The sequence below is a fragment of the Pseudophryne corroboree genome, chromosome 6, assembly GCF_028390025.1.
Source record: "Pseudophryne corroboree isolate aPseCor3 chromosome 6, aPseCor3.hap2, whole genome shotgun sequence".
NCBI classification, from domain to species: domain Eukaryota; kingdom Metazoa; phylum Chordata; class Amphibia; order Anura; family Myobatrachidae; genus Pseudophryne; species Pseudophryne corroboree.
Genome location: NC_086449.1, coordinates 348,673,587 through 348,745,675, shown reverse-complemented (window position 1 = coordinate 348,745,675; position 72,089 = coordinate 348,673,587). Strand labels below are relative to the sequence as shown.

The window sequence follows — 72,089 nt, the reverse complement described above, 5'->3', positions numbered from 1 at the left end:
GTCAATATATTGACCCCTGAGGAAGTCCCAGAGATGATCTAAGGGACGAAACGCGTTGGGAATATACCGGCACTCCGCTCCTATCTGAGGAAATAACAGATAAGCCTATATGAACTTTTAAATTGTACGAGTCCATCTGTGTGTTTCTGTCGTTTTGTGTATTATTAAATGTTTTTTAAATAATACTGCACTATCAGAGGCTTTTCCTTCCCACATGGGACTTTTTTAAAGGTTTATAGATCTGATGACGGAATGATGGCAGCATCTTTTTAATCCACTGCAACTATAGATGTAAGTGCCTCATATTAACATACCTCTCATCTAAACACTGAGCTATATGGTGCTGCACCCTTAAGAAATGGTATATAAGCACATTACCTAAGGAAAAAGGGAATCAGCACACTGCAATTAATAAAACTCATTTATATTCATATGCTTCTTATAAAGCACTCACAGCACTTCTCTTTGCACATATTCACTTTATTGCTAATTTTGCACAAAAATAGCACCTAGTCACTTTTTTAAAGAGCAGTACATTGACACACTGTTTTTTGCATATACGTACAAACTCCACACCAATGCCTGGACGGATGGGAACGGAGAGTCAGTACGAATAAAGAACATCCAGATGCAAAGACTTTTTAAACAAAGCGAATGCTCTACATATGTCTGGTACGCATATTCTCACTACCACTAAAGGATTTACAACGTTTATTCACAAACACTGAAGGCGCAACTGATTTATCACTAGAACAAATTTGAACACTAAGTTCCCTTGGGAATTGGACATTTTGAAATCTGGTTGCGACACCATTTATTTGGGAGTGTTATTATTAATAATATGGTTTTGCACTGATATTTGTGTAATATATGATCTCCCATTTTAGGGATATCTGGTTATATTGTATTCAGGTTGTAGCGCTATTTGCACCTTTTTGCACACAATATATATATATATATTTATATATATATATAAGTGTGGTGTGGCGGATGGCACTCCGGGAGATAAATAAGGCAAGAAACCAATGGTAAGATCGACGTTTCGGAGCCAAGCTCCTTTATCAAGACCTGAGACAAAGCAATAAACGTACATTTATATATACATAACCATATACTCACCGATGTGCACAGAAAACCCGCCGCTGCCGCCCGCTCCGGAGTCCAGGTGACGTCATTGGCAGCCAATGACGTCACCTGGACTCCGGAGCGGGCGGCAGCGGCGGGTTTTCTGTGCACGTCAGTGAGTATATGGTTATGTATATATAAATGTATGTTTATTGCTTTGTCTCAGGTCTTGATAAAGGAGCTTGGCTCCGAAACGTCGATCTTACCTTTGGTTTCTTGCCTTATTTATCTCCCGGAGTGCCATCCGCCACACCACACTTATCATTGCCTCTGGAAGGGCACCCGGGGACGCTGTTTATATTTGATCAGAGTGCCAGACGCCTGCTTTTTCCATATATATATATATATATTTATATATATATAATTATTTTTTTTCTCTCTTATATACATGCATATATGTGTGTATAATTTCATATTTTCTCTCACTCCGTGTTCACTACTTATGCAATACCCAATAGCGTAAATACTAAAATGTTTTTGATATGACCATATACCATTACCTCTATATTCGTATGTATCTAACTCTCTACAGAGACGGATTCTGTATTTTATATATATTATATTTTATTATTGTATAATTCTATATAGAAAAAAACTCCTAGTACTTGTACATAGATTTATATTTTGTATTTTCATAGTATATACACAGTTTTGCCTCAGAACCTCATATATATATATATATATATATATATATATATATATATGTCTCATAAGACCTAACAGTTCGTAGATACATTTTTAACATATACAGAAAGCATGACCATTTCATATTTCTAATATCTCCTATGTAATAGCCCAGATCTGCAACTCTGTACCTGTGTGTATAACGCTGGGCGTGGCTAGGAGCTCTCATTGGGTTAGCAGCTGGTCTATCACACCCAGTCCACAGCTGATTGGGTGAGAAACGCCCTCCCACGCAGGTTACATCCAATGGGAGGCTCTGCCCTTTGGCTGCTGTCTGTTCACAGAGCAGGATTAACAATGGGGCTGATGGAGCTGCAGCTCCAGGCCCAAACCCCAAAATAGGCTCACTGCATCTGCAGCAACATATCCTCCAACAATTTACACATAAAAATTGCTACAAATTTGAAAAGGGGGCGTGGCCACGGGTAAAGTTGCATGGCCACACCCATTTTCCAATACTTTCAATGGAAGTTTGGAGAGCCAAAAATTGGTACAGACTATAAAAAAAAGGTACTGTACTTGCCAAAAAGGTACAGCTGGAGGGTATGCCACTGCATCAGCAGCAAGTCTCTGCGCTGTAGATAGGGGGGGGGGGGAAACCTTTTACTGCAGCGTCCTATGTCCTGCTGACAGTCCGCCTGCCCCCTCCGGCATCAACAATCCCCACTCCCTATCCGCGGCGCTGTTGGAACAAAAGCTGCTGCAGTCACTGGCATAGATGTGTATGAAAGCGGCGCAGCGGAAGGCTTTCATAGCCCTCCCTGCGCCACATACTCTCTGAGCCCCAAAGCGTCCTCTGCACGTGATGTCACAGAAGTGCCTGCCCGCCACAGCCGCGCCCAGGTCCCCAGAGGCCCTGACTCCGCAACACAGCACCTGGGCTGCCGGCCTGGAAGCTCCGAGATGGCTAATGTAACGGATAGAGTGGGTAATATCGTGGAGGGAAATGTCTGGATGGTGAATCAATGTAAAAGGTGACAGTGCTGTGCAGTGCAGTGGGTGTGCAGTGTCACTGACACACTGCAGAGCACTCCCACCTTTTACATTGATTCTGCCAGCCAGTCACTATTGTTAGCGCAGGTGTCCCAACGCACCGCATTACAGGGAAGTAGACGCACTAAATAAACTAAAGCTTCCAGCAGCCCATAGCACCAAAGCATTCCGGCCCTTAGGGCTGCTGGGAGCTGTAGTTTATTGAGGCATTTTCTTCCCTGTAATGCGGCACGTTGGGACACCGGCACTAACAATAGTGACTGACTGTTGGCTGCTGTGTGAGTCTCTGGGAGAGCCAATGCCAAAGGGAGGACACAGCTTAGCTGCTTCCAGGAGGAGAAGCATTACCCGCCCCTCCCCCACTCGCAGTACCTTCGGGCCCCATCCGTGGCAACCCCACACCCCCCCCTCCAGCACCTGCGTTGGCTCTGGACCCCCTCCCCCACCCACAGCACCGCTGCACCTGCCCCTCCCCCACTCGCGGAACCAGGGCCGTAACTACGTGTGTGCCAAGTGGGCTTGGCACACAGCGCAGTTGCCCTGAGGGCGCACGGCCAGCGGCATGTAATGAGTCAAATTGACTCATTACATGCCGCCTCTGCTGTGTGCGCCGTGCGCCGCGCTGTGGAGGGAGAAGAGGACCAGCGCCAGGCAGCGGAGAAGGAGGAGGAGGGAGGGGGAGCAGGGAGCCGCAGCAGCGCTATGTCATTGGTAGTAAGCGCCGCTGCAGCATCCCCCTCTCCTTCTGTATTGGCTGCCCGGCGCTGCTGTGGATGCTGGGATGCGGTTCCTCCATCCCAGCATCCACAGCAGCGCCGGGCAGCCAATACGGAAGGAGAGGGGGATGCTGCAGCGGCGCTTACTACCAATGACATAGCTCTGCTGCGGCTCCCTGCTCCCCCTCCCTCCTCCTCCTTCTCACCTCACTGCCTGCACTGAGGGACCTGAACGAGGAGCCTGACTGCCAGCAGGGAGATGGTAAGTATATCTCTCTTTCTCTCTCTCTCTCTCTCTCTCTCTCTCAGGGGGTCACCGTCTGCCGCAATGTGTAAAAAGGGGGATGGCTGCCGCAATGTGTAAAAAGGGGGACTGGCTGTAAAAAGGGGGACTGGCTGCCGTAATGTGTAAAAAGGGGGCCTGGCTGCCACAATGTGTAAAAAGGGGTACTGGCTGCCGCAATGTGTAAAAAGGGGGCCTGGCTGCCGCAATGTGTAAAAAGGGGTCCTGGCTGCCGCAATGTGTAAAAAGGGTGACTGGCTGCCGCAATGTGTAAAAAGGGGGCCTGGCTGCCGCAATGTGTAAAAAGGGGGCCTGGCTGCCGCAATGTGTAAAAAGGGGGCCTGGCTGCCGCAATGTGTCAAAAGGGGGATTGGCTGCCGCAATGTGTAAAAAGGGGGACTGGCTGCCGCAATGTGTAAAGAGGGGGCCTAGCTGCCGCAATGTGTAAAAAGGGGGACTGGCTGCCGCAATGTGTAAAAAGGGGGCATGGCTGCTGTAATGTGTAAAAAGGGGGACTGGCTGCCGCAATGTGTAAAAAGGGGGACTGTCTGCTGTAATGTGTAAAAAGGGGGACGCTGTCTGCTGTAATGTATAAAAGGGGCTCTACCTGGTGTAGTGGCGCTACTGTGCAGCGTAATTTGAATAATGTAGACTAATGTGCACCGTAGTATGAATTGCTATTATTTTGTGGCCACGCCCCTTCCCCGTGAAGCCACGCCCCTATAAAAATTTGACGCGCCTACGGCGCGCACTGCCCCTATCTTACGTGGGGGGGGGGGCGCCACTGTCATTTCTTGCACACAGCGCTAAAATGCCTAGTTACGGCACTGCGCGGAACCCCTGCAACCGCTCCTCTCCCACCCACAGTGGCTCTTAACCCTCACATGCAGCACCCATGCACCCTCCGTCCCCCACCCGCGGCACCACCGCACCAGCCTCTCCCCCACCTGCGGCACCCCTGCAACCCCCCTCCCCCACTCACGGCACCCCCGCAACTGCTCCTCCCCCACCTGCGGTGGCTCTGGACCCCCACCCACGACACCCACGCACCTTCCCCCATCCGTGTCTCCACCGCACCCACCACTCCCCCAACCACAGCACCTACTAGGTGATTCATCAGGCCCTGCATGCACTGTTCATGCCGTTGCAAGGGGCTTCGACCCCTTAACCATCGCACACCCTTTGTCTGTGCAATATTTAACCACACTTTGCATGTTTACTAACTGCTTTTTGGAAGAAAAGTGCCTGTTGTTTGGAGTAAGCTGCATGTTGAATAAAATCGCTTGATTAACCCAGGATAATATGCCCTGTGTGGGAAAGCTCCATTGAGACTGAAATTGATTAGTATAACCGTTTCAGATACACAGGATTAAATGAGAATTTGTCCTATGGTAGTGGTGGTTAAAATCTTAAGGGCTCAATTGTGTTAGTACATTTTATATTGCATTGTATCTGTTTTATGTATGTGATACTGGCCAATATCTATATTATGTTTTAAATATTGGATAAAATTGAGATCAAAGTTTAAAAAAAAGCGCTGTCTCGTCTTTTTTGTATAGTTCTTGCGTTTTGAGGTATTTGGGATCAAATCCTCGAGAATCAGCTGCTTTTACTTTGATATACAGATGGAGCCATGCTCATCTTGGCTTCCCTGCTGTGCCTAGGTGCACTACTGGTCATCTCCACATTGGACTACTGCAATCTCCTCCTATCTGGTCTCCCTCAAAAATGCCTCTCTCCACTTCAAGCTATCCTCAATGCTGCTGTCTGTCTCATCTTCCTCACCAAACATACTACATCCACATCCTCTGTCTTGCAGGACCTTCACTGGCTACCCTTCCCATTCAGAATCCAATTCAAGCTTCTCACACTTCCCTACAAAGCCCTCACCCACTCTTCTCCCTCTTACATCTCTGACGTTATCTCACTTTACATTCCCACCTGTCCTCTTCGCTCTGCTAATGCACGCCGTCTCTCCTGCCAACTGATTACCTTCTCCCACTCCTACCTACAAGATTTTGCACGTGCTGCTCCCTATCTCTGGAATGCTCTACCTCTCCCCATCTGACTCTCCACCTCTCTACAGAACTTCAAACGGGCTCTCAAGACCCACTTCTTCACCAAACTCACTTCTTCACCAAACTCCTCATCTGACTCTCCACCTCTCTACAGAACTTCAAACGGGCTCTCAAGACCCACTTCTTCACCAAACTCAGCCAACTCTCCTCCTAACCCTCTTGCCTATGCTCACTGTCTACCCCTTCTATGTCACTCCGGTCTGTTAGCCCCTCACCTTTTAGATTGTAAGCTCGCAAGAGCAGGGACTTCTTTCCTCATGTGCCTTTTCTTTTCTTACTTACACTATCTTATACTCCATACTACCTTTGATGGCACCTAACCCCGGGTTTTCTATACCTGTCCTATATTGTCTTGTACTGTAAGTGCTGTTTTCTTGTTTGCTCATTTGATTATGTACTGTGTAAAGGGCACTGCGGATCCCTTGTGGCGCCATATAAATAAAGGATGATAATAATAATAATAATAATAATGGTTTATTAGCATAAGCCTTTCATCTATTGTTCTCAGCTGCAATACAATACAGTGAGAACAATACAGCAGGGGATTAGGTCCGACTGCCCTGGCTCAGTTAATCCTATTAAAGGTAAAAATGAAGAAGGCTCCATCTGTATGACGGTGCCAGGTGTATATTTATAATAGAAATTTTAATGCCCTGCCTGTTGGTATGTGTGGTTCTCCAAGTAACAGCATGCGGGGGAGGTTTGCTGGAACCTGTAGTCCTCATGTAAAAGACAATATTATTTCTTCAAGAATGGAGTCAGCTCGGCACCCACTACCGAGGAGTGCCGGGAGTAGCCCCTGGCTTCAGCCTTTGAATGCCCTGTTAAGAAGGGAACCCTTTATTGGGGGAAGGGGGGGGGGGGGGGCAGGTCCCCACTTCCCCTGGAATCCCTGGCCTGGGCTTACTAGTTAGGAGGGCTGAATGCTATGGCCATGGGTACTTTGTCAAGTGTGTGTACCCCGTCAAGTGTGTACCCTGGCTGTGGCATTGCACCCTTGCTAGTGGAGCCTGGGACTGGTTATAAAAATAAGGGGGATGCCCTAATAGTTTTGTTACCCATATTTTTAGAACCAGTGCCAAATTCAAAAGCTCAGTATTGGTTTACTAAATATGGGGGACCCCTATATATTTTGTTCCCCATAGTTTTTGAACCAGGACCGTCTCAAAGAGCCTGGGGTTGGTTATGCCTTTGTGGGGGGAACACCACACTTGTTTGTTTTTTGTTTTTTTGGGGGGGAGGCATTAAAACCTGATTGGTCTGAGTCTGACTGGTCTGCTGAGAAATTGGACAAGTGCGAGGATTGGATGCAGAATCTGCGAGCAGGTCTGCAGAAGAATTGTATATAATATGCGGTACGAGGATTGGACAAGTGTGTACCCAGCATTAGTACATCCCCGCCATTATATTTTATATTTCCAGGATTGAGAATTCTGGAAACCCAAAGCTAGTTAGAAGAGTCCTTTGCTGTATGGATATGTGACTTCTATAGGAAAATGTGAATATGGTAAGGATTACCAGCAGATGATCAGTGTACACCTATTCAATTAGTGGAGATTAACCCGTGCATTAAATCCACATGAAAAGGCACCATCAGGGGTTAACGAGTGGGGAAAACCCATTGATTCAGCAGTTTATGAGAATCAGTGAGTTTCCATTCGTTAACCCCAGGTTTTCAGTGCAGAGAAAAGGCTGTTTAATTGACTAGCCTTTCCAAGCGTGGACTGCAGTGACAACGGGAATTATTTTCTGTGTTTATTTCTTTTTATTATGCATATGCAAATTGTTTTCATTGTAAAACACTAATGCTGTTTAGGAATCAGTGCTCGTTCTTTGAATAAATCTGTTTTGTCTTTTTACTAGGGATTACAGCAAATGCAACGATCCTAGGAGATTGTGCTGCCACCTAGTTGTTTTCTGCAGGTATCAATGGTTTTTTTTCTAAACTACTGTACAATACTTGTACAGTGGTATGAAAAAGCTTTTGCCTTTTCCTGATTTATTCTATTTTTGCATATGAATATTTATTAATTCAGCTCTTTAAACTAAATTGAATAGAGGACAAAAACAACCTGATAAAACACAAAATAGTTTTTAATCGATAATTTAATTTATTAAGGGAAAAAAAGTTATACAGTATCAACTGGCCCTGTGTGAAATAGTAATTGCCCCCTTAGTTAAAGCCCCCATACATCAGCAATCCAAAGAAGAAGAAAAACAATTTGCAGATGCTGAGATTTTTCCCAGATTTAATGATTCCCCAATCTACCAATCTACGTCCATACATTACAGATATTTTTTAGTGATTTGCAGATCATTTTCAGCAAATGCAAATCTGCCAATATTGAAGGGCTCATCAGTTTAGTAGTAATGGTCTGCAAATCTGTTACCATACACCAGCAATCTACAGCCCCAATTGATCTGTGAAATCTAATATGTTGGACAACTTGATTTAAAAATCCCAATCGATTTTTGGTCTGAATCCGTGATCTATGAGCTCCATACAGTGCAGATTTATTTTCACAATTGTCAGCAAATTGCCCCATCAATTGCTGATATATGGGGACCTTTACTTATTCAACCAATTAACCATATTTAATTGCTAATTGGCTTTAATTAAACTAGAAACAATCAAGCTTGATTACTACCAGCTACTACTACTAACCTAAAATTCACTATAAAGGCACCTTTCTATCAATGTAAAGTTGGGTAAAATTCTCAACAAGCAGCGCAGTTTGTCTCAGTCAAAAGAAATTCCAGAACAGAAAAAACATTATTGAAATATATCAGCCTGAATAGGCTAAAAAGCCATTTCTAAGCTCTGTGATTCCACCGAACCCCAATGGGGTTAATCTTCCCAGTAATGGCAAGCCTACAGAAATTTCTCCAAGAGCATATCGGCAACTTACCAAGGAAGTCACACAAGAACACAGACAAACATCTAATGAACTGCAGGCCTTGCTTGCATTACTTAATGACTGACTTCACTGTGTGCAGGGCACCAATGGGTGGCCCGATAGCACAATTTCCATGGGGCCCCCTGGCTGACTGCTCAGAGCTTCCCCACTCCCCGGTGGACTACTCAAAGAACCCGACCATCCCTCACCCCACGGACTACTCAAAGACCAGCACTGGTGGACTACCCGCAGCGGGGGGGACTCATCCTCGGGGCCCCATTGGCTTATTTTTATTTCTTAGTAGTTTACCTTATCTACTCTCCCGGCCGGATGCATCTTGTTTCTTCTCTCTGGAAGGAGTCATGGCTGTGATCTAAGGATGACCCTACAGGCTCAGCCATGCCTCATCCCAGCATCAGTTAGGACTCAGAAGATGTGGAGTCAACCAGGAGAGTAGATTTGGCTGCAGTGCAGCAGCACGCTGCTAAGAGATAAACGCAACCAACGATGCTCAGCAACTGGTTGCAGAGTGAGGGCCAGACCCGGGAGGCAGCCTATGCCCCATAGCAGGTGCACCCCCTGTACTTATTGTAGCTACGCCCTTGCCTGTATTACTATCAATTCATAGCCAGATTAAGGGGGGGCTGCAGGGGATACTGTACCCCGAGCCCCCCACTGTCAGGGGGCCCCCAGCTGGAGCACACCAACATCACTAGCTCTGTCTCATTTGTGGCAGCAGAACCAAGTAGTCCTCCTGAGTCCTTTCCCAGTGTGTAATGCAGAGGCTGCTGCTATTCTTGCATGTGAGAAGATAAATTATAGATTTTAATTTTATATGTGTATTTTAAGTTTGTTTAATTCGTCTTTGTTCCTGTACAAGAAAACTTTATACAATAGTTGTCTCTCAATTAGGTGAAACTATAAACTGTACTCAGGCATTATTAAACTATTAGTATAAATCTAATATACACCATTGGTTTAAATTTAATATACACAACAGATTCCTCCCAACCTGCCCATTCCAAGAGAGACAAAATTACCTGAACTTTCCTCTTAATTTATGATTGCAATCACCTGTGTTGAAATACCTTTTTCATCAGTTAAATAGGAAGAGGGAAGTCCAGTAGCAGAGCATTTTGTCCCTCCTGGAATGGGTCTTGTTGGGAGGTATGCATCTAATCCCCCCATCCCCCTCCCCTGCCCCCTTAAGACCTAAACCAGCCGTGTATCAATTCCATTAGGCAGCAGCATGCATGAACTCCTCTCCACTGCCAGGTAGACATGTCTATCTGTTGCCCCTGTGCCTACACAAACAACACAGACAAACCATACCTCCCAACATGACCCTCTCCAGGAGGGACAGAATGCTCTTCTCCTGGACTTCCCTCTTAATTTATAATTACCTTTACCTGTGCTGAAACACCTTTCTGTTCAAAACAGGTGCCGGCTATCATAAATTAAGAGAAAAGTCCAGAAGCAGAGCATTGTGTCCCTCCTGGAGAGGGTCATGTTGGGAGGAATGGACAAACCTGTATCCAATCCCCAAATTTAGGTCAGTCCCCTGGCTGCCACCTCTAGCAGCTCTTGATATAGAAGTGTAATAGAAACAGTGATGGTGACACAGAAAATCCAGGTGGAATTAAGTCTTTTAAAATGCAGATTAAGATGATTCCAATAAAACGGTATCACTAGATACATTGTTGTTTGTTATTACAATGTGGAAATTCACAGTCAGACCAACTCTAAATTGAGAGTTCCACTTTGAAGCTGGAGGCCATGGGAAAACACCCTCTCTGTCTTGCCTTAAAATGAACACTGGTTAAATGATACACAGAACATTCAAACATATAAGAATTTGCCATGGAAGTTACAAAACATCATATAAGTCAAAGGTGTCTATGCGTGAAGCAGTGAAAAGAGTGGAGTAGTGAGTAAGTAGAGAAGTTGCCCATGGCAACCAATCAGTTGCTACGTATAATTTTAAAGAGTGCACTTTATAAATGTTAACCTCAACACTGACTGGTTGCCATGGGCAACTTCTCCACTGGCTCACTTCACTCTTTTCACTGCATCATGAATAGACCCCAGTGTCTGTCTATGAAACTAATTCTCAGCAAGTTTTGGTTTTGGATCTGGATGATATTTAAAAAAACAACACAAAAACAGCTAAAATCACAGAATTTGGAGGTAATTTTGATCCTACGGTATTATTAACCTCAATAACATTCATTTCCACTAATTTCCAATCTATTCTGAACACCTCACACATCACAATATTGTTTTTAGGCCAAAAGGTTGCACCGAGGTACTGTAGCTGGATGACTAAGCTAAGCGACACAAGTGGGCGGCACAAACACCTGGCCCATCTAGGAGTGGCACTGCAGTGTCAGGCAGTATGGCAGTTTTAAAAACTAAGCCTCAAAGAGCACATAATGCAAAGAAAAAAAGATGTGCAACGAGGTCGCTGGATGACTAAGCTAAGCGACACAAGTGGGCGGCACAAACACCTGGCCCATCTAGGAGTGGCACTGCAGTGGCAGACAGGATGGCAGTTTTAAAAACTAGGCCCCATAGAGCACATACTTGACAATGTACTTCAGTTTAATTTAATTTAATTGTAACTTGACAATGACTTCTGATGAATGCGCTGCAGGTGATGTATAATGGAGGATGTTCCTAAGTGGTTAACGTCCTTACCCCTACTTATTACAGATTGACAAAGGCAACACACGGCTTGACACCTGTTGCCTGGATTTGTGAATAAATAATTCCACACTGAAGAGGTGGCTTTTTGGTATTTTGTCCAGAATGACAATGGGCTTTCTCATCCTACGGACAACAACTGTCTCCACTGGTGCCTTATTCAAACAAACCACATCACCATTAGAATCCTCATCGCCAGCTACACCCATATCCTTCTCATCCTGGTGTACTTCTACAGTGACATCCTCAATCTCAATATCAGCAACTGGACTGGCGGTGCTCCTCCCAGCACTTGCAGGGTGAGTGCAAATGGTGGTAGGAGCCTCCTCTTCCCATAGAGTGTTGTGAAGGTCAGGCCTAGATATCGCAACCGCAGTCAGTGCCAGCACCCCTGTATTTTCACAACACCCCTGTAATTTGACAGCATACAAGACAGGGCCAGTGTACATTGATTTTCACTGCACCCTAGAATTATTACAGCATACAAGACAGGGCCAGTGTACATTTATTTTCACTGCACCCCTTAATTTTTATAGCATACAGGGTGAGTGTAATGTAATTTGAACAGCAGCACCCCTACATGTTACAGCATACAGCAGTGTGCTTTTAATTTTTAACAACTGCACCCCTGAATTTTTACAACATACAGGGCCAGCATCACCCCTATATTTGACAGCATACAGGAGCAGTGTGCTTTTAATTTGGAAGAACTGCAATCCTGAATTTTTATAGCAGACAGGGCCAGTGTAATGTTATTAAGACATCAGCACCCCTATATTTAACAGCATACAGGAGCAGTATGCTTATAATTTTTAACAACTGCTCCCGAATTTTTATAGCAGTGTAATGTTATTAAGACATCAGCACCCCTATATTTGACAGCATACAGGAGCAATGTGCTTTTAATTTTTAACAACTGCACCAAAATTTTTATAGCAGACAGGGCTAGTGTAATGTTATTAAGACATCAGCACCCCTATATTTTACTGTGCCCCTGCCCACTGTACAACACAGTGACATCCAGGACAGCAACACATATGTACAGCTGCAGCACATGAAACACCAGTGACAGCCAGGAGAGCACCCCTAACACAGCACGGGTACACCACAGTGACTGCAGCAGCACCCCTACAGAGCATACACTAACCCCACCCGACGCCACCACCCAAAGAGAGACAGAAGTCTTTCTCCCTCACTCTCCAAGTCTGGAGTGAAAATGGCGGTGACGCACGGCTGTTTATATGGGATACAAATCCCGGGAGAATCCAACAGCGGGACGATGACGTTTTCCCTCGTTCTGGTTTCTGAGTCTAGCAGGAAGTCCCAAGCCGGACTCGGATCCGGATTCGGAGCATGAAGTTCAGGGGGGTTCAGTTCTGAGGGAACCGAAGCCGCTCATCTCTAATCTATATTCCAGGAGCTGCTACAGATGTAACCGCGCTCATCCAGTCTGTGGCTCGGCCACAAGGGCACACATGCACATCGCACCTGGATTGCCGCAAGTAAGGCAAGCAGCAGACTGTATATCTGAAAACATTTATGTTAAATGTTCTAAACTACAGTGAAAGGCTTAAACATGGCAAAACAGGCAGCCTGTTCCATACAGGGTTAAGCGTTGTCCACAGGAGTTTGTGCATAAACTGTGTTCTCCACAAGAGTGACATCTTCTGCAAGAGTGATTCTTATATTCATGGTACTAGAAATAAATTAAAACCTTTCTAACTTTATTCATGTTGTTTATTCCTAAATTATGTTTCATCAGCTTAATGGCTGATAAGTCAGGAAGGAAATAATGTGTTAACTGTTTATAGAAATGTTTTTAATATTTTTTTAGGAATGCATTTCTGTGTGAAACATTTATAGAAAATATGTATACTTATGTCATTCAGTGTGCAAATTACTCTAAAAATGAAATGTCTTGAGCGCCATCTTGTGATAAGCAGTGGGTAATGCGTCACATTTTCAGCCTCCAGTGCCTTTTTTTCAGTGATGTACTTCGGGTTGCCACCTCATGCATCACCGATTCCTGGAGATCCACCCCCTCAATCCCAAACGCCCCACACCCCACACCCCACCCCCGACACCAAGCAATGTTCATGTAAATAAATTGATGTGCCATATTTATAAAATAGTAAATGTGTATTTTATTAGAGATACACCAAGTTTTGAAACAACTACTTTCATATAGACAAAAAGTCCAGAACAGTTTATTATGCACCTTATTTTTAATTTTTATTCTACAGCCGTACAATGACAATTGCAGCACTTGGCTAAATGTCAAATCAATGACGACCAAGAGATTTCCCTTGATGCAGCCTTAATAAAGTATTCAAGAGTCTTGTTTTGTACGCCCATCTTCTCATCCACTCCCAGTGTGTGTAATGTTGCTGCTCTCCTTCTCATGCCAGAGAGTGCAGAGGGTGACAGAAGCCGTGCCGATCACTACTGCACCAGACACCCGAGTACCTGCACCCGCACTGCCGGGGTAACTGCTGCCATACAGCACGTCCATAGGTGACAGCAGTCACAGACTATATGGGACAGCAGGTCTGATCCCCGGGCGCAGGAACATATGCCAGCAGCAGGTCAGTGCCCGGAACACAGCGGAGGGGAGCCGCACATCATATCGCACCCGGCAGGGGAGCCCGCAGTGCCGGCATATATGGGGGAGGCACTGCTCACCTGCTAAGGAGTCGGCATAGGTAGACTCCAGAGCTTCAAGCTCGTAGCGCTTTTCCTCTGCAGCCCGGGAAAACACTGAGGAAGAGCTGGCCGTGTCAAGGTCGTCAGCTTCGGCTCAGTCTGGGGCGGGGCCGGCCTGAACAAAGTCTTGCAAGATTTGATGTCATCATCTTGTGAGACAGTCACTGACAGTGCACTGAGTGAGTTCCTTGGCTGCCAGTGCCAAGGAGCAATGCTGGTGCTCCCATGGTCCCCTTATTCCGGGAGAATCACGGAATCTGGGTGACGGGAAAAGCCTCCTGGAGGGTTGCCACCAAATCCTGGAGAATACAGGAAATACGGGAGATGTGCTTATAGATCCAGGAAGAGAAATGTAACTCTTAGCAACTGAAAAACCAGAGGCATTACCAATTATTATTCAGTGACCTTCTTGGCTCATACATGCCCAATGTGGAGACAGTGTCTCAGTTACATGCACTTGTTGGATCTCCTGCCTGCGCGTGCACTCTCCACTTTTCTGGATCAGCGAGTTTTCATTATTTACTTACATCTGTAATATTACTTAATGAACAACGATCAATTTAAGTATAATTTTATTGATTAAAATATTGTTAAAGGGACATATATGGGAAACAAAATAATATGGTAGCACAACCCCAAATACCCCATAGAAACTGTTCTCATGTCTACAGTGATATCAAGTATGTTTGTTTTATGTACAGGGTGGATAAATGCTATATAAACAGGATGCAATGAATGTCCCTATTCTGCATCATTACAGTCATTTGTAGCATTGCACAATGTTTGCAACCGGTGACTGAAATGTGTAGTAACAGAATTAGGGTATTAGGACACTAGCCTACATTTTATTTCAGTTGTTACAATTTTACACTTACTCTCATTATTAAATTCACATGCCTTGCACCTATTAATGCGCAAGATCCTCTTAAAAAATATCTATTTAAGACTGAACAAAAGGCATGCAGTGGAAAACAGTGACTGTTCTGTGCAACTAAAAGGTATTCTGCTGAATTGTCTACGCTTTTTAATATGTTCAATTCCCATTCTTTTAATCTCATTATAGTTTTCCAATTCACAAAAATGGAGTGTGGGTTAAAAGTTCGACATTGTATAGATCGACAGTCAATAGGTCAACGAGATATGGTCGACATGTACAAAATGTCGACATAAAAATGGTTGACATGTTTTTATTTTTATTTTAGGCCAAATCTAACTCTAACCCTCCCCCCCAATGCCTAACCCTAACCCCCCCATAGTCTAACTGTCCCCCTTGATGCCTAACCATAACCCCCCCCACCCCTCCTTTCCCCCGTAGTCTAACTGTCCCCCTTGATGCCTAACCCTGAGTGTGCTATCTGGAATCCTAGCACTAACCCTACACCTAGTGTCTAAACCCCAACCATATCAATGTTGTAAAAATGTGAAATAAATGTATTGATCATTTATGTGTCGACCATTTTCATGTCAACCTTTTGCACCTGTCGTCCTTAAGCAGTGCTGACTTTTATCTGTTGACATTTTGTACTTGTTGACCTAATTCATGCCAAACATATGGTGTTGACTTATTGACTGTCGACCTATACATTGTCGATCTTTCATCTGGATACTGCAAAAATGACATATTGTTTATGGTTAGGTCAGCAAAATAAATCTATTTCCTATTCCATAAAGGACACTCTCAGTAGGTCAGGAAAATTACCAAAGAACATCAGAAAAGACCAAAGGAGATGAATATAAATCTGCATGCTAGAATTCCTGACATGAGTCTGCAATGTTTATGGCTAATTCTTACACATTGGGGGTCATTCCGAGTTGTTCGCTTGCTAGCAGATTTTAGCAGCATTGCACACGCTAGGCCGCCGCCCTCTGGGAGTGTATTTTAGCTTAGCAGAATAACGAACAACAGATTAGCAGAATTGCGAATAGAAAATTCTTAGCAGTTTCTGAGTAGATCGAGACTTACTCCTACACTGTGATCAGCTCAGTCCATTTCGTTCCTGGTTTAACGTCACAAACACGCCCTGCGTTCAGCCAGCCACTCCCCCGTTTCTCCAGACACTCCCGCGTTTTATCCTGTCACGCCTGCGTTTTTCCGCACGCTCCCAGAAAACGGTCAGTTTCCGCACAGAAACACCCACTTCCTGTCAATCACACTCCGATCCCTTCAACGATGAAAATTCTTAATTCGGCCGTGAGTAAATCTACTAAGTTTTGAGCTAAAACACTTAGCGCATGTGCACTGCGTACCATGCGCATGCGCATTTTCGCCTTAATTGCTCCGTTGCGAAAATCGGCAATGAGCGAACAACTCGGAATGACCCCCATTGGGCGGTATTCAAATGATATACTGTATCACGCCCAATCTCCTGTCTAAAGTGATAACCATTATCACGCATATCGCACCCATGGTAAGCTGGTCGCCCTCGCTACCCCAGGGGTAGCAAGCTTAAATGATTATACGACGCCCGTCAGCAGAAACAGGACAGGTGTGGAAGGGGTGAAAAGAATTGAATACCAACCATTGAGCAGAACATCATAAGGAATATTGACTGTGACTGCAAACCACATTAATTCAGTCTTCAATACTCAAATCGGCATTTAGGGCAAAAGCTGTGAAAAGCCCTTTATCAGTGATAAGAGGCTATATCACACAGCTTCAGACTACTCAAGTAGAGGGATATACAATCTAAAATATCTTCTCCGACCTCCGAGTTTTCACCTAAGTTTGTTTCTCCATAAACAAGTATGCGAAAGTGACTGGCCGATAATTCAATAGTATATTACTGTTTTAAATAAAAGCATAACTCCATCTTAAGATGGCGTTATGCTGTACTTACCCATCCGTGATCCATCATCAAAAGTGGTACAGCGCATGTACTGTTTTGCACATGCACAGTACCAATAACAATTCAATGACCTTGTCAGCTCATACACGCCCAGTGTGGAGAAAGGTGTCTCAGTTAAAAGTGTGGGTTCTCCTGCCCACATGTGCACTCTACTAACACACCTTCCAGGATCTGTGAAAAGTCCTATCGAAGGCCTTTCAAAAATTCACCACTGGATGAGGATACCGCAATGCATTGGGTGACCACAGTACATATATATTTTTGAATCACTTCAAAAATGGTTAAATTAATGCAAAAAATAAATGTAAAAAGCACCACTCACTACCTATGAAAACTTGTTTATATTAGAAAGCAACTACTATAGTGTTTACGCTGCAGTTTGGACTTCTCCTGCTAACCCTCCAGATTGGGTCTCCACCCATCCCGAAACTTCAAGAGTTTTACAACGTGAAGTTCATTCATGCCCAAATAGTTTTTCATCATCTCTGGGTTAAGGCCATATACAAGCTCACCGTCCACCTGTTCTGTTTGAAAAGCTTCCACATATTGGCTCATGTTGAGACATTTCAGGCACTCACATACTTGCTGCACAGTCAGAGTGTGAAGATCTGATGGGATATCACTGATCGTTGCAAAGATTTTTGATTTCAAAGTCTCAGTCTTCGCTTGTGGTTGAGTCATATGATTCATACGAGTCTGCTTTGAGTCTAGGATAGGCTGCATTTCATACATATTGCACTTTTCTAGAGGTTGATTCTTACAACTGTTGACTTCACTGAGGTCGATATATATTGGCTCAATGACGTTGTACATGGGTTTTTGTGTAGATACATTCTTTTTATCTAACATAAATATTTCTGTTTAAAGAGAGAAAGGAATATGGAAATGAATGATTTGCAGAGTTGTAGTTAACATCAACATCTTATCTACAATATATGAATTATACTATGTTTACATTTTGGACACAACACAAACTTCCCCTATTGCCATTTGTTTCCAAGAGGCACATTCTGCCTGTGACAACTGTGTTAATAAATATCCTCCTATGCCTATGTTTAATTCAAAAGATTATGTAATATTAATGTTCTGTTGGGAGAGCACCAAATGAAATGTAGACACTCTGCTAATGACTACAAAGAAGCATGTTAATGTGATTCCTTCTCTCTTTTCCATAATTGTCTCCTACATGCAGAGAATCCATGATATGGAGACTCTGGGATACGAGGACACAAACTCATTATCAGTTCCACCCGTAAAATGGAGTCAGAGGTTCATATACTTCCTTACCAAGCCATGTGCCTCTAGAGCTGTGGTTCCCAAACTCGGCCCTCAAGGAGCACTAACAATTCATGTTTTCCTGGTCACCTGTGGATTTTCAAAATGTGACAGTTGATGATACACAGTGCACCTGCGGCGTGACCTGGAAAACGTGAACTGTTAGTGCCCCTTGAGAACAGCAGGGCAGATTTATTAAGCCTGGTGAAGTGATAAAGTGGAAGGTGATAACGCACCGATCAGCTCCTAACTTCCATGTTACAAACTGGGTTTGAAAAATGACAGATAGGAGCTGACTGGCTGGTGCGTTATCACCTTCCACTTTATCACTTCACCAGGCTTAATAAATCTGCCCCAGATTCTGGGAAACACGGCTCTAGTGTGTTAATCATTTCTTTGGGGTGTCTACCTTATTTTTAAGTTAGTATTTAGCTCACTTTAAATTCATCCCCTATCACCCCTCTCTGCCCCATCACCCCTGCCTCGTTGTTTGTGTGTTTTTTTTACCCTTACTTTATATATAGTCTGACTTATCTCACTACTTTTACATTGCCTGTGAAGTACAGGGTGTTTCACTCGCTACTGACCCCAATGTTTTTCTTGTAACTTTTAAAGTAATTGACTTCATTTAGTGACATATGACAAGGATATACCTTGGTCTATGGGAACATTAGGAAGTCACAGCAAGTGTTGAAAGTGTACACCATTAGCATACAGGCCAGCTGTTCCCGCATGCGCAAAGTGATGGTCAGCTGTTCATGCTTCTGAGAGTGGTGTTGTGTACAGTCACGCCATAGTACATAACACAATTGTCAGAAGCATGAACAGCTGGCCTTTTCTTCTCATAAACCAAGGTATGTTTGTGACAAATTTCACTAAATTACATCAAGTACTTTAAAAGTTATAAGAAAAACTTTGGGCCAACAGCAAGTGAAACAACCTGTATAAATCTTTGAGGGGAGAGTCGTTGTTTTTTTGTGTGGTTGTAAGTAATGGGCACCCGACGAAGCAATCCAACTGTTTTGCTGCCAACAGGCGCGAACGCCGTAGATGCCCGTATTCTGCTGACATCCTTCTTTGGTGGCGAGCAGAAATCGATGAAAAGTTTGTGTTATGGTCTCCCTAACCAATACTTTACATGGGTTTATGTGACTAAACGAAGTGCTTTTGGGTGCAACAAGTGCTTTAAGCAATTGAATAGCTCTGTCTGGTGCCCATTACAAAAAAAACCCAATTGAACCGCTCCCTTTAAGTAAACATTTATTGTGAAAAAAGACACTCTTAATTCAGTGCAACCTTATTTCATTTCATAGTTGTTCCAGAGGAAAGCTAAACAATAACGTCAGAAATGTAGCTGCCAACTGAGCCATGCAAGGGGAAACAGAATAGTTTCTGACTTCTATCATAACCAATTCTACAGTTAAACATTTATAGCCAGAAAATTATTTTCTGTTAGAAAATAATTCAACTCATCTTCAAATCTATTTACTGAATCTGTGATCACCCCTCCATGTATACAATTCTACAATCTGATTGTCCTTATACTTAACATTTTCCCAAGTAAATGTCACCTGCACAGTCTTTGTTGGATAAATCTTTGTGTTGACTTTTTTAACAACTTTATTTTGGGTTGTAGATAAAACCAAAACCAACATTAACAGACAGAAGGTGTGTATACAAAGAAATTATGATGCACTCTTTAGGTATCTATTCATGTACAAACAAAAAATGATTTGTTACTTATAACTATACATTGCATCAGTTTGATGTGATATATAGCTTTGGTAAGTAGCAATTCATGTATACACACTTTTCCAGCAATGCGATCCGGTGTCCAGGGGTCCAGCAGTGCTGTCTTCTCCAGCAGTCCCCACTGCGGTGATTGGAGTCAGCCGACGGGTCCCCATGCGCATGTGTTGCCGGTTGAGCTCCTGGGAGGTTAGGGGGCAGAGCCAGCATGGGTGCCGGACAGAGAGCAAGGAAGCATTGAGCTTCCCTGTAGTTACCACACCGCAGTTCAGATTATGCCATCCTGAGATGGTGAATCTGAACACACTGGAGAAGCGGGAAGAGGAGCTTTCCGTTCCTTCATGAATCTCACTTGACCATACAAAAGTATGGTGATGTGATTCAGGCATGGAACGGGGTTACTTCTGGAGAACTCAGGAACTTCTTCATGGTAACCTGCTTTGTGAATAGCACAAAGCAGAGAAAAGCCAATGTTTTCCGCAAAACAGGGCTTTTCTCTACTGTATGAATAGACCTCATAGTCCCCAACACATTAGCATTCAATAGGTACACGAGGGAAGCAAATCACATTGTCAACAGTTACCATGTTGACATAATGTCAACACCAAAATATTGACACTAGAATGTTGACATGGTTCATCATGTCGGCAGGCACCATGTCAACATGTTCAGAATGTTCTCATCTTCACAATGTCAATATCTGAAATATCGCCCTGTGAAATGTTGACATTCTCAGAATGCTGACAATTAGTTTTAGGTGCCACTGAAGGGGTTAGGGTTGGGCACTAAGGGGAGGTCAGGGTTAGACTGTGTGTGTGTGGTGCAGGGGAATTAGAGTTGGGCACTAGGGGGAAGTCAGGGTTAGTGTGTGTGTGTGTGTGTGTGTGTGTGTGTGTGTGTGTGTGTGTGTGTGTGTGTGTGTGTGTGTTAGGCTGTGTGTGTGTGGTGGTGGGACATAGGGTTAGGCACTTGGAAGAGGGTTAAGAGTAGGGGTTAGGGATTGCTGCTCCCCCAGAGGTCTGAGCTGGAAGTAAAGGTCACATTTCATCAGGACCTGGAAGTCGTACTTGAGGTGCTAAAGCCTCCAGGACCACGTAAGTGACTGCTGGGCCACCAAGGACATTAGGTCGACATTCTACAGTGTCAACATGTCATCTGTGTAGACATGATGAATGGCAACATGGTCACTGCCAACATGCTAAGCATATCCAAATTTTAGAGAGAGAAAAGCAAACCAACTTTTAATAGCAGCACTCTTTCCCTTCCACAAGAAAATTAATTTTTCTTTCATAGAAATAACATATTTGGCACTTCATTAATAATCTTATAAAATACAGAAGAAATTTCAATACCCATATGTGATGTAGAGTGAAGTATAAAATCAGTAGAGACAGAATAACGTGTAGAAAAGAAAATACATTTGTGAATAAAAGTGTTTTAAAAGAAAATGCTAGTGCGCTGTTTTTATTCTGTAAACTGATCCAGTACCTGTGATTTAATAGATTATATGAGTGATCCTTCAGATAACCACTAACTGTTGTTGCCAGTCTATGAAAGGTTACAAATGTAGCAATATTTGCACAATATTTGCAGATTCTTCTTTCAATAATCACAATGTAACATTTGTTGCTTTTTGATGGTGTGGTGAAGATGTTTGAAACAGCACTGCAATGTGGAATGTATTCCTGTTTTCAATTGCTGGATGATGCTATATCTTCCTACTTTCTAAATGGTAGATAATTCCAGCTATTAATTAGGCTGATAATCTCTATTGCTGGCTTAGTCCAGCTATATTATTCAGGAATGGTGCCAAAATACAGATCTATGTTCTTAAACACTAGATATATTTTTAAGGCAGACTAATATACTGCTGTGTTATTTCTTCCTCATATGTCCAGATGACAGTTTAAATATCTATTCATATATAAATATCAGGCTCATATTACCCTGAATAGTACGGGTATACATTCCCATGCTTGTTGACGGCTTATTTTTAAATACTGGATTCTATATGAGTTGCCACTGTTAGGATATATAATTACTGACAGATACCCCTCGATCCATCTAGTACCCCACATCACTCTCCTGACTGGGGAAATAAAACATGTTGATCCGTGTATATCACCTGAATAATAAGTTAAACAGTGATTGTTAGAAATAACCAATTGGTGGTAGTGTTTCCAGCAATGTGCTTTGCTAAGCATGTCGACACACTATATGCCAACATTGTGACAATGTCAGCATTCTCATGTCGTCCTGATGAATGTCAACATGATACTGTAGCGGTTGACCGGACATACCAAACTCATACATGAGCTAAGAATATGCTTGAATACAGCAAAGGCAAGAAATAATGGTTGAAGATGTGGGAGAAAGGGAGATGTGAAAGTGTTAGAGAGGGTTCTAAGGACAACTTCAGTGACCTCGGAAATCCCATGGGAAAATAAACGCAGCAAGGAGAAAATAAAAAAGAGTTTTATGGCTCAGATAAACAGAGATTTTCTCCACGTTGCTATATTTTGTTGTGCACCTGTCACTTCTTTCCTCTGACTTGCAATAAGGCATCTAGCCGCAATGAGGATTTTATTGACTGCTGATATGTTTGCACAGGTTAATTAAGCATACTTTAACATTACTGTCCCGTCATTATTAATTTTAATCAGCTAAAAACTAAAGCTACTGTACCTGGTGGTGATAGGCCTTACATTCAAAAGTAGATGACCATATAATTTGTTTTCAGTTAAACAAAGTTTTCAGAAAGTGTTTGTATTTCAATTATATTTCTAAAGCGGGGCTAAAGTTTTCTGCTGTACAGGGAGACTCTCTGGCCCTTACAAACCGATCACTGCACAGCGCACTTCAGAGAAGAGAAATGTTTTACTGATACGCAATACCCAGAAGTGTATATAATGGCACATCACGCAAGGCTCCCGTGGGCCGGGCATTGATTTGTATTATCCCCATACACTTGTGATCAGAGGCGGATTGGCCATAGGGTTAACAGGGAAGATTCCTGGTGGGCCGGCGCACCCGTGGGGCCTGTTTTGTTTGAGGACATGTGGTCCTTTTTATAGACATAATGAATAAGATGCTAAATAATTTGCATATACGAAAATTAGTTTGCCACTTAGCCTGTGATTGCAGATGATCTAGTGTATGCTCTGTCTGCCTGCTTGGCTGACATATAAGATTGAGTGAATAGTGATTGGGATACGGTTGGTGTAATAAGCAAGAAAATATATATTTCTAAAGAATGATATAGTTTCCTAAATTCTGAAGGTGTATCATACAATGTGCTCATAATATTTAATTTTATTTCTTTTTAACTTCCCCCTTGATGCTGGACATGCCCACTATCTGGAAAGTTTTGGGGAAGGGTGCTGCTGCCATGGCCCATGGCTAGACCTTACACCTCTGGTGCTGCCCATGTGGGGTCACTAGTACAAATTTTTCCAGGGCCGCTTTTTGTTCCCAATCCGCCCCTGCTTGTGATGCAAGTGTAGGAATAGGAAGGAGAAAGAAGCTTGGAGCTGTCCAGTCCGGATTTCCGGGGTACAGACCGTTCCGATGTTTACCCAATCCCCTGTGTGGGAGCATCAAACACAGGGTTTATCGATCACCCCTGCTGCGTGCTTATTGAAGGAACTCACTGGGACATATACTTGCCCAACACATATGTGGATAAGTGTCAGGAATCGACTCACCAAGCTGACATCCGTCCGCCGTTGCGGACTCCGACCTGGCTCCCTGCGGTCACCTGTCGTCCGTGTCCCTGCCTCTGGACGCCATCACGGGCCTGGGAGCGCTCCTGAGACAGCGGGCGTGTAGCACGCCGCGTTCCCGCTAGGCCGCGGCATGGGCGCCGCCATGACAGTTCACAACAACCAGCATACAGCGGCCAATCCGGTGCTTGGCCGCACCCACTTTCCCTCACTCATCCAATGCCTGTGCACCAAGGGGTACATAAGAGACTGCAGGATCAGTCTGCAGGCATCCTGGACTTTGTGTCACTCCTGCGACCCATGTGAAAGGATCTGTACCTGTTCCTTCCGTGTTCCTGGCTCTCTACTGAAAGACTTGTACTCCTGGTTACTCTGCACAGCTCCGTGGAACTTCAAGGCCCAGCAATACCTGCAACTTCAAACAGGCTTCACACTCATCACCACCTTGTGTGCTTCAGCCTTGCAGTTGAGACTGACTCCAGGTGTGTTCCATTCCTCCACCTGTGATACAGCTTGCTGCTGTCAGTGCTTCACCACCTGCACTGTGGATAGTCAGACTCCTGCCTCTGCTACCAGGTTTGCCATTCAACACCTTACTGCCAAAGTTTCCTGTTTTAAACCTGCACTGGTTTCCAAACCAGAATCATCTTTACAAGCACCTGTTCTTCTGTTTATTATATTACCGGTTATTATTTCTCCAGTCATCTGTCATCCTGTTGCCATAGACTTTCAGCTATTACGCTGTGTGATTGACATTTCCATTTGTTATTATTATTTCTGCTGCCATTCTGTTTATATCATCTGCTAATAAATATCATTGCGCTCATGCGCAGGAACGTTATCCAGCCTCCTCGTTTACTCCCAGCTACCTCCACTGACCCACTAGCGCCCCCTCCGGGGACACAGCCAAAACACAATCTGACAGTAAGTCCAGGATCGATGGACTCGGATGGTGGACGGAGTGTGGGGTCAGAGGCCTTGCAAAATCTGGTCTCCCGTCTGGATGGTCAAGAGGCTGCGCAGCAGCAGATGTTTCAATTCCTGCAAGGGATGTCCTCCCGGATAGATACACTACAGCAATCCCTGCCTAGTGTACTCACTCCTACTGTTCCTGTTACTCCAGCACCTGCCAGTGCTGTGAGTTCCTCTATGCCGGCTGCATCAGCTCCAGTGTCACGTCTGCACCTGCCCGTGCCAAGCAATTATGATGGCAGTCCAAAGTTATGTCGCGGGTTTCTCAACCAATGTGAAATCCAGTTTGAGTTGTTGCCACATAATTTCCCCACGCCAAGGTCCAAGGTTGCCTACATCATCTCCTTACTTTCTGGATCTGCTCTGAGCTGGGTGTCTCCTCTGTGGGAACGTGCTGACCCTCTGATTAACAACTACACAGACTTCGTGTCAACCTTCAGACGGATCTTTGACGAGCCTGGTCGTGCAACATCAGCTTCCGCTGACCTGATTCAACTTCGTCAAGGTACCCGTAGCATGGGACAATATGTCATTCAGTTCCAGACGTTGGCCGCAGAGATTCAGTGGAATAATCAGGCCCTGGTAGCAGCTTTCTGGCATGGACTTTCTGACCGGATCAAAGATGAACTGGCGACCCGCGACCTTCCTGTACAATTGTCTGAATTGATTTCCTTGTGCATTAAGTTGGACTCTCGCATCCGCGAACGCAATAATGAACGCGCTCGGAGTGAGCCACGCAGATCAAGGATGATACCTTCAGTACAGTTCCAGTCTCCTTCTTCTGACGAGCCTATGCAGGTAAATAGGTCCCGCCTAACTCCTGAAGAGCGGGCAAGAAGAATGCGTGAGAGACTCTGTCTGTACTGTGCGGCTGCGGGCCATCAGATTAACTCCTGCACAGTGCGTTCGGGAAACGCCAGATCCTGACTTGTAAAGGAGGAGTCAAGTTGGGATCTTTTAGTCAAGCTCCTTCTAATCAAGACCTTATCCTTCCTGTGACGTTAGAGACTTCAGTTGGGCTCCAGTCCGCATCAGCATTAGTGGACTGTGGAGCTGCAGGTAACTTCATCACCCAAGCTGCGGTAAATAAATTTTGCTTACCTATATGTGAACTTTCCTGTCCAGTTTATATTACCGCTGTGGATGGTAGTCGAATCTCCAAGGGGAATATTTCTCATCAAACTGCCCCAGTGGTTCTGGGAGTTGGATTCCTACACTCTGAACTGATTAAGTTCTTAGTCATCCCTCAAGCCACCCAGGAGATCGTCTTGGGCATGCCCTGGCTCCAGCTACATAATCCACAGTTTGACTGGTCAACGTTGCAGCTTACCTCATGGGGTTCACATTGCCATCAGTCCTGTTTAGCCCAAGTGTGTCCCATAAAGTCTACCGAAGTTAAGTCACAGTCAAGTCTCCCAGCAGTTTATCAAGATTTCTCAGATGTCTTCAGTGAGAAGGCCGCTGATGTCCTACCGCCCCATAGGGAATGGGATTGTCCCATCGATCTCCTTCCTGGCAAGAAGCCACCTAGGGGGCGCACCTACCCGTTGTCTGTTCCTGAAACCGAGGCGATGAGTGAATATATCAGGGAGAATCTACAAAAGGGATTCATCCGCCCTTCATCATCACCCGCTGGTGCAGGTTTCTTCTTTGTTAAAAAGAAGGATGGAGGACTGCGTCCATGCATTGACTACCGGGGTCTCAATGACATTACCATTAAAAATAGTTATCCATTACCACTCATTACCGAATTATTTGACAGAGTTAAAGGAGCCCGCATCTTCACCAAGTTAGATCTCCGCGGTGCCTACAATCTCATCAGAATCCGGAGTGGTGACGAGTGGAAGACAGCTTTTAACACTCGAGATGGCCATTACGAATACCTGGTAATGCCGTTTGGGTTGAGTAATGCTCCAGCAGTATTCCAACACTTTGTGAACGAAATCTTTCGTGATGTCCTGTATAAGTACCTCGTTGTTTACTTGGATGATATCCTCATCTTCTCCCAAGACCTTCCATCTCATCGTCTACAAGTCCGTGAAGTCCTCCGACGTCTTCGTGAGAACCGGCTCTACGGTAAACTTTCTAAATGCACCTTTGAAGTTCCCTCTATACCCTTCCTGGGTTATATAATTTCCGGATCGGATCTTCAGATGGACCCGACAAAATTGGAAGCTATTGCCAATTGGTCCATTCCAAATTCTCTCAAGTCTATCCAGCGGTTCCTGGGTTTTGCCAACTACTATAGGAAATTTATTCGGGGATTCTCCACTCTCATCGCTCCTATTACCAACCTGACTCGGAAAGGGGCAAACCATTCCAACTGGTCAGAAGAAGCCTTAGCAGCCTTCCAGAAGATCAAACTGGCCTTTATGTCTGCCCCAGTTCTGTCTCAGCCAGATGTAAACAGACCGTTCGAGTTGGAGGTGGACGCCTCTACAGTTGGGGTTGGAGCTGTTCTCTCCCAGAAGGGAACCGATGGGAAAGTCCACCCTTGTGGATTTTATTCTCGCAAATTCCTTCCTGCAGAAGCTAACTACTCCGTTGGAGATCAAGAACTATTGGCGATTAAGCTGGCTCTCGAGGAATGGAGATACCTCCTAGAAGGGGCCAAACATCCGTTCAACATCTACACGGATCATAAAAACCTGCTATACTTAAAGGCAGCTCAGTGCCTTAATCCTCGCCAGTCCAGGTGGGCTATGTTTTTCTCACGTTTTAATTTTAAGCTTCATTTCCGCCCAGGTTCGCAGAATGTTAAAGCTGACGCTTTATCCCGATCTATGGAATCCGAAGAGGAAACGCCTGACTCAGTGCCTCATTCCATCCTGAGTCCAGTGGTGTTCGCTGCATCTCAAGTCTCCCCAGCTCCTCCTCCTGGTAAGACTTTTGTTTCCCCAGAACTCCGTCCCAAGTTGCTATCTTGGGCTCATCAATCCAAGTTCACCGGTCATCCTGGTGTCCTGAAGACCTTCAAGTTTCTCTCTGAGACGTACTGGTGGCCTAAGATGAAGGCTGACATCAAGGATTTCGTGGCATCCTGTCCTAAGTGTGTGCAGCATAAGACTCCTCGTCAGTCTCCAGCAGGTCAGTTACAACCATTGTCTGTTCCTAGTCGTCCCTGGTCACACCTGTCCATGGATTTTATCACCGACCTTCCTCCTTCTCAGGGATACAATACCATCTGGGTTGTAGTGGACAGATTCACCAAGATGGCTCATTTTGTTCCTCTCCAGGGTCTCCCTTCTGCCCCGAAACTTGCCCAAATCTTCCTACGGGAGATTTTCCGCTTACATGGTCTACCCTCGGAAATAATATCCGACCGGGGGGTACAGTTTGTAGCGAGGTTTTGGAGGGCCCTCTGTTCTGCCATGCAAGTCAAGCTGAAGTTTTCATCATCGTACCATCCTCAGACGAATGGGCAGACAGAGAGGGTTAATCAAGAACTTGAGACGTTTTTAAGATTGTATGTTTCATCTTCCCAGGATGACTGGTTCGATCTGCTCCCATGGGCCGAGTTTGCCCACAACTTCCGCTATCATACTGCTACTGAAACAACACCATTCTTCGCAGTATATGGGCAACATCCCCGTGTTCCAGACTTCCAAGAACTCCCTCATATGGATGTTCCTGCTGCCACTACTGCTCTGACTCAGTTCTCATTAATTTGGAGAAAGATTCACGTGTCTCTCAAAAAGGCCTCCAGCCGGTACAAGTACTTTGCCGACCGCAAGAGACGTGCGGTTCCTAACCTGAAACCTGGGGACAAGGTTTGGCTGTCAACCCGTAACCTCCGTCTTAGGGTTCCGTCCATGAAGTTTGCACCCCGTTTCATTGGTCCTTTCCCTGTTGAAAGAGTCATCAACCCTGTGGCCTATAAACTGAAGTTACCACCTTCTCTTCGAATACCTAACGCTTTTCATGTTTCTCTCCTCAGACCTCTAGTCCTGAACCGTTTTCAGAGTGCTCTTCCAGTTGGCCCCAAAATTCGAACTCAGCGGGGCGTGGAATTCGAGATTGGCAAAATTCTGGACTCTCGTTGCCGGTATGGACGTCTCCAGTACCTGGTCGATTGGTCCGGTTATGGCCCAGAGGAAAGAAGTTGGGTAAATTCATCGGATGTCCATGCTCCAAGGTTGGTCCGTGTCTTCCACAGCACTCATCCATCCAAGCCACGTGGGTGTTCGGTGTCCACCCTTAAAGGGGGGGGTACTGTCAGGAATCGACTCACCAAGCTGACATCCGTCCGCCGTTGCGGACTCCGACCTGGCTCCCTGCGGTCACCTGTCGTCCGTGTCCCTGCCTCTGGACGCCATCACGGGCCTGGGAGCGCTCCTGAGACAGCGGGCGTGTAGCACGCCGCGTTCCCGCTAGGCCGCGGCATGGGCGCCGCCATGACAGTTCACAACAACCAGCATACAGCGGCCAATCCGGTGCTTGGCCGCACCCACTTTCCCTCACTCATCCAATGCCTGTGCACCAAGGGGTACATAAGAGACTGCAGGATCAGTCTGCAGGCATCCTGGACTTTGTGTCACTCCTGCGACCCATGTGAAAGGATCTGTACCTGTTCCTTCCGTGTTCCTGGCTCTCTACTGAAAGACTTGTACTCCTGGTTACTCTGCACAGCTCCGTGGAACTTCAAGGCCCAGCAATACCTGCAACTTCAAACAGGCTTCACACTCATCACCACCTTGTGTGCTTCAGCCTTGCAGTTGAGACTGACTCCAGGTGTGTTCCATTCCTCCACCTGTGATACAGCTTGCTGCTGTCAGTGCTTCACCACCTGCACTGTGGATAGTCAGACTCCTGCCTCTGCTACCAGGTTTGCCATTCAACACCTTACTGCCAAAGTTTCCTGTTTTAAACCTGCACTGGTTTCCAAACCAGAATCATCTTTACAAGCACCTGTTCTTCTGTTTATTATATTACCGGTTATTATTTCTCCAGTCATCTGTCATCCTGTTGCCATAGACTTTCAGCTATTACGCTGTGTGATTGACATTTCCATTTGTTATTATTATTTCTGCTGCCATTCTGTTTATATCATCTGCTAATAAATATCATTGCGCTCATGCGCAGGAACGTTATCCAGCCTCCTCGTTTACTCCCAGCTACCTCCACTGACCCACTAGCGCCCCCTCCGGGGACACAGCCAAAACACAATCTGACAATAAGGAATTGAGTTTTTTTTTAAATAATATTTGATTCTATTTTTTTAGAGTTACATCATACTTGCCTACTTTTGAAAGAGTATTTCAGGGAGATGTGAAAGTAACATCTATCAGTGCGGAAGTATACTGCTACATCTGAGAGGTGTGTCATAAACATGACTTACATCCACATGTAAATGAGCCCCTAAGTTAGTAAAATCTCTACTTGTTGAAGAAAAGATTTGTTTGTGTATTGTGTTTTACAAGAGTTTCCAAATACTATAAGTGGCCACAAGAAACCTTATTTAAAATGCATGTAGACATAGGGATCCTTGTGCCTTATAACCAATACAGGGAAATGTCACTGATGAGCCCATTTGAATGTATGTATCTCTGAATTCTTTTTTTTCCCCCCAAGAATGTAACAGCTGCATAACGGAGGTGAGGTGCAATCGGGGAGACTGGTAATCTATTGAGGGAGTCAGGGAGATTGCTACTATTTCAGGGAGTCTCCTGCAGAATGAGGGAGGGTTGGCAACTATGAGTTACATACATGTCTAAGTTTGTCTTCTCATATATGTTTGTATACATGTATTAGGAACACTCATTAGGTACTCATATAATCCTGCTATGTTAATTTGTAGATTGCTCCTGTAGGTTTTATCATTTTCTTAACTATCTTTTTTATAAATTGGTTCAATACATCTTTTTTTAATACATCTAAATAGGAGTTGCTGTATCTACTGTAAGTATTTTTTTTTTTGTTCACATAAGGTGAGCCCTGGGAATCTGTACTTTTTAGACTAATTTTACTTGCAAAACATCTTCTGCTGCTGCTTCGCTCCATCAGCCCTTATTTTGGCTGCCTGTATCTTACCAAATCCAATATAAAACATTTCTACTAACATACAAAGCCTTAAACAACACTACACCAATATACATCTCTTCATTTTTCTCAGAATATCTCCCAGCTGGAAAACTGCACTCTGCGCAAGATCAGAGTCTTTCATTCATACTGATTACATGCTCCTATTGACAGTTATAGGATGTTTTTGGGGCTGCCCACTCATAAGACTTTCTTCTAGTCTCTAGTCTTCAAGCATTCCCTGAAAACTCACCTCTTCAGACAAGCTGATCAAATTCCAGAGCCAAGCACATAACCTCCATATGTAAACTATCCTAGCCAATTATTGTAAATACTCTAAAATTGCAAGCAGGACCCTTACCTATTAATTCCCTCTCTGTCTGGTATTGCCCAGTCTCATTTGCACTCCCAATTGTAAAGCTCAATGGAATAGGCTGGCACTATATAAAATAAATACATGCTAAGAAACAAATAATAAATTGTACATTAATGAACCAGAATGGCAGTACCATTTTAATCAGTGGTCTTATTGTTGTAAGTATTTTTCAACTAGTTTCCCAAGATATATACACATCACAGTTATGTGTCAGGAATCGGGATGAATTACATGTTGTATACTTGAAATGGGACACTATCAATCTATATAATAAAAGCCAACTCTGCTCCTCACCTCTGTTATGTGCTCAAAGTGAAAGTGAAACTGCAGGGAGATGTTACAGCCTCCTATCTCCTAACCTGCTTCTGGTAGTAGTAATAATAATAATAATAATAATAATAATACTGATCTCACTGTTTTACACTTGCTGCAGAGAGGGGGCTGGGGAGAGAGAGTGGGGGTAGGACCAGATAGGGACTGGGGGAGAAAGAAAGAGGGCAGGAGTGTTGGGGCAGATAGGGACTGGGAAGAGAAGGCGTTAGGCCAGAGAGGGCATGGGGGACTGGAGGGGGGGAGAGCTGGGAGGGGTTGGGTTAGACAGGGACTGGGGAGAGAGTGGAGTGGTAAGGGCAGATAGGGTCAGTGGAGAGAGAGATGCAGGTTTTTTTCAATATAGTCACTTCTGTGTGACACGGATGGACACACACACAGTCCCTATGTACACTGCACCCTGCACCATATACTACACTCCCATCCTCTTCCATATTCTGTACTGCCCCTATATATACACTGCACCCCATACCCCTCCATATAGTGCCCCCTATATACAGGGCACCCATCCCTCCATATACTGCTCCCACCATATTCTACATACTCTACACCCCCTCCTACATATACTATGCTGCAACCCCACACACGTGTGGGCACTTACTGGTGGGGTTAGAAGGTGAATCAGTCCGGCAGGAAGAGGTGAGACACTGTGTCAGGTGAGCAGTGCGGTGACCGAGAGGAGGAGGGGTAGGTGCTGGGGCTGCAGATGATGCGGGCGAGGAGTAGGCAGATAATCGGCTCAGCTGCTTTATACTGTATATACTGCGCACCAACAGAGGGGTCTGCTCGTCCCTCCCACACCCTGCACAGGCCACGCCCAGACCCCTCTGGCCAGATGCTGGTGGCTACTGGTGTCCTCTACCCCGCAGACTGGCCAGAAGCTGGGCAGGGAATGGTGAGCTTACACATGCCAGTACTGGCATATATAGGGGGTAATTCAGAGCTGATCGCTGCTGTGCGTTTTCGCACAGCGGCCAATCAGAGTTGAACTGCATGTGCACCGCAATGCGCTGGTGCAACGGACAGCTGCAAAGGGAATCGCTGGTCAGCGATGGGTTTGTGCGAAGGATCCATTCGCACTGGCGTTCGCAAGGAGATTGACAGGAAGAGGGCATTTGTGGGTGGCAATTGACGTTTTCAGGGAGTGTCTGGAAAAACGCAGGCATATTCAAGCGTTGGAAGGGAAGGTGTCTGATGTCAAATCCAGTCCCGGGGAGGCTGAAGTGATCGCAGTGGCTGAGTAAGTCCTGGGCTGCGCAGAGACCGCACAAAATCAGTTTGTGCAGCTTTGCTACACATGCGTTCGCACACTTGCACAGTAAAAATACACTACCACTGTAGGCGGCGACTATCTGAATGCAGGACTGCAAAAATCGCTTCCTAGCGATCAGCTCTGAATTCCCCCTTAGTGCAGCATCATTATAGCCTGCCCATTACAGATATACAGCATCTATATTTATAAAAGGTTAACGCTACACACACTCACACACACTTAGCATGACAAAGCCCCGACTCCCAACAGCAGGACTTCCAGAAACCCAGCAGCTCCCATGTGAGTAGCGATCGCCCTCCTAATATAATCTGGCCCTGGTGTCCGTAATTGTGACGGGCTTTTAACTAGTGTGATTATAATGCATCTATCATCTTACCATCAAGAGTGATGTTTGCGAAGCTGCCTTGATCTTCCACTTGTTTAGTCATCAAGTCACATATCTCATTCCATCTCTCAGGGTTTTCCTGTAGAAGTCCTGTAGCCACCACCAGTTTCAGCTCCATCATGTACATTGGAATAGTTGTTGGCTCTTTTGTAAATATTTTACCTTTGTAATAATAAAACAAACAAAAAACAGTTTATGATATAACTTTAAACAAAAATATTAAAAGCAAATTCCAATATTTTGTTTACTGTTGCTAAAATATATTCTGTATGGAGTTATTTTGTTTTATTTAACTACTTAGTGACCACCTATAGTATATCTACATCCTGTTGTAACGGGCCGTAGTGTATGCGTATCTTTAGCTATTGATTCTGATTCATGAAAGGTGGTCATCAAAACACAGTGCTCAAACCCAGGGGCGTATCTACCTATTGGCAAGGATGGCACTCGCCAGGGGCGCCACCCAGCGGTGCCACCCGCGGCCAGTAGGTAGATTTAATATTAATGTCAGCAACTGTCCACTCCGGCCCCCCAAGGTGTGTCTCCCCCCACTCCCTGGTAGTTCGTCACCCCGAACTGACACCTGGCCGCACTGAAGACCATAGCAGGAAGCCGCAGCAGTGGCAGTCACTGTAATTGGTGCCGGGGTCCGACACCGCGCTACAATCAAGAAACTACAGCTCCCAGCAGCCCTTGCTGCCGGGAGGTCACTGCAGAAAGGGCTGCTGGTAAGGTGTAGTTTATGTACTTTCTTGATTGTAGCGCGGTGTCGGACCCCGGCGCCAATTACAGTGACTGCCGGTGCTGCGGCTGCCTGCTATGGTCCAGGGCGTCAGTGCGGGTGAGGAACTAACGGGGGAGGGGAGGGGGGGAGTGCTCGGGGTATAATTATATTCTACAAAGTTGTGCCTTCACAATTAAACTGAACATGCACATTGTTCCAGAGTTGCCACGAAACATACAGATTGAGTAATAAAGTCAGCATGTAATCAGGGCCGGTGCTAGGGTGTTCAGCGCCCTCCTGCAACCTATCAATTTTGCACCTATCTACAAATACAAATGTGACCGATCTCTTCCTCAGAGCTGTAACTAGACATTTTGTTAGTCACATTACACCGCATAGTAGTGTCCGTTAGTCACATTACACCTCATAGTAGTGTCCACTAGTCACATTACACAGCACAGTAGTGTCCGTTAGTCACATTACACCTCATAGTAGTGTCCATTAGTCACATTACACTGCACAGTAATGTTGTCTAGTCACATTACACTGCATAGTAGTGTCTGTTAGTCACATTACACAGCACAGTAGTGTCCGCTATTCACATTACACTGCACAGTAGTGTCCGTTAGTCACATTACACTGCACAGTTGTGTCCGCTAGTCACATTACACCGCACAGTAGTGTCAGTTAGTCACATTACACAGCCCAGTAGTGTTGGCTAGTCACATTACACAGCACAGTAGTGTCCGCTAGTCACATTACATCGCACAGTAGTGTCCGCTAGTCACATTACACTGCACAGTAGTGTCCGTTAGTCACATTACACTGCACAGTTGTGTCCGCTAGTCACATTACACCGCACAGTAGTGTCAGTTAGTCACATTACACAGCCCAGTAGTGTCGGCTAGTCACATTACACCGCACAGTAGTGTCCGCTAGTCACATTACACTGCACAGTAGTGTCCGTTAGTCACATTACACTGCACAGTAGTGTACGCTAGTCACATTACACTGCACAGTAGTGTCCGCTAGTCACATTACACTGCACAGTAGTGACCGTTAGTCACATTACACTGCACAGTTGTGTCCGCTAGTCACATTACACCGCACAGTAGTGTCAGTTAGTCACATTACACAGCCCAGTAGTGTCGGCTAGTCACATTACACAGCACAGTAGTGTCCGCTAGTCACATTACATCGCACAGTAGTGTCCGGCTGGGCAGCCTTGAGCATGTGCAGAGATGAACGTAGATCCGGATGCGTATGCAGCGATCTGCGTTCATCTCTGAATGACCCCCTATGCCAGGTACAACCTTCATTCCCTCCACAGTGCGGCCCCGGTACCTGCAGGAGGTCCCGGCTCGGGCGCTGCTCCTCCTCTCCGGTTTCTCACAGGATCTGTTACTCCAGTGGCTCTGTAGGATGTTGTCAGTGACCCTGAGAGGGGGAGGGAGTGGGTACTAATTACTTGGGCCTGGGACTGATGGAGGGGCCCAGAGGGGCCCTAGTCCCCTGCACTCCTAACCCCCTCCCACCTTACTGGGCAGCAGCAGCTCTCATGTTGGCAGCACAGCACATACTGCACAGTGTGCTGTGCTGCAGAGAGGCTGCTGCTATTGTTATTGTTCCTGTATGGGTGGGTGGGGGAGTGTGATCACAGTGATCACCCCCCCCCCCCCTCGAATTGACCCTGGCTGAGGGGCTCAGGGGCTGGGGGCACAGGGAGTACACCTACCATGCTCTGTACAGCAAATACTTGTTTTGAAAACGATTTTTCCCTATAAAGGGGCGTGGCCACGGTGCCCGCGATTAGGCCACGCCCCCAACCCGCTAGGTAACTCTGAATGTCAGTGGCAGCGGCGCTGTGTGTGGGCCGAGGCCGCATACTGCGTGCACGCTGTCTGGGGAGGAGGAGAAGGGGGGTGAGCCGCGCTGCTCGCTGCCAGCGCCGCTACCTGTCATCCAGTGTGACAGGCGCAGCGGCAACTGGCTGCAGCAGGGATGCAGAGCAGGGAGAGGCTGAGCGCCTCTTCAGTTTGGCACCTCCCTGCACTGCATCCCTTTGCTGAGCGGCTAGCGTCGGCTCTGCATGTAATGCTCCCATACAGAGAACTGCCAGCAATACCTCACTTGTTGAATGGAGCTATCCTTATCACCCTAGCACACATTTACCAGAGACTAAACAGATGTGTTAACATTTACAACTTTCTATATTGACAAAATATAATGGCTCCTCTTTGAGTACAAAACATTTTAATCAATATCAATCCAGGCAGCATGTATTTGTCCTCTTTAATAGTGCAAAAAAAGAGTTGTTTTTGTATGATTATTGAATTTAAACACATAAAAAGGCACCAAAAGCAAAACTATTAGGGTAGTAGAAACTAGAAAGTACTGTATAATTACCTCTTTATCATAACTATTAGGTGTTGTGTTATGATAAATCTACATTCATAATATTAACATGGTCATAATGTTGACATTGAATAGGTCAACACTAATTATGTTGATACTGATAAGTTATTGATCTATTAAATTGTCGACATAATGTCCCTGGTGAGCCAATAGTGGCTTACCAGCTCCCAATGGCTAAAGCGACTCCATCGGCATCTTCTGGGTCCCAGAGGTCGTGTCTGTGTCACTTCCATTGGTGTCATCTGATGGAATGGCATTCCCATGAGTGTAACTCTATCCCTTCCACAGCCTGTCGACATTTTAACATTGTTTATGTTGACCTAATGGCTACACTCCCCTTTTAGGGCCTATCTGCACCCTCTCTCAGTGGGATTGTTTTCCTTTATATTTAAGAAGTTTGCTCAATCCACTCACCAAAAATGCAAGGTCTGAAACTTTTTGTTATCAAGGTGCCAACTAACTGTAGTTCTAAAGACACACATACACACAGTTTAATGTGTAGTTATCAAGAGGAAGGCATGACCTTCACTTTTTTGCTTTGTAGAACTAGTTTGTCTACTACCAACATGCAGGGCTGTCTCTTCCATTGGGCTCAGTGGGCAGTTGCCCAAGGGCCCAAGTTCCTAAGTGCTTGTGGTCGATCCCCTCCCCACTTGGCCACCACTGATAGCACCCTCCACCCCCTGGACAACATAGCTGTCAAAAGCACCCCTTCCCCCCAAACATCACAGCCGCCAATTCCCCCCTCCCTCCGGACATCACATTCATTCTTAATACACGTTATATTTGTTTACACCGTCTCCGGGTGCAGCCTCATTTTGCTGTATGTATATATATATATATATATATATATAATCGCAGGGTGGTGGCGGCACTCATCAGACTTGCACAGGGTCCTTAAGGCAGTGTCCGTTTATTGACCATTAGGCCGTCATGTTTCGGGGATATACCACGGACCCTGTGCAAGTCTGAAGAGTGCCGCCACCACCCTGCGATTATTTAGTGGCACTCAGAGACTCGAAACTAGTGAAATGTCCCAAGAGGGTGCTTTTATTAATTTATGTTTCGGGGGTGGTCTCCCCTTCTTCAGGACAGGAAATGAAGACCATCCCCGAAAAGTAGATTAATGAAACCACCTTGTTGGGATATTTTACTATTTAGGAGTCTCCGAGTTCTTCCTATTCTTTCCTGCCTGCATATTTTGGGGCACATACTCCCCTAGGAGTGCCCTGGAACATGTTACCCTAAGGGGATCCTGGAGTGCTGGGGACTAGTGTGTGTGTGTGTGTGTGTGTGTGTGTGTGTGTGTGTGTGTGTGTGTGTGTGTGTGTGTATATATATATATATATATATATATATATCGACCTCCACAAGCCGGCACTCCTTGGATTGCTTCCAAATACCTGGCCAGGGTGCTCTCTCTGGGCCTTCCGCCCCTTTCATACAACAAGCAATGTATAGAGGCACTCCCGGACTGCAGAATTAGTGAATCAAATGCGGTGATTTATTCAACGTTTCGGGGTACTGCCCCCCGTCATCAGGACACACACACATGTACACACACAGTACCCCGAAACGTTGAATAAATCACTGCATTTGATTCACTAATTCTGCAGTCCAGGAGTGCCTCTATACATTGCTTGTTTTATATATATATATATATATATATATATATATATATATTTCAAATGGTGATGCCGTGGTCACCAAAGACCATCTCCACACAGCCGCTGCCCCGGGCTTCCTCCTCTTCACCGCTGCTGCCCATGTCCTCCGCCGCTGCCCATGTCATCCTCCGCTACACCACCTGGGGCCTTCTCCTGGTCACCACCACTGCCCAGGGCAGAGCCGGCCCTAACCAATATGATGCCCTAGGCAAGATTTTGGCTGGTGCCCCCTAGCAACACTGCTGGTTCCGCCTCTGACTTTGCACCTCTTTCCCAGCACCATCACCCCTCACCCATAACAGTCCTTATTTTGGTGTTTGTACCCCCTATATTTTAAATAGGAACAGTTCGCACATTTGGCGCACAGCCCAGAAAGGTGTGTGTTTTTGCTGGCAAGGGGCATGGCCACACAATAGTACCCCCAATTCAAATTACGCCACACAGTACTGCAACTTTATTCACATTTGATCATGCGATAGTGTCCATAATTCATATTGCATCCCACAGTAGTATCAATTTACCTTATAAACGTTACTCCTCACAGTAGAGCTCCTTATTCACATTACACCACACCCTATTGCTCTTTTTTCACATTAGACGACACAGTAATGCCCTTTCTATACGCAACGCCACTTAGTAGAGCACCTTATATACATAATGCCACACATTAGTAATGCATTTATACACATAATTCCACAGAGTAATGCCCCTTACACATGAGACACATTATTAATGTCCTTATAAAAATAATGTGCCTTACACATTATGACAACCTTTATTAATGCCCTTTTACACATAATGTCCCTTACACATAAGCCGCACATTATTAATGCCCTTATACACATAATGACACACATAGTGCCCGCTACACATTTACTGCACATTATTAGTGCCCCTATACACATAATGACACACAAACAATAGTACCCTGATACACATGTGCCACACATTATTAATGCCCTTATACACACAATGACACACATAGTGCCCCTTACACATATGTTACACATTATTAATGCATTTTTACATGACACACATAATGCTCCTTACACATATTCTGAACACTACTGCACAACCAACCCACTCACATGCACACAGCACTCACACTGCCACTACCACTGTGACCTCTGCTTGGAATGGATACAGATGTCTCCTCATAAATCTTAACTCAATGCTAATGTCGGGCACCTTTTTTTTACAAAAATGCATCTTATTTGAATTTCTATGTAGCTAGGATGCACAAGCAGCTTCTGCTGATTAAAATGATATGCAACATGTCTATATACTGTGGGAGACTGTGGCTGTATCTACATATGAAATACTACACACAGAATATAGGCATGCCGCATATCATTTTAATCAGCAGAAGCTGCTGATGCCCCTAGGCATATCAAATGCCCTAGGAAATTGCCTAGTTTGCCTATGCCTATGGCCGGCTCTGGCCCAGGGCCTCCTCCTCACCACCGCTGACTTCAGCCTCTGCACCGCCGCTGACCACAGCCCCATCAGCTGCTCAGGTACTCACTCTTTCTGTCCCTGTCACTGCTGTCACTCTCTCTGTCCCTGCTGTCACTCTCTCTGTCCCTGCTGTCACTCTCCCTGTCTCTGCTGTCACTCTCCCTGTCCCTGCTGTCACTCTCTGTCACTGTCCCTGCTGTCTCTCTGTCACTATCCCTGCTGTCACTCTCCCTGTCCCTATGTCCCTGCTGTCACTGTCCCTGAATTTTGGCTCATACTGTGTGGGGTAATGTGAATTTTGGATCATACTGTGTGGGGTAATGTGAATTTTGGCTCATACTGTGTGGGGTAATGTGAATTTTGGCTCATACTGTGTGGGGTAATGTTAATTTTGGCTCATACTGTGTGCGGAAATGTGAATTTTAGTTCATACTGCGTGGGGTACTTTGAATTTTGGCTCATACTGTGTGGGGTAATGTGGGTGGGGTAATGTGAATTTTGGCTCAAACTGTGTGCGGAAATGTGAATTTTGGCTCATACTGTGTGGGGTATTGTGAATTTTGGCTCATTCTGTGTGGGGTAATGTGAATTTTGGCTCATACTGTGTGGGGTAATGGGAATTTTGGCTTAGTCTGTGTTGCATAATGGGAATTTTGGCTCATTCCATGTTGCATAATGTGAATTTTGGCTCAAGCAGTGTGGCATAATGTCTATGGGGCACCAGTACTAGATGGTGTAAGGGGTCCTACTATTGTGGTGCATAATGTGTATAAGGGGTATATGATGTGGTACACTACACTTAAGGACAACAATGGGCATTACTGTGCTGTGTTATGTTAGTAAGGAATGCTACTGAGTGGTGTAATTCGTATTTGAGTATTATTGAGTGGCCACACCCCCTTTTTGGCACATGCGTCTTCGATATTTCAAATATGGGTGGGTGTGGGGCGCCAGTCCTTTACTTTGCCAGGGGCGCTCAGACCCCTAGATACACCCCTGCTCAAACCTTGCAAGGTCACTGTGATGCCATTGTGAACTTCCTCCATAAAAGAGTGCCTTACTACGGTTCTTCTGTAATACACCAATAGGAATAATTACAAGTGTACACAATTAAACAGTTATATGTCCAATATTTTACATGGTTTTGGCTTCAGGGCAAACACTGCATGTATACCCCTCCAATATGTAATGGGCAAATCTTTCAGCTACTGTACAAGATTACATGTCTTAGATTCACTCACCTTTATCAATGGGATGTCCTAATAGAAAAGGTTCTTCATATGTTTCCTGCAATGTCAGCTCAGAAAGCATTTCATCTTGAGATGTCATATCTCCTTTCTGCTTATAAGATAAAGCCTTGGCAGATTGGATAGTTACAGGGAGGTTATATCTAGACAATATGCCCTCCAGGTGCATGGGCAACTGTATTTGTGGGTCTGTAGAACAAACAAGCATGTAGAAAGGTACAGAACATATTTTATTCTTTTCAGAAGCTGTAATTCAAGGGTTATATGGGTCAAGACTGAAAACATGGGTCTCCATTAATCTACTGTAAGTCATCTAGAGGGGGATCCTTGCTCTTCTCTATGCAAATCTTTGTGTACTGCCATCTAACTACTTAATAAACCTGAAGTCTGAGGTGTTTAGGAATAAACTGGGAAGACTAGATACAGTAGACCTTGTGGTTCTTTCCTGCTGTCAAGTTCTGTTTCTTTACGTTTTTATGGTACTTGTCACTTGTGCTTAGATACTTTGGGGCCATGAAATATTTGCTGAAAACAGCTTTAGCTGCCGGGTACCCCAACACGGAAACAGTGTGAGAGCATTATGCTATTACACTGCTTCCAGCTCTTTGTCAAGACATGCTCTTATCAGAGCCTGTCTCCTGGCAAGAGGATTTTAGTACATTCTTGTGAAAATTTTACTTTTCACGTTGCAAATGTGGGCATAAAAAATGCAGATCGTGATAAATATACCCCTTCTCTATTCTGCCTGCTGTATGTTAAGCTTTATTATGGATTGGGAAATTAATTAAAGAAAATGAACAATGAGCTTAACCAGCCACCCAGCAATCTCTTATAAATTACCATTTATGTACAGTGCATCTGGAAACTATTCACAGCGCTTCACTTTTTCCACATTTTGTTATGTTACAGCCTTATTACAAAATGGAACAAATTATTTTTTCCCTCAAAATTCTACACACAATACCCCATAATGACAACGTGAAAAAAGTTTTTGAGATTTTTGCAAATGTAATAAAAATAAAAATCTAAGAAATCACATGTACATAAGTATTCACAGCCTTTGCCATGTAGCTCAAAATTGAGATCAGGTGCATCCTGTTTCCACTGATCATCCATGAGATGTTCCTACAACTTCATTAGCGTCCACCTGTGGTAAATTCAGTTGATTGGACATGATTTGGAAAGGCACACACCTGTCTATATAATGTCCCACACTTGACAGTGCATGTCTGAGCACAAATCAAGCATGAAGTCAAAGGAATTGTCTGTAGACCTCTGAGACAGGATTGTCTCAAGGCACAAATCTGGGGAATGGTACAGAAAAATATCTGCCTTTTTTTGAAGGTCCCAATGAGTACAGTGGCCTCCATAATCCATAAATGGAAGAAGTTCAGAACCACCAGGACTCTTCCTAGAGCTGGCTGGCCATCTAAACTGAGCGATCGGGGGAGAAGGGCCCTAGTCAGGGAGGTGAACAAGAACCCGATGGTCACTCTGTCCGAGCTACAGCATTTCTCTGTGGAGAGAGGAGAACCTTCCAGAAAGACAACCATCTCTGCAGCAATCCACCAATCAGGCCTGTATGGTAGAGTGGCCAGATGGAAGCCACTCCTTAGTAAAAAGCACATGGTAGCCCACCTGGAGTTTGCCAAAAATGCACCTGAAGGACTCTCAGACCATGAGAAACAAAATTCTCTGGTCTGATGAGACAAAGATTAAACTCTTTGGTGTGAGTCCCAGACATCATGTTCGGAGGAAACCAGGCACCACTCATTACCAGGCCAATACCATCCCTACAGTGAAGCATGGTGGTGGCAGCATCATGCTGTGGGGATGTTTTTCAGTGGCAGGAACTGGGAGACTAGTCAGGATAGAGGGAAAAATGAATGCAGCAATGTACAGAGACATCCTGGATGAAAACCTGCTCCAGAGCGCTCTTGACCTCAGACTGGGGCGACGGTTCATCTTTCAGCAAGACAACAACCCTAAGCACACAGTCAAGATAGCAAAGGAGTGGCTTCATAATAACCCAGTGAATGTTCTTGAGTGGCCCAGCCAGAGCCCAGACTAGAATCTGATTGAACATCTCTGGAGAGATCTGAAAATGGCTGTGCACCGATGCTTCCCATCGTACCTGATGGAGCTTGAGAGGTGCTGCAAAGGTGATTGGGCAAAACTGCCCAAAGATAGGTGTGCCAATCTTGTGACATCATATTCAAAAAGACTTGAGGCTGTAATTGCTGCCAAAGGGGCATCAACAAAGTATTGAGCAAAGGCTGTGAATACTTATGTACATGTGATTTCTTAGTTTTTTATTTTTAATAAATTTTCAAAAATCTCAAAAAAACTTTTTTCGCGTTGTCATTATGGGGTATTGTGTGTAAACTTTTGAGGGAAAAAATTAATTTATTCCAGTTTGTAATAAGGCTGTAACATAACAAAATGTGGAAAAAGTGAAGCGTTGTGAATACTTTCAGGATGCACTATATGTTTCTGAGAAAACGTGCCACGAGGTTCCACTTACATTTAACAGGTTTCTTATCCTGTGCCACCAGGAACTTCAGTGTTGTCAATTTAGTGGGTAAAGAAAATAGTTTCCCACTTTTGGTTTCAGCCGTCACTCTCTGCTGGTTGTACAGACTGTTGACCCTGATAACCTGCAAAATCAGAGATTATTCAGTTACATTTTGTGCTAAGTAAATCTAAAAAATAAATAAAAAAGCAAATTAATGTTCCAGATCAGCAGAAAACAGTCCAAAAATGATTTTACTCAGAGATTTAAAGGCGAAGAATAAAAAAAACTTAATAGGGTTCAAAAGATTTTTTATTGCTTTCTAAACCCAATATATGTCTTAAACTGTATAATCAGGCCGAACAGCTAATTTCCAACCATGGGGTTTATTTACTAAAGTCCCGATTTTGTCCGAGTTTTTTTTTTTCTTCTAAGTGGCAACACGGAAATTTACTAAGCACAAATCTCGGCAGTGTTGGGGCTATTCGTAATGGATTTCACAGCAGAGGGCAGAAATACAAATGCGCCTGTTTATTTATACAACACGGTAATTTACTATTCATTCATATTTTGATGTTTGTACATGAATGTTCAATTGCTGATGTATTTTTTTGCAACTCGTCAAAAAAAGCAGCAAAAAAATAGACCTGCTTTTTCCTGACATGTTTAGATAGTCATGCACGGATCAGTGAGATCCGTGCATGCTTATCTGTGGGAAAGGGTCTGTTTAGGTTAAAAAAAAATTTACAAAATTGCGTGGGGTCCCCCCTCCTAAGCATATCCAGCCTCGGGCTCTTTGAGCCGGTCCTAGTTGTACAATTACAGGGGAAAAAATGCGTAGGGTCCCCCTATATTTATACAACCAGCACCGGGCTCTGCGTCTGATCCTGGTTCAAAAAATATGGGGGGCAAAAGATGTAGGGGTCCCCCATATTTTTTAAACCAGCACCGGGCTCCACTAGCCAGAGAGATAATGCCACAGCCGGGGGACACTTTATATAGGTCCCTGTGGCCGTGGCATTCCCCCCCCCCAACTAGTCACCCCTGGCTGGGGTTCCCTGGAGGAGTGGGGACCCCTTAAATCAAGGGGTCCCCCCCTCCAGGCACCCAAGGACCAGGGGTGAAGCCCGAGGCCGTCCCCCCCACCTGTGGGCGGTGGATGGGAGGCTGATAGCCTTTGTGTAAAAATAAGATTTTTTTTAGAACTACAAATCCCAGCAAGCCTCCCCCGCTAGCTGGTACTTGGAGAACCACAAGTACCAGCATGCAGGGAAATAACGGGACCGCTGGTACCTGTAGTTTTACAACAACAAAAAATACCCAAATAACAACCCAACACACACACCGTGAAAGCAAAGCTTTAATTTACATACATGCACACTTACACACTCACATACTTACCTAGTGTCCCACGGAGCCCCTCGGTCCCCTTGTTAAGTAGAATCCACGGGGCCACTTATTTCCCCGCATGGTATTTGTGGTTCTTCAAGTACCAGCTTGCGGGGGAGGCTTGCAAGTATACCCTTTATGTTAGTAATTGTCTAAGTTTGTAAAACTGTTTGTGTTATGTTATGCTTGTTCTATAATTAAGGAAGCATAAATATTATTAATATATATGTCACTGTGTATATCTTATTCTGTATGATTTGATTTTGCCTGCAAATAAACAATCGGATGGTAAGGGCAGTAATCCCAAGTTTGAACTCTCTTTAAGGAATCACAACTTCATAATTTCATAAGTCATATGTATAAGGACTGCATATATTTATCAGCCACCAAGTTTGTAAGTCTGACACAATATATTTGCAGATATATATGATAAACACATATTAATTAAAATATATCCATATATTAATAATCATATATGATATATTAAATATTAATATTATTTATAAATATGATTCCATGAATCAATACAATTGTAAAGTGCAAAGAAATATGCTTGTGCTACTTACAGTAAGTAAATGTTAATAAAACTGTTAATATTGTCCATCTGATAGCTCATGCTTTATCTGGACTATCTTGCGGCAATAAGAAATTATGGGGTCTATTTACTAAGCCTTGGATGGAGATAAAGTACCAGCCAATCAGCTCCTAACTGTCATTTGAAAAGGCAGCCTATGAAAAGGCAGTTGGGAGATGATTGGCTAGCACTGTATCTCCATCCACTTTATCTCCATCCAAGGCTTAGTAAATAGACCTCTAAGTATCAGCATTAGCATTATTCACATGTAGGGACAAAGGATCTGATAGGAGTGCATCCTTCCCATTTCTTTCTTGTGTAAGAAGTAAAGTGATCTCTAATTTCTGGGTTCAGACCCTGGACATGCTACTGCTCATGTGAAGTGGACAGTACTCCGGTATTTAAGGTGGATCCCCATTCATACATTCAGAAGATGCTTCATATTTGTGGTTAGCCCTAGAAATACAATAACAACAATGCAATCTGAATATTTCCGCCAATACACCCTATTGGCCAATGCGTGCAATGAGCTTCCAACACATTAACAGTGTGCAGTGGAGCCAGATCTGTCTTCTTAGCCCAAAGAGCCAAATGTCCAAATCTGCCTGGCAAAACCTTTTTTTTACAAGTTACCTTTCCAAGATTGTAATCTCTTATTTGTGTAGAGTTAATTTATTTTTATTTTTGCATATTAGAAATTGTTGTACAATGCAGAGGCAGAACTCTGGGAGGTAACGGAGTCATCTGCCGCCGGGCTCCTGCTCTGAAGGGGGCACCTCTCCTCCCATTCTGTGACACCATTGAATTAAGTTAATTGATAGCTGCCGCTGTCTTTTCAGTGGCCGCCTTCCTCACTGGTCCCTGCACCTTACAGATCACACCCTCTTTATTATACTGAATATACACATTTTACAAGTGTAACACCCAGGATTAGAAACCACAACTTATTACACTGGAAGCAGACACCTTACTGATGAAGCTGTTTGCTCCTGTATATGAAATATGAGAATTTTAACTATATGAAGTTACATCTCTGACAATTACACATAATTTCATATAGTTAGAATTCTCATGCTTCCTCTACAGGAGCAAATACCTCCATCAGTAAAGTGTCTGCTGTCAGTGTAACAGGTCATGGGTTCTAATCCTGGGTATGACTGCTCAGAGATGTGTGATTTAAAATAAAAGACAATTAAATGTATAAATACAGTATATAATTTTTTTTCAGAACACTACACACACACACACACACACACACACACACACACACATTTATCATAATATAGGAAATAGGGGGGCACCAATATTTATCTTGCCTCCGGGCAACTGGGATGAACTTACGCCACTGGTATAATGGCTTACGTGTATGAAACAGAAGACAGTATATATTTATAATATCAGTGCTATATACTGTATGCCTACACATCGCAATATAAAGTAACAGAATCATTAAGTTGTCATGTCAAAACTTTAAATTTATAAAGAACTCTCCAGAACTACACCCACGATGTAGCCCATAGGCTACAACAGGCTACCGCCATGTTCAGATGGCGGTAGCTGCAGGTGTCAATTCGGATATTGATAAATCTGGCAGCATCGCATCCCACATAGAAAGCTAAGGGGGATGCAGCTGCCGGTGTGAATGGAGGGGTCGCTGAGGGTATCAGAGATGCCTGCTGCGGTCCCTCCTACATACATTCAGGGGATACTTAATATTTGCAGCTAACCCCCGAAAATGGGTGTTTTCAGGGGAATAGCCACAAATATTGTTTGATAAGTGGGCTCCTAAATACTGTACTGTGTATACTTAATACTTAAATTGCAGAGAACTGTATGCAAAAGTGTATATATCCATTCTAATAGGGGACTGAACAAAAGCCTGTTTGTTTCTTTTCTGAAGCTTAGGTATTTAAAAAAGCATGCCTATAATCTGTGTGTGACTGCAGCTCTATCTGTATACGAAATGCATTACTAATGTGTGGCATTATGTGTATAAGGTGTACTACAGTACTTTGTGTCATATCATATAGAAAGGGCACTACTCTGTGGTCTAATGTGAATAAAGAGCAATATGGTGTGGTGTAATGTGAATAAGGGGCACTACTGTGAGGAGTAACGTGGTACTACTGTGTGATGTAACATGAATAAGAGACATTATTGTATGATATAATGTGAATAAAGTTGCAGTACTGTGTGGCGTAATTTCAACTGGGGGTATTATTGTGTAGGCATGCCCCTTCCCAGTAAGAACACGCCCTGTTTTGGGCTGCGCACTGAATGTTCATACTGTTACTATTTAAAATATAGGGGGTAGGAGCACCAAAATAAGGACTGCTATGGGGGAGGGGTGATGGTGCTGGGAAAGGGGAACAGGGTCAGAGGCGGAACTAGCGTCTGTGCAAGGGGGCACCAGCCAAAATCTTGCCTAGGGCATCATATTATTTAGGGCCGGCTCTGGCAGAGAGCGTTAGATTTGGGTGGGGTGTGTTCAAACTAAAATGTAAATTGCAGTGTAAAAATAAAGCAGCCAGTATTTACGCTGCAAAGATCCAAGATAACCCACCCAAATCTAACTCTCTCTGCATGTTATATCTGCCCCACCTGCAGTGCACATGGTCAGAGCCGGATTACGGGGGGGTGGGGGGTACGTTACCCCGGGCCCCCTCTATTGGGGGCCCTCCGTTGCTGCCCTCCTGCACCCCATGCTTCTGTGGGGTGCAGGACTTCTCCGTCTCAATAGATGCCGCTACTGCGATCACTACCGCGATTGCGATCACGATCACAGCTGCTGTTGCTGCAGGCAGTTCAAGATGGAAGAGCTCTCTACACATGCTTAGCCACAGCAGCTACTACAATGGGTCCCACTCTTTATATTCATCTGTCATTCACCTATCTCCTCCTCTCAGCCGGGTTCCAGGTATGTGTGCGTCTGTGTATGTTGGTATGCATGTATGTACAGTGTGTGTTTGTGTGTGTGTGAGATATATATATGTATATATATATGTAAAAAATATGAGTAAAGCGCCACATGTGAGGGAAAACAACACCTGAAATTGAATATATTTATATGTAAAAAATACTCCCTTGTAAGTAATAGGGTGTCAGCCGTCCCCTAAACAGTTTTACAGCATTGGTGAGATGCTGTATAAGATTAAATGAGTATGGGTAGATAGGGGTATTGGCGACCAGCTGGTGTTTTTATATACCAAAATATTTAGCGGACTAGTATCGTATATATAGGACTGGATTAAGGAAGAAACTCCTTTTTATGAAAAAGAAAAATAACAATTTATTTTATCAATAAAAACTATATATTTTACACTTGCTTTCTAAAAGATACATATAAAACCGATTCCTCTACAGATATAAAAAATGTATTAAAACGGATTATATAGTAAAAAGCAGTTGTATAAAAATATTTTAAGACATAGAATGGAAAGAAATAAAAATATTTTTTTAAAAATTAGTAGTTAGTAAAAAACAGCTTAACTTAGGGTGGAAGGTCATACAGGAGATCCCAACGCGTTTCGTCTGTCTGACTTCATCAAGTGTAAAATATATAGTTTTTATTGATAAAATAAATTGTTATTTTTCTTTTTCATAAAAAGGAGTTTCTTCCTTAATCCAGTCCTATATATACGATACTAGTCCGCTAAATATTTTGGTATATAAAAACACCAGCTGGTCGCCAATACCCCTATCTACCCATACTCATGTATATATATATATATAATCCAATGTAATGATCCCGGCACTCCCTCTCCCACTGACAACGTGCTGCGGTGCCCTCCTAGAGAAACAAGACTGATCCTCAAAATATACAGTGGAGACCGGCGGCACTCAAGCAGACTCGAATCATGTAGACAAAATGCGGTAAATTTATTCCGACATGTTTCGGGGAACTCCCCGTCCTCAGGGTCTAACAAACCAAACTAAACCACAGTGAATCCTTATAAACCCACCAAACAATAATGAGACATACATACACAACTATACTCACCTGTGTCACGGCGCCAAACGTCCGCCCAGGAGTCCCGCAGCTCGCTGGAGTCGCCCGCCGATGACATCAGCGGAAGTCGCGCCGGACCGTCACCAGGGCACCAGGACGCTCCACGTGCAACCCCACCGACCGTCCCAGCCGGAAACGTACCTGTGCGTCACCGGACTCCGCGCAGCACGATTGGCCCATGACACAGGGGAGTTACCTTAGCAACCTGGAAAAGTAAATAAACAAACAAATACATGAAAAATGGACATAACTACGAATCAACAACATTATGACATACAGATTAAAAGAGCAGTTGCATGAAATCTATTAACCAATAAACCGTCCGGCTAGTTAATCCTGATGTCAACCCTAATTAGATATGCTGCTATGTTAACTATATGACTCCCTAATGAGGGAAGCTGGGGAAATTTATAAATAACACTGCAATCCCAAATTTTCATTGAGACCACCTGGAGACAACGTTCCCAATGTAAAGATCCAACGTGTCTGTAGTAATATCCTACCCCTGTCACCTCCCCTAAGCGAACTAGGCACCTGATCAATTATAATGGCTCTAATGCTAGCCACGCCATGTTTAGCAACTAGACAATGGCGTGCAAAAGGTTGTTCACTGCTCCCTTTTTCATGTGCCTTCTTGATGGCACTTCTATGGAGGGCCATGCGTTCACGGAACTGTCTTATGGTCTTGCCCACATAGGCAAGACCACAAGGACATGTGAGTAAGTAGACTACATGTGTGGATGTACATGTGAGTCGATGTTTAATGATGAATTTCTTGCCATGAACCTTGGGCACGGTGTAAAAAAGTGGTACCCGTGGGTGTTCAACTTTTAAACTTTTACATACATGTTGAGTGATCAAGCCCTGGCTCATGGAGGTATCAAGGAAGGTATCTAATTCTAATTTGTAACTTCGGGTAGGGTCCATAGTGAGACATGTATAGGTATTTGAATCACCGAGCTGCCGCTCACATTCTTTAACATAATCGGTGAGGTCCTGTATCACTATGGACCCCCCCTTGTCCGCTTTGCGGATTACTATATCTGATCGTTGGGAAAGTCCCTTCAGAGCGTCTAATTCGGGCTTAGATAAATTTAATTGAATGTCCCTCTTTGGGCCAGTCTGAGCCTCCGTCTCCAACATTCTGGTAAAGGTACGGATCGTGGGGTTGAGGCTGGGGGGATCAAACTGCGAGTGAGGGGCTATCTTTTGGAGTTGTGGGGGGATCACTTGACTAGAACTAGTCGCATTGTCATCCTCTCTGTGGTTGAAATATTCCCGTCAGGAAAGGTGGTAGGGACAAGCACGCCAGAGGGACAATTCCCTTTAGACCAGCACCCACGGGGGGTGCAAGTACGATCCACCCGCGCACCAGGCATAGGGCGCGGACGAGGACGCGGAGGGCGGGGCAAAATCAAAGACACATACGCTCCAAAGCCCCCGAGAAATTAAAAGAGACTGTATTTAACTTGTCTTCCACACCATTGACGGACATTGAATATCGGACAATATCTAAAGGTCTCTCTTTCGTCCCTACCACCTTTCCTGATGCTCTGGAGAGGAAGGTAGAAGTACAACGCTTGGGGAGAACACTCCGGAGACGGGAATATTTCAACCACAGAGAGGAGGACAATGCGACTAGTTCTAGTCAAGTGATCCCCCCACAACTCCAAAAGATAGCCCCTCGCTCGCAGTTTGATCCCCCCCAGCCTCAACCCCACGATCCGTACCTTTACCAGAATGTTGGAGACGGAGGCTCAGACTGGCCCAAAGAGGGACATTCAATTAAATTTATCTAAGCCCGATTTAGACGCTCTGAAGGGACTTTCCCAACTATCAGATATAGTAATCCGCAAAGCGGACAAGGGGGGGTCCATAGTGATACAGGACCTCACCGATTATGTTAAAGAATGTGAGCGGCAGCTCGGTGATTCAAATACCTATACACGTCTCACTCTGGACCCTACCCGAAGTTACAAATTAGAATTAGATACCTTCCTTGATACCTCCATGAGCCAGGGCTTGATCACTCAACATGTATGTAAAAGTTTAAAAGTTGAACACCCACGGGTACCACTTTTTTACACCGTGCCCAAGGTTCATAAAAGGTTGGTGGATCCCCCTGGTCGCCCCATTGTGTCAGCCAGGGGGTCCTTATACCATCCCATATCAGTTTATTTAGATTCTTTTCTTAATCCTTGTGTACAGGCACTTTCTTCGTATCTGAAGGACACGACAGACCTGTTGCTGCAATTGCAGCGATTGGGTCCCTTCCCCGAGGGGACTTTACTCTGTAGCGCTGATGTCACCAGCCTCTACACCTGCATCCCACATGAAGCAGGCGTAGAGGCGGTTCGAATGTTGATTCAGGACAATGAGGCCTACATAGGCCCTGAGGTGTCCTTTTTTCTATCATTACTTAATCGCATTCTCAGATGTAATTATTTTATTTTTAATGGCAAAATCTGGTTACAGATCGCAGGATGTGCGATGGGGTCTGCCATGGCCCCATCGTACGCGAACGCGTTCATGTATCAGGTGGAGAAGAAAATGTTTTCCCTGGACCCCGCTGTAGCACCGGCAGTCATCCTGTACCGACGTTACATTGATGACCTGCTTGTGTTGTGGCGGGGCCCAAGGGATAAATTAAGCTCACTGTGGGAGGAACATAACGCCACGCAACATGCGGTACAATTTACTTATGTAATTGATGACAAATCGATTAATTATCTAGATGTCACTATTACTATACAAGATGGACAATTGGCCACTTCCCTTTATGTTAAAAGTACAGATCGCAACACATTATTGAATTTCCAGAGTCACCATCCGCCAGCTTTACGCAGAGGTTTGCCATTTTCGCAATTTATGCGCGTCCGCCGGATCACTACAGACCCGGTTGAGACAGATAATGCCATGGAAGCCATGTTAGTTAAATTTGCAGAAAGGGGTTACCCATTAAAAGCCTTGCAACAGGCCCGAAAGAGGGCTATGGATATCCCTCGTGAAACAGCGCTATGCCCTAGGCCTAAGACACAAGTCTTATCAAAACATAGGCTACCTTGGGTTAACAAGTATGTGGTCGGATCTGATGATAGGACCAAAAGGGCCAAAAGTTTGTGGCCCATGGTTCAGACTGACCCTGCGTTGACATCTTTAGCACATACCTCCTTATTGCCCAGCTACACACACGTGGCAGAAACATCGGTGATTGTGTAGTCAAACTAGATGTGTCTAGCCTCACCAAGCACCAAGAAAAGCATTTCCTTAGGTCCAAAAAAGGTTACTTTAGATGTTTAGGATGTGCAACGTGCAACACATTAATTACTGGCACATCCTTCAACCATCCAATGACTGGCAAGAAATTCATCATTAAACATCGACTCACATGTACATCCACACATGTGGTCTACTTACTCACATGTCCTTGTGGTCTTGCCTATGTGGGCAAGACCATAAGACAGTTCCGTGAACGCATGGCCCTCCATAGAAGTGCCATCAAGAAGGCACATGAAAAAGGGAGCAGTGAACAACCTTTTGCGCGCCATTGTCTAGTTGATAAACATGGCGTGGCTAGCATTAGAGCCATTATAATTGATCAGGTGCCTAGTTCGGTTAGGGGAAGTGACAGGGGTAGGATATTACTACAGAGGGAGACACGTTGGATCTTTACATTGGGAACGTTGTCTCCAGGTGGTCTCAATGAAAATTTGGGATTGCAGTGTTATTTATAAATTTCCCCAGCTTCCCTCATTAGGGAGTCATATAGTTAACATAGCAGCATATCTAATTAGGGTTGACATCAGGATTAACTAGCCGGACGGTTTATTGGTTAATAGATTTCATGCAACTGCTCTTTTAATCTGTATGTCATTATGTTGTTGATTCGTCAGTTAAGTCCATTTTTCATGTATTTGTTTGTTTATTTACTTTTCCAGGTTGCTAAGGTAACTCCCCTGTGTCATGGGCCAATCGTGCTGTGCGGAGTCCGGTGACGCGCAGGTACGTTTCCGACCGGGACGGTCGGTGGGGTTGCACGTGGAGCGTCCTGGTGCCCTGGTGACGGTCCGGCGCGACTTCCGCTGATGTCATCGGCGGGCGACTCCGGCGAGCTGCGGGACTCCTGGGCGGACGTTTGGCGCCGTGACACAGGTGAGTATAGTTGTGTATGTATGTCTCATTATTGTTTGGTGGGTTTATAAGGATTCACTGTGGTTTAGTTTGGTTTGTTAGACCCTGAGGACGGGGAGTTCCCCGAAACATGTCGGAATAAACTTACCGCATTTTGTCTACATGATTCAAGTCTGCTTGAGTGCCGCCGGTCTCCACTGTATATATATATATATATATATATATATATATATATATATATAAAATAAAGATCACAGACCGGCACTCCCTTTGCTTGGATATGTTGCTCCGCTGCCCTCCCAGTGTCTGTAGTGTATGAAGAGAATGAGAGTCGGCACTCAGATACTGAATAATAAAGAAGTTTGTGTATTAAATACACATACACAAATCCTGCAATTACCCCTAATTAGGGTTGGACTACTGGACCCCTCCCCGACAGGAAATTTCAAACCTCCACATTGCTGAATCCTTATGCCAGTGAGCGGGCCGGGGAGTGCTGGGGAAACTTTCTGATTATTAGCAGTGGCTGTTAGGGATCCCTTACAATATTTTTCTTAAAATAGATTTTGAAATGTTGGCTAAAGTCACTGCCTGTTACACGTATGTTCTATTGTGAAACCTAGGAATTGTTTGTAGGGTATGTGTTACAGCATATACTATACCTTTGGGAGGGCACCCATGCAGCTGCTGTCATACTGTATATGGAGTGCCGTTTGTTGCAAATTTAAATATATATATATATACACATACACACACACACACACACACACACACACACACTTTATCACTTTATTTTAGTCCATATGGGCCCCCTTGTCATAAGTGCCCTGGGCCCCCCGGAGTCTTATTCCAGCTTTGCACATGGTTTTGCCCATTAGAGAAAGATTTTGCTTTTGCGATCAGGTCTGATTTAGGCCCTATGGGCCTAATTGAGGTTGGATCTCAGTGTGCGATCCAACCGGAATTATTGAAAAAAAGATGCGGGCGTCCTGCGCATTTTCTGCGGTGGGGCGGCAGAAAATGCGTTCATCTCTGCCTGTCAATCAGGCAAAGGCGGTTGTGGGGCGGGGAGGGGTGGGGTGCGGTCAATGCTTTATTTCCAGAGAGGAGACAGAGCATTGCAGGGGAGGAGCCGGATGAATGGGGGGCTGTGAGGTGCAAACGGGGGCGTGATCATGGCGGCTGCGTGACACCACACGCAGCCGCTGTGATCGGGAAGATGCGCCGGCAGGAGGCTTGCTCTATTTCTGCTATCACTACGCACAGCAAAGGTCCTCTCCACGAAGGGAACTAGACGCTACGCTACGCGTCTAGTTTCCCTTCGTGGAGAGGACCTTTGCTGTGCGGTGCGCGATGACGGCATCGCGCACCGCACATCATTTCAGACTGTACAGGGGGCGTAAATGACCATGCCCCCTGTACGAAGCTACGCCCCCTATTGCCGCCCGGGGCGCTCAGAGCGCCAGAACCGGCCCTGTACCATAGATACAAAGGGCACAAGAAATACTCTATATAATACACATCAGCTTGCTGGGGTTTTTTTTAGACTTTTCTGTCATCAGAAAAGTTTTTAAAATTACATTAATCAAATCTGCAGCAAATGTTTAGAAAGGCAGAACAAAAACTTGTTGGATGCCTTTGTTTTTATTTCTATATTACATAGACACATGGCTTGAACTGTTATTAAAATGCTGTATAGTATAGGTTTTGAAGACAGTAATAATAATTTTATGTTAAACCTAAGAGCAAGAAAATCAGAGACTCAAAGGCACATTGGGGGTGATTCCGAGTTGTTTGCTCGCTAGCTGCTTTTAGCAGCATTGCACACGCTAAGCCGCCGCCTACTGGGAGTGTATCTTAGCTTAGCAGAATTGCGAACGAAAGCTTCGTTAATTTTCTCGTAACGATTACCCCGCAGTTTCTGAGTAGCTCCAGACTTACTCAGCCATTGCGACCAGCTCAGTCCTTTTCGTTCCTGGTTTGACGTCACAAACACACCCAGCGTTTGCCCAACCACTCCCCCGTTTCTCCAGCCACTCCTGTGTTTTGCAACTGGAACGCCTGCGTTTTTCCGCACACTCCCATAAAACGGCCAGTTTCCGCCCAGAAACACCCACTTCCTGTCAATCACACTACGATCAGCACAGCGATGAAAAAGCTTTGTTATGCCGTGAGTAAAATACCTAACTTTTGTGTAAAATAACTAAGCGCATGCGCTCTGCGAACCTTGCGCATGCGCAGTAAGCGACTAATCGCAGTATAGCGAAAATCGGCAACGAGCGAACAACTCGGAATGACCCCCATTGTATCTGCTGGTACAGGAGATAAAATCCACATGTATGTTGTGCTCACCGTGCTAGAACTGACACTGTCTATCTCCTGCTTCCCCAGGAACCCCTCTGTGATTTTGATGATGTTGGGAAAAGAATCTTGGAAGTTGTTCACATATTCCTGAAGAGAATACTCCCTTGCTGTCCACTTCACCTCTGCAGGATCCATATTTCAGACATGCATCTGAGTCACCTATGCAGCCACGGGACAATCTCTCTCTGACAAAGATTGTTAGCAGGAAGTCTTGAAAAAATAAAACTTACACTGGCAAACAAAAAACACCTAGGTGGAGCATTGTATGTCACATGCTGTACTGTACTTAACTAGTAACTCCTTTCTTTCCTGGCAGACTAAAATATTACTACACTTAGCAACAGTAGGCAAATCAGCTACTATGAAAAATGATCACATCTAGGAGGTTAGAGCAAGAGGGACAGAAAGATGGATCCTAAGACATTAAAGAGAAGTTAGCTATGAAAAGTCCCTCATGATCACTGAGCTCAATGCTCAATTTGTTAGTAACTAAGGGGATCATTCCGGCCTGATCGTAGCTGTGCTAAATTCAGCACAGCTACGATCACTTACACTGACATGTGGGGGGGGGGGGGGGGCGTTTGTGTTCGTGTTTCTGTTGTTTTTACTTGGTTTTTTTTCAATGTTAAACGCGGCAGGGTTTTTTAACAACCACGGCCGCATTTTCACTTTTAGTGTCGATTTTCATCCTCGTTCGTGATTGGTTGTGTTTCAGATGTAGGAGTGTCTGTGCGCAACCATATAAATACGCCCCAAACCGTCCGCACCTCGTGGGTTTAGTTAGTGGTGAGGAGGGAGGTTGTGCTGTGGAGGTTGGTGAGTAGTTGGTTTGGTGAGGAGTTTTGTTAGCGATTTCTGGGTGTAGTATTGTGTTTGAAAGTAATCTTGTAATTCTAGTAGTCTTGTTTTTTTTTTTTTGTCTCGTTTTTTGTCCAAGCTTTTTCGCTTTATAGTCCCTTGTCAGTGTGTGTGTGTGTGTGTGTGTGTGTGTGTGTGTGTGTGTGTGTGTGTGTGTGTTGTGCAGTGGTAGTGGAGGAGTGTGATGTTTGTCTTTTTTTTCTGTGTTAATTGTTGAACCACACAATTATGTCTGACTCAGAGGTGGGTGAGGTGGCTGAGGTGAGTGAGGTGGAGGGTGTGAGTGAGGGGGAGGAGGTTGGTCAGGTGGAGGAGGTGAGTGAGAGTGGGGTTAATGAGGTTAGTGAGGTTGAGGAGGTGGGTGAGGTTGCTGCAGCAGCCTCAAGTGACAGTGATAGTGACAGTCAGACAGCTCCACAGCCACGCACCACTACTAAGACTGGGCGGAATGTAAAGTTTAGTTATGCTGAAAATGTGGCATTGGTGCGGGAGCTGATGAAGTATCAGCGGCAGCTATTTGGGCCTGAGTCCGCCAAGGTGCCAACACAGAAGAAGACGGTGTTGTGGGTGAAAGTTGTTGCTGCTGTAAATAGTGAGGGGGTGGTCAAGCGGACGGAGGACACGTGCCGCAAACGGTACTAAGACATAACGCGACGTGTCAAGTCCAAAATGGCCAAGGAGGCGAAGTCGGCTCACAATACCGGTGGTGGACAGCCCTTTATTGCCAGATATCTGTTTTTTGTAAATGTGTGTCATGTGACATTGCATATTACTCACATCTTCAAGTGTGCATCGTTTTGGGTAAGGTTTTCAACAAAAGCCAATGTCACATAGTACTTTACTGTATGTCATGTGGTATTTTTACAGTACATTTTCCATGTGTAGTTTGGACTTGGTGTGTCATAGAATTGTCCAGCAATAATGTTTTCCTTCAGCACATTTTACAGTTTGAAAGTAGGACTAAGTTTTTTATTTCAGTTATCCATGTGCAATGTTTCCAAAACAGTGGTTGACATGTTAGAGGCTGGAGTAGTGCAAAGTCAATTTGAAGCCAGTTACATGTGTAATTTTATTAGTACTGAATGTAATCTTGTTTAAGGCAAACCCACTATTTGTTGGTTCAGTTTTAGGCTGTATTTGTACCCTGACACAACACTGCAGACTTAGTTACCTTACTATTACGATGGCTTATTTGTTTTTGTTTGTTTGTTTTGCTCATATTGTGGTAATGTGTGTTTGTAGTGCTACATCACAGAGCATTTTCTATATTGCATCTTTCATTATTTACATTACATTTGAAAATGAAGATGTGTGTGTTTTTGCTTCTTAGTGTATGTATTTGTAATTGTGTCCTATGTTTGTGTCCTGTACATTCTTTCCTGTGTTGCACTTACCATAGTGCATATGGCTATTGGCCAATGTGTGTGTTTGTAATTTTTTTTTTTTGTGCGTAATTGTTATTCCATAAATAAAGAGCCATTTTTGTAAGATGTAATCTTTATAAACATAATGGGTGGCTGTATCAACAATAGTATGAATAAATAAGTTCTTTTATTTGTTTCATGATTTACAGTGTTGAAAAAAAGCAGTACTGCTCATCCTACAGTCACTCCCATGACATCTGATGATGATGACACACCGGAAGCAGGTAAAGTGTCCATTGTAGTATAGGTTATGTTTGTAAAGGAATGGCCATAACAACATTACACTTTAAATCCTAGGTCCATCAAAAGAAGTCTTCAGCAGCAGAAGGCGGACTCCTGTACCACACCAACAAATAATACATGCAGCAACAAAGAAAGCAAGGTCTGATGTCCTGTCCCAAACACAGCACGCTACCCCGCCACGAAGATTGTCTACAGTTTCTTCGATCCCACCACTCCAAATTTTGGACACACCTCCAAGACGCCAACCACACTCCCCTCATCTTGATTGTAACAAACTGTAAATAAAAACAAAATTAGTCATCTCGTAATAATCCATTTAACTAGACTAATTAACTCAAAATCCAACCAAATCTGCTATACTTACCGAAAACACTAAAACATCAAATGGAATCTGAGCAAAATGGCCTTGTCCACATCCAGTAAAGATATGTATGTCCACTTCAGCCATACAGTAGCAGATTGTGTGGAAGATGCTGCAACATAAACACATGTGTAAGCTTGGCAAATAGTAAGGTTTTTTTCCTCAATTTCACATGTGTGTTTGTCCTAACATTGGCACCAACATGCAAAAACATTACTATGTTTTTGTTTTAAACACTATAAGGCAACACATTATGGTTTAAAGTGTGTTTTTATGGTGAAGTATGTCTGATCTACCATACAACTCATGTGCTTGCTTTAAGAATGAAGTAACCAGACACATTTGCCACAAACAGGAATATGTCTGTATTTAAGTTCTAAGTGATGATGTTGCTATGCTGGATATTTGAAAGTACCATTAAAATACATGTGTTCCATGTTTATTGCTTTGTATTAATTTCTCTAACATATGCCTAACTAATGGCAAAATTATTTTAATTCCAGATTCTAGTACTGGTACCAGCATCCCTACGCAACAGCAGCAACACAGTGACTTGGATGAGACAATCATTTTATAAATGCAGCCAGTAATCGAAGGAATCAGCCACCCAGCACCTGTGAGTACACCACCACAGCAAAGCACACCACCACCACAACACAGCCCAACAACACCAGTAGCACAAGGCCCTGGTCAAGTGTTTTGGGACAGTTGGGCTACACAGCAGGCCACTAATCAAGATTGCCTGCGTAGGCAGACCCAAACTTTTTCAAGCCTACCATCTCACCTCAGAAGAATCAGCAGAAATATCAGTCGCCAAAATGAACCAACCACCAGAATTGCCAATACCATGGAAATCATGCGTGCAGACATTACACATGTCATAGGCAACTTACAACACATAATGGAAGAACAGCACAGACAACAGCAAAGCTATATCAACATCTTAGAAAGCAATCAAATGATCAATGAATCTATCACCAGAATTTTAGAAAATCAAAATGCTGCAACACGTGAATGCAATGCCACCCTCACTAACCTCAATGAAACACTCAGATCCCAGTACCAACAGCAACCAACCAGCAGTTATGGTACAACTACTCCAATTCTATCACCAGTGTCCTCACCACCAAGGCGCTCCACCAGAGCACGTCAACATGACAGTGGTAAAGGCAAAGACCAGTCCAAGCAGCCACCCAAAAAAACATAAAAAAATATAGACACCGATTTCTGTATAGAGAAGAAAATAAACACAGTTAGTAAGTGTAGGATTGTCAGAATATATATAACACTTAGCACCTTGTCAATTTTTAAAACATCATTAATTATAACTGTTACAAACAACAACAGTATTTTTTGCATCACATTTATTCTTTAACATCTTTGTATTTTTTTGGAGGAGGAAAATGTTCTTTGAGCTGCACATTGATCTTAGCATGCAGAAACAATACCACTTGATTTTAATATCTAATTAATATTTCTTGATTCCAATTATTTATAAGATCCTGCAGACAGACTGATTGGCAGCCATGCAGATTAATCCATGACCAATACAAATTACAATGTGAATTTTAACTCTTTTACATTTCTTCTCTAGACGACATTACAATAATAACACAATTGAGTTTGCAGAGAGTGTCCTAATATGTTGTTAACAAATTTAGATAATTAATTCCCAAAATGATTGACATTATTGCTGTGCCATGTGTGTGTGTGTGGTAAAAAGGAGTAATCAGATTCTAAAACATGATGCAGAACCTAAGTAATTGTAAATATTTGATTCAAAAAAATTATGTGTGTAATAATGGATATATGGTGAAAACTGTGTATTGACTTACAAATCTGCAAGTTTACTCCAGCAAACATAACTAAATAATTTTTTTTGAATGAGACTAAGTTTGTGCCCCTTAAATCCGATGGAGCATAACACATAGGGACACATGTATTCCTCAAGGATAAGATATTATATGTGAGAAGTGTTACATTAGGACGTAATACACATTCCTAAAGTAAATATCATATTCAATTACTATCTGTATTATGTGTGTTTTAATAAAAAATAAAACAACGTTTTTTAACACTTATCCAGACTTCATGCATGTCACTCATAATCTGATGTTTAGTCAATTTAATTAAACACAATACACATGCTGCATTTGTTTTGCATAAAGCGAGGGTATGTTTCGAGGTCTGAAGAAAACAGACACATTCTGAGTAATGGTTTTTAAATGAAAAATGTACAAAATATATTTAGCCTTACACAACAAATGAAAGAAGCAAAACATACTTACCTTAAAAATAACTATTTATGAGGTCTTGCCTAACCTGCCTCCCTACATCTGTACTCCAAGTGTCCCCAGATGTCTCTAATTCCTCTGCTTGCTGGCTGCTTTCTTCATCCTCCTCGTCATCATCAACATGTGGCAGACGTTGTTGCAAACACATGTTATGATGAAAGCAGCAGCAGAACACAATTTGAGTCACCTTCAAGGGACTATACAACAAAAGGCCACCAGACTTATCCAGACACCGAAACCTAGATTTCAGCACACCAAAACATCTTTCTATCACATTCCGCGTGGACTTATGTGCATTATTGTAATTGTGTTCAGCAGGGGTATCAGGTCAGGACAATGGAGTTAGAAGCCAAGAGAAACAGCCATATCCTTCATCACCTGAAAGACAGATGTAGTAACGTGTTTCATGTTAAGATACAGCAGCACATAAGTAACACAGTGCATTTTGCTGTAGTATATAAAGTCCTACACATATCAAATGACATACCCAGCAGCCATCCATCTGGCATTTGTCCGTCCTCAAACTTATCAAAGAGGGATGACTCACTGAGGATGAAGGAGTCATGGCAGCCCCCCGGGTAACCAGCAACAACACTCATTATTTTGAGATTTGCATCACAAACCACCTGCACATTGGTGGAGTGGTCTAGATGTCGATTAGTATATATGTGCTGCCTTCCCCTAGGTGGTCTCAGCTGAATGTGTGTGCAATCTATGGCTCCCAGCACATTGGGCATGCCAGCAAGCTCATAGAAATCTACCCTGATGGCATGCCACTGATACTTCTGGGTAGGGAAGCAGATTGAGGCATCGATGTGGGGCTGCAAAACATCCAACACCTGTGTGTATATTTAAAAAAAAATGAAACAGAGATTTTATGACATAACATCATCACTGGCCACTGAGAGTAATTAAAAAAAAACCAGAGGAGGTAGTTAGGTATACATCACCTGTGTTAGTATTCTTGAAAAGGAGGGCTGTGAGATTCCAATTACATCCCCAGACACAGCCTGAAAGCTTCCAGTAGCCATGAAGTGCAACACAGCCAGGAGTTTGTGCAGGCCTGAGACAGGGCGAGAGCGTGCTGTCTTAGGGTCTAGGCCCAGTTTGACAAGGTCATACAGACGGAAAATGTTGTTACGATTTAGACGGAACATGTATGACCCTATCATCGGACAATGCGTTCAAGTTTAAATGCCCCCTAAAAAAACGAGGCCTACGCAGCCTCCGTGGAACCTGTACAACCTGCTGACCATGTACAGTTTCTTGGCCCTGGTTACTTACAGGCTGATGTCTGAGTCTGAGGAATCCTACAGCACACAAAATATCACTGCACCACAGTCCTGCTGCCATTTCTGAGTGTAGGTTGTTTGAAATGGGCCTAAGATCCTTTTATAGGCATCCTAATTCAGGTGTGAATGATATTTAAGTAGCAACACACGTAAACACGCCTGAAAAAAGCAGGTCTATTTTTTTGCTGCTTTTTTTAACGAATCACAAAAAAATACGACCGCAATTGAGCATTCACAGACTAACACCCAAATATGAATGAATAGTAAATTCCCGTGTTGTATGAAATAACAGCCGCGTTTGACCGATGGTCTATTCATTCGTATTTCTGAACTTTGCTGTCAAAACCATTACGAATAGCCCAAACACTGCCGAGATTTGTGTTTAGTAAATTCCCGTGTTGACACTTTGAAAAAAAAACACAAATCGGACAAACTCGGATTATTAGTAAATATAGGCCCTGGTATATTGATTCATGCACAACAAGGCATTTCAGCTGCAATGAGGAATGGTTCACTACATTAACTGAATGTGACCCTATCACCATCAATGGCATTGGCAACCAAGGGCTCACAGCTACAAAAGATCGAACATTTAAAGCATGCTTAATATTTGGAACACAAGTCACAGAAAGTCAAGATGTGCTCTATGTGCCAGAGATGGGGACAAATCTAATCACCATCAGTGTCCTAAAACAGAGAGGTCACACAGCTCAAATTGCTAAAGTGTATTGTGAAAAACAGAAAATGGACCGTCAACCTGAGCACAAGTGCAGTATGTCAGCACAGAACACAGAAGCTGCATAGAATACAAATTGAGGACAGCACATAGTGTTTCCAGTGCAATGTGCCAGTCAAATACTAATTAGTATACAGAAGCTGCTTAACTTTGTAAGAAGCATGAATACTGGAGCTACACCTATAACGGGGTTTATTAAGCTAAAAGCTGGTACTTTTTGTCCATCCACTTTATCTCCATCCAAGGCTTAGTAAATAGACCCCACAGATTCAAGCACAGATGATGTTGAGAGAGCCATGGGCACTATTGGTTTAAGTGTGGAGCAACATGTCTACTCTATTATATATGGGAAGATTTCAGCTAAAAACATGTGGACAGGAATAACGGCAGTGTAACAAGATGGAGGTCTCATGAGGAGAATAAATTTAAGATGTGTATTGTATAACACAAAATTGAGTGAATGCAGCAATATGAGTGATTACATAGACAAAATGATGTCTGTTACTCAGCAACTAACATTTGTTGGAGTGCAAAGAGATGATGATGAGATTGCTACAGCAATGTTACAGAATTTAACACCTGAGTTTGAGCTCTCAGCTGTGGCGTTGGAAGCAAACACAGCAAAGCTAACCACAGACACAATCAGAGTAAAGTTACTACAGTTCCAAGACTGTTTGCCCTGTGAGTCAAATGCTGCAACTTCTGCATTACATACAAAAAGTTTAACAAAAAATCAGAAAATTCAATTTCAACTGCTATACTTGCCACAAGACAGGTCACAAAGCAATTGAATCCATGAAAAGGAATCTGAATCCTGTGCAAAGCAAGTAATGCAATGGCAAAGATAAATCAACCCTGAGTGTTACTGATAGCAATAGAAAAGATTGCTGGGTTATTGATTTGAGTCCAACAAGGTATTTCAGCTACAATGGGGAGTGGTTCATCACGTTAACTAAAGGTGATTCTATCATAATCCAAGGGATTGGCGATTATTTACTTACAGCTACTAACTTTGGAGCAATTAAATCTCGCTTAAAAATTGCACCAAGAACAAAAGTCACAAAAATCCAACACACTTTATGCACCAGAGATGAGAACAAATCTTATTGCCATCAGTGTCCTAGAATAGGGAGGCCACAGAGTTCACATCACTACAGACACAAGTGTCAGAAATTGTACGTCCTTAATACACAGCACTGTTACGCGATGATGACAACAGAATCACAGTCATTAGAACTATGGCATAGACGTTTTGCTCACCTTGGATACAACAGTGTTCAGAGTATACAGAACGGGATAATCACAGGAATGTCGGTGACTAATGGGGAGGATCCTGTATGTTAAGGCCTGTACACACTGGTCGATATATCGGCCGTTCTCTTGAACGGCCGATATATCGTGGGTCCGTCGGCCAGTGTGTACGGCCGATACATCTGTGAACTCCGTCGTTCCCAGGCGTATCGCGTCGGCCGCGCAGCACAGCCGACGGCCAATATATCTACCGATATATTGGCGCGTCGCTGTGTGTGTACGGGGCAGTCGGCCGACCGCCCGTACACATGCTGCGGCGGCCGGCGGTGATTGACAGCTGAACTGGGCGGGCATATGTACACGCCCACCCAGTTCATGACGTCAGTCCCCGACAGATCGGGCAGTGTGTATGCTCAACACACTGCCCGATCCGTCCATAGATATATCTGCAGATCAATTGATCTGCAGATATATTTATTAGTGTGTACCCACCTTTAGAGCTTTATTGTGGGGAAACAAATTCATTAGCCATTTCCCGACAAGCAGAGCTACAAAACCACTTGAGAAAGTACTATCATATGTGTATGGTCCAATGTAAGTAAAGTCTGTAAGTGGATACAGATACCTTGTACAGTGGCGTAAGTTTGTCCCAGTTGCCCGGAGGCAAGGAAAATGGAAAATATTGGTGCCCCCCCCATATATATATATATATATATATATATATATACATACACACATACATATACAGTATATATATATATATATATATATATACAGTATATAATATATATATATATATATATATATATACACACACACACATAGAAACATAGAAACATAGAATTTAACGGCAGATAAGAACCACTTGGCCCATCTAGTCTGCCCCTTTTTTATTTTATCCTTTAGGCAATCTCAACCCTTTTTTAACCTTAATTCTTTGTAATGATATTCATATGCCTGTCCCAAGCATGTTTAAATTGCCCTACAGTCTTAGCCTCTACCACCTCTGATGGGAGGCTATTCCACTAATCCACTACCCTTTCTGTGAAGTAATTTTTCCTTAAATTTCCCCTGAACCTCCCCCCCTCCAGTCTCAATGTATGCCCTCGAGTTCTAATACTTCTTTTCCTTTGAAGAATGTTTCCCTCCTGAACTTTGTAAAGACCCTTGATATATTTGAAAGTTTCTATCATGTCCCCCCTTTCCCTTCTCTCCTCCAAACTATACATGTTAAGATCTTTTAGCCTTTCCGGGTAAGTTTTGTGATGTAGGCCATGCACCATTTTAGTTGCCCTTCTTTGTACACTCTCTAATGTATTTATATCCTTCTGGAGATAGGGTCTCCAGAACTGGACACAGTATTCCAGATGGGGCCGTACCAATGACCTATACAGTGGCATTATCACTTCTTTTTTCCTGCTACTGATTCCTCTCCCTATGCAACCAAGCATCTGACTTGCCTTTCTCATTGCTTTGTTGCATTGCTTTCCTGCCTTCAAGTCACTTGAAATAGTGACTTCTAAATCTCTTTCCTCCTCAGTAGTTTCCATTATAGTACCCTTGATACTATACTTAGCCTTTGGGTTTTTGAGACCCAAGTGCATGATTTTGCATTTTTTAGCATTAAACTGTAGTTGCCACGTTCTTGACCATTTCTCAAGCCTACCTAGGTCATTAATCATTTGTTTGACCCCTCCCGGTGTGTCTACCCTGTTGCATATCTTTGTATCATCTGCAAAAAGGCATATCTTCCCTTCAATACCATCTGCAATGTCACCAACAAAGATATTAAAGAGAACTGGACCAAGTACAGATCCCTGGGGTACTCCACTGGTAACATTTCCCTCCATAGATTGCACTCCATTAACTACGACTGTCTGTTTCCTATCCTGCAACCAGGTTCTTATCCATTTAACTGATTTATAATCCACCCCCAGGCTTTCAAGTTTATTTAGCAGTCTGCGATGTGGGGGACAGTGTCAAATGCCTTACTAAAGTCTAGATATGCTACATCTACAGCTCCCCCTTGATCTATTATTTTCATCACAGAGTCAAAAAAGTAAATAAGATTTGTTTGGCATGATCTCCCACCAGTAAATCCATGCTGTTTTGGATCCTGTAAGTTGTTTGATTTAAGATATTCCACTACTCTTTCTTTTAATAGTTTTTCCATTACTTTCCCTACTACTGATGTAAGGCTTACTGGTCTGTAGTTACTTGCTTCTTCCTTGCTTCCACTTTTGTGCAGTGGAACTACATTTGCTCTTTTCCAGTCCTCTGGAATAGCACCTGTATTTAGTGACTGGTTAAATAATTCTGTTAAAGGTGTAACCAGCACATCTTTTAGCTCTTTGAGTATCCTTGGGTGTATCCCATCTGGTCCCATTGATTTATCCACTTTTAGTTTTGAAAGTTCTGTTAGGACCTTCTCCTCTGTAAATGTATTTTCATCTACCTTATTTTTATGAATGTCCTCGCAACTTAACTGTGGCCCCATCCCTTCTTCTGTAGTAAATACTGAGCAAAAATAATTATGTAGGTGATCTGCTATTGCCTTGTCTCCTTCCACCAAATGCCCACTCTCTGTCTTAAGTCTTATTATTCCTCCATTTGATTTTCTCCTTTCACTTATATACTTAAAAAAAGTTTTGCCCCCTTTATCTACTGACTGGGCCATTTTCTCCTCAGCTTCTGCCTTTGCACGTCTGATCACTTTCTTAGTATCCTTCCGTCTGTCCAGATACACCACATACATATATACATTTGCTCCTGCATAGCAAGCCTGCAGATTCTAACTATATGAAGCTACTCCAAAACCATTGCAACTAGGCAGATCTATGTACACTACATAGATCTGCTCAGTCACTCACAATGCTGATAATTTCTCTGACAATTAATTTGCAAGTGTCATATCCAGGATTAGAACCCACAACCTATTACACTGGAAACATGCACCTTACTGATGGAGATATCTGCTCTTGCATAGGAAGTATGAAGTTACTTGTAATTGTCAGAGAAATAACTTCATATAGTTAGAATTCTCATGCTTCCTTTATAGGAGCAAATAGCTTCATCAGTAAGGTGTCTGCTTCCAGTGTATCTATAATAAAGAGGGTGTGATTTGTAAGGTGTAGTGGCTAGTGGGAAAGTCGGCTACCAAAGAGATTCCGGCTGCTGTCAATTAACTTAATTGATTAATGTTGCTGAACAGGAGGAGAGGTGACCCCCTCTAAAGCAGGAGCCCGGCGGCAGCTGACTCCGTTGTCTCCCAGAGTTCTGCCTCTGACCTTGTAATGTTCACAGAAGACTTCACAAGAATGACATGTGTACTTCATCAGAGAGAAATCTGAAGTCGCAAAAAGGATTGCAGATTACAAGAGACTGGGACCCTGGGATCTGATAATGGAGAATATCTCAACAGAGACGTAGAACAATTCTTGAGGAAATATGGAATAGAGCACCAATCAGGGCTGTCTTAATAACATTGTAGGTTATGGACAAAGCAATGTACTGGGGCCCTACTCACCCATTCATGGGAATACATTAATAAAATATAATTTACTCCTCCTATGGTCCCACACCATCTGTACACATGCTTCCTTACAGTGAATGGCTGTCAGCACTCTGATAGGTGGATAGCTCCACCACTCAGCATACTGACAATCATTCACTGTCTGGCTGCAGTTGGTGAATAGCTTCATTCATTCACTAATCAGCATGCTATGCACAGACACTTCTAATGCTCGAAGGCCCTAGAATTGTGGGCCCCTGGGAAGCTGACCAGTGTGTCTGTGCATTAAGATCACACTATCATCAATTCACAATTGCCTATACTCCTGAACAAAGTGGTGTCAGTGAATGAGAAAATGATACACTATTGGAGAGAGCAAGATGCATACTGTTGGACGCAGGTCTAGACAAGCAATTTTGGGTTAAAGCTGTGTCCACAGCAGTTTATCTCAAGATACAGGTGTCCTAAAGAACATAACACCTATTGAAGTGTGGTCAAAGAGAAAACCAAGTGTAAAGCATTTCAAAGTTTTTGAAAGTATCGCCTATGTCCGTATACCAAAAGAAAGAAGATACAAGCTGGAATCAAAATGAGTGAAATGCATCATGCTTGGCTATTGTTATGAGAGCAAATACAGATTGTGAAATCTAAATACCAGAAAGCTAGTCAAGTCTAAAAATGATATCTTCAAAGAAACAGCATAAGAAAGAAAAGCTGGGAACTGATATGCAGAAAATGTATGTGAAGATATGAGGCAGGGGCTAATACTGTATTTGTGGTGGTTAAATCTTTGTAGCGATTAATGTATTTTTTATTCCTTTTGTTCCATTGTCTCTCTGCTTGTGTCACTATTACCCCATATGCGTGTTCATTCGTTAGCCTCTATATTCTGTACTATAATCTTACTCAGGTAAATACAGGTGTGCTGTGACCTGGCACATAGTGCTGTCATGTTATGTTACAGTATGTTATGTTATTTTAGGAGGATGACATTCTGTGTATGAGGTTACAAGTTATCATTGATATGCCTATTGAGTCCATTTGTTATCCTTATATGGTCGCACAGGAAGTAAACATTAGAGACAGGTAATCTCTCACTGAAGATGCTCCTCCACAGGGGACAATCAGGACTTAAACCAATTTTCCTGTCATTGTTCTTTCTGTTTACTTTCCTTTATTAAACCCTGGGCTCTGACAGACAACTCGGAGCTTGATCCAGCATGTGGTCAGTAGGAGAAGGCCAGCTGTGGGAGGGAGGAGGGAGATACCTGAAATGGGAACCTACCAATCAGGAACCTGTGTATCCTCCACAGGTGAGCACAGCATCATGGGCATTTGGAAGATTTTAAAAGAGGTTGCGCAGGTCTAAGGGGTGATTCTCTGCCAGGGTACCTTGTGAAACGCATCACCAGTGCTGTCTGGATTTATATGCATTTACTCCTGCGTGGAATTATACAAATATTCTCCTGTGGACTAATCTGCTATCACTGCTGTGTGGACTCAGTGACAGTTCTGCTGTTGTGGACCTGTTTAACTGTAGAATTGTTGTGGACCTAAATCCTCTACTGGAACTTTCTATCTGGACTGCTACTTGTGTACTGTTTCTGGGCTATATTTACCTCTGTTTCCTGTGAATTATCTACTCCTGTGTGCGTTGAGAAATAAACCATCACTTTGGTTTCGTCGGCTCTCTGTCTGAGTGATTAGAAGAACCCTGTACCCTCACAACGTATGTGTCCCTGGACATGCCCAAAGTTGGAGGGGTATCTGAACAACAGACTACCAGCATGGAAGTTCAGCCACAGAAAAGGTATTCTGTAAGATCAAACATCAGCAAGCCACCTAAGGTATGATGAAGAATTTTCAAACATTGTAGTCAGTGAGCCTCAAGATATCCAGAAACCAAAACTAAAACCTTATTGTAAGACTTAAAAACCATACGTATGAAAAGCATCAAGAATCGTGATAGTGACAGCAGTCTCAAATTCATAAAAAAAGACTGTTCTTATGGCCATGCTGTCAGTAAAGAACTTTTACTAATGTTTCTTCCAAGAAGACCAAGCTAAAGTCATGTGATATGTTGATGTCCCTTTCATGTGTTTAACCCAATATGTTTCTCAAATTGCTACAGAAAAGCTGAAATTAAATGTTTGTGTAACATGGGGAAACTTGTAGGGGGGGGTGTTAATAGGGTAGTACAGTACTGCGTAACATAGACCATGCATAGCAGGTAATGTCATGTTTACTCCTGTGCTCTGTGATTCTGTTTAGAAATCATCTGCTATAAAATTAAAAAACATTTCTCTAATGTATGTCTGCTCTAAAACAAGAGTGTATATTATACAATTTGCCATTAATCTGATTTATAGTAGGGTTAAGACTAACATGACAGATTACTGCTGTGTTGGAGTTTGGTGAAGAAATTTGTGGAAGAGGGAAAAGAAAAAGAAGATAGAAGAACATTGTGGTAAAATGAGTAAAAACAAAAGTTTTAAGGTTTTTGTAATTGGTCTAAAAAGTTAAATGATAGGTTTCATCAGAACCAATTTGCACACACATTTATATATTGATCAAACAATTGTTTTCTGCTGACCAAGTATTATGCAACATAACTGCAGGTAACAGGTTGATGTTTTCTTTACCAGTGGTACACGGTACAAGAGTTATTTCTATCCTGGCACATTTAGCTGGGTAATTGCCAATTAAGTGTTAACACGTCAGACTATAAAGTAAAATGCCAATTTTTCCATCTGCTGGATACCAAAGAAGGTAACAAACATATTTTTTACTGAAAATAAAAAGTTCTAAATTTCAGTATTGCCCTGTTAATAATGGGCACATTTCGTAACTATTGGCTGCAATTCAATGAAGGCAACTGGGAAAAGATTGTAAGCCTCACAGTCACACAAAGATCTGCTTGTTCAGTGCTCTAAATCTCATCCTAATTCTATTGTATATCTTTTATCCTTCCACACAATGACTTATAGAGAGGCACAAATTTCCACATCTCAGAAAAGAACTCTTATTGGCCAGAATGCAGACAAAGGTCGGATTTGCATGTAAAAGAACTTAAACTTCATTGAAATTCCTCACATGTCCAAAATAGGGAGAAAACAAGAACCTTGAAGGAATGAAAACTTATTTTTGACATCCACCAACTTCCTCTGTGAGAAAGACAAGTTACATTTGTGTCCCATCTAAACTGACTTCTGCTTTATGGAATATAAAAATCAATGTACAGACAAAATTTAAGATGAAGATTTTGCTGCAAGTCTGAAAGTTTCCAGTGAAAAGTTAAAGTGTCCTTCATAGGTAAATATATTGTATTTTAGCACACACATCTCTTTGCTCATATTTGTAGTATTGGGGAAATAAATGTTTTATTCACAGCTTTTTTGCAACTTTTAACAAATGTTATTTGTTTAATTAGAAAACATGTAACTGTCATTAGCCTTTAGACATGCTTTAGGCCATTTACTTGGAATGTTGTTGTAAACTGGAAATTCAACATAGTATGATATCTGTCATGTTATGAATATGGAATTGCAGATCTTTCAATTATCTGCAGGAACAGAATATATATAACATGACATTGTACTTACTGTATGCCTCCATATTCAGTAATATCTGGAAACACAAATATATATATATATATATATATATATATATATATATATACTACATAGTGTGTGTGTGTGTGTGTGTGTGTGTGTGTGTGTGTGTGTGTGTGTGTGTGTGTGTGTGTGTGTGTGTGTGTACAGTACTGTGCAAAAGTTTTAGGCAGGTGTGGGAAAAATGCTGCAAAGTGAGAATGCTTTGAAAAAATAGAAGTGTCAATAGCTTATATTTATCAATTAACAAAATTCAAAGTGAATGAACAGAAGAGAACTCTTAATCAAATCAATATTTGGTGTGACCACCTTTTGTCTTCAAAACAGTATCAATTCTTCTAGGTACACTTGTACACAGTTTTTGAAGGAACGCGGCAGGGATGTTGTTCCAAACGGGTGGTAGTCATGTGCCCGCCGGTCGGCTGACCGACAGTCACATGACCTCCTCCGTGAGCCCGACGGCTCACTATCCCGATGGTCGGCATGCCGACCAACAGGGACTATTTCCACTCGTGGGTGTCCACGACACCCATAGAGTGGGAATAGAACCCGTGGCGACCGCAGGTCGCCACCGAGCCCGCAGCATGGCGAGCGCAGCGAGCCCGCAAGGGGCTTGCTGCACTCGCGCCTTCCCGCCGGGATCCCGGCGTCGGTATGCTGCCGGGATCCCGGCGTCGGTAAGGTGACCGGCGGTCAGGAGACCGCCGGTCACCCGTACTACACCCGTTCCAAACATCTTAGAAAACTAATCACAGATCTTCTGTGGATGTAGGCTTGCTCAAATCCTTCTATTACTTCATGTAATCCCAGACATACTCGATGATGTTGAGATTATGGCTCTATGGAGGCCATATCATCACTTCTAGGACTCCTTATTCTTCTTCACGCTG

The 72,089-nt window shown here is 43.6% G+C and overlaps 2 protein-coding genes across 2 annotated transcripts in view; one reads left to right on the top strand and one right to left on the bottom strand.

The window, feature by feature from the left end:
- Positions 1-15,497: 15,497 nt before the first annotated feature.
- Positions 15,498-55,825, bottom strand: LOC134932271 (uncharacterized). Its single transcript, XM_063926561.1, has 5 exons — positions 55,607-55,825; positions 43,164-43,296; positions 40,634-40,828; positions 33,120-33,290; positions 15,498-17,885 (listed from the first exon to the last, which is right to left on the bottom strand). The coding sequence occupies exons 1-5, from the start codon at positions 55,751-55,753 to the stop codon at positions 17,422-17,424; spliced, it is 1,110 nt and encodes a 369-aa protein (XP_063782631.1). The 5' UTR covers positions 55,754-55,825; the 3' UTR covers positions 15,498-17,421.
- Positions 55,826-70,700: 14,875 nt separating this feature from the next.
- Positions 70,701-72,089, top strand: part of ACSBG1 (acyl-CoA synthetase bubblegum family member 1) — a 149,852-nt gene continuing 148,463 nt past the window's right edge. Inside the window, exon 1 of the mRNA XM_063926556.1 lies at positions 70,701-70,900. The gene's annotated coding sequence lies outside the window, so the exon portion shown is untranslated. The remainder of the gene's footprint in view (positions 70,901-72,089) is intronic.

Excerpts from the sequence above, each read along its gene's own strand:
- LOC134932271 (XM_063926561.1), bottom strand. The coding sequence starts at position 55,753 with ATGGATCCTGCAGAGGTGAAGTGGACAGCAAGGGAGTATTCTCTTCAG. Across the intron at positions 40,829-43,163 it reads GGATAAGAAACCTGTTAAAT|ACCCACAAATACAGTTGCCC; the intron begins GTAAGTGGAACC and ends TTTGTTCTACAG. Across the intron at positions 33,291-40,633 it reads AGGACATCCCATTGATAAAG|GTAAAATATTTACAAAAGAG; the intron begins GTGAGTGAATCT and ends ATTATTACAAAG.